Raw genomic sequence first — 72089 nt, forward strand, 5'->3', positions numbered from 1 at the left:
CTTAGGACGGTCGTGACCGGAGAACCCTGGATTTCTTTACCTGGGATAGTCTCATATCTTTACGTCTTTGAGAAAGACCAAAAGAATTTCTCTTTTCATCAATGATCCCTCTACCAAAATGACCTTCTAAGAGATGCAAATATCCCCGATTTTTTGTATATATACTTTAAGTATCCCCCACTTTGAATACGAATTGAGTTGCTTCTACACTGTCGTCAATGTTTCATTCAATGCCCCTCTTTTGTGTCCGCACGCGACCTTTGTCTTTCCGTTTGGCAGGAGCGTGCCATTAGCCAATCACAAACGAGCTCGTCACAATAGCTATTGAAAAGATCTCGGTTGCTGAGCCCAGCAGATGTTCGGTGGAAAGGTACAAGCGAGACACGCATACATGAATAAATTAAGTAGTTGGTCGGATCCAGGGGCGTGCGCCGAGTGTAAATATCACATCACTAAGGACGCTGTTGACGCTACTATTTAATGTATACAAAGTTGATGTTACTGAATATACTGTAGTTTTTTTCAATGGCTGGGTCAATAAAGTTTTCATGCGGCGTGGTTTCATGATTTCGAAGTGGTATTAAAGTACGTCGTCAGCAGCTGCCCTGTTTTGTTTGAGCAGTCAAGCTCACCGTGCAAGGCACAATTTCACCTTCGCCTCATTTGGCAAAAGGCCTTGGACTGATAAATCGGGGTCGAATTACGACATTGATTGGGTGACGTTTGGTCATGGCTAAAGTCAGACGTTGATAGCTGTAGACGACATCGTGCCAAGCGTGCAAAGTTACTCCAATATATACCATCGTAGTAACTCGTTTGACTTCAAAAGCATTCTATTTGCACGTCGACGATAACCGATATTTAAAATTTAAAATATCCATCCGAATGTCATTTTTTCCCCCGAGCAAAAAGCTCTTCGCAAATAAACAAAAACACATTTTTTTCGACGGCCTTGCTTGCAACCTTGGGCTTGCAGCATTACTGTGCTCACAACTCAAAATATACAGTTATGTAATTTGTGTTTCTACAAAACAAGCAATAATTCGTTCCTCAGCTGAGAACAATTTATGTATGTTGAAGAAACCAAGTCTAACAATTTATGTATGTCGAAGAATCTAAGTCGAACAATTTATGTATGTCGAAGCAACTAAGTCGCAATCTGAAATTACATCCCCCAGGCTAAATGTAGTTAGCAGTACTTTCAAAGTATGATTGCGATGAACTGCACACGCTGATACACATAATCGTGGTCACGTCCGCGGTCATTTTCTCAGCTAATTTTCTACCAGTGACAAATTAAACGAAAATTGTCGGGTCTCTTGTAGCCTGAAGCGATAATTTCGATGCAATATAAAACTAGGAGATGTTTGAACTATTATGTGGCTTCTTAGAGATGATATTTTCGAAAATAATATGTGCAACCGTTTGCTACGATCCGCATACTACCACGTAAAGACTTACGTACGACACTAAAGTGACATCTACACATCCTACTCATAACAAAATGAAACCAATTTTCATTGAAAATAACTAATTGTGGCATATTTTATATGAATAATTAATGTCACAGGATAAACAAATCGTCGATTTGGATCTATGAACTTACAATGCGTGATTATGATTGGACAAGCGCCGGGACTAGAGCAAACATGCGTACTAGTATATCATTCAGTGAATTTCTTTTGCATATATATTTTTTTGGACGATGGTTAGACCATTACTCCAAAAAAAATCCACTAAAATACAATCAATTTTTTCATTTACTTCAAGATTAATAGCGAGAACTTTTTATCAAGATGAATTGTTGCAACAAAAGTGTAATGAAAGTGTAACCACAACTCCCAGCTAAATCAACATATAACGTTAACGGAGAATACTTTCGCTTCTGGCGTTATTTTTAAAGCTCCAATTTTCACTTGTTTGAGCGAGAATTCACCTTTGGAGAACATTATTAAAAGGAAAGCTTGAAAGCTGGGTACTTAATTTTTAAACGCACCCTTCAACATTGCCAAGACATGTCTTCTATGCATGGATGACGGTAATTGGCATGGTGCCAAAAGTGGCAGACGACAAGCTGAAACCCAATTTGTTCGACATAAGTTCTCTAGTCAACGAATTATGGTCGTTTTGTGTCTGATTTATACTTCTTACACTGCATTCTATAAAAAGCTAACATTACAATCCCTGCATTGTTTGCAATGTTTAGTTTTCTCACATATCATAATAAATTCACAAATTAACCAATACAACATGAAGATAATACCTTCTCAGGTTTTACTAATATTCATATTTTAAATTTTCGGCAGATTTTGAGGATTTTGCCTGATACTGTTTATGATTTTGATACAGGTTGTGTTCTTATATCTACATATAAGGAATCATTGGATTGATGCAGTCTACTGTAAAACTCACAAAATATCAAAATACATCAACTAGCAAATAAATGCACATAAAACTTCACACATTTTCCAAGAATTCCAACTTAATATGTCTGACAGCCATTTTAGACAAATATATCACCTCCACGAAAGAATACAATGATAATTTGAACACAGCTATGTCCAATTTGAATTTATTTGGGCATTGTGAACGTTTAGAAGATTTTAGTAACTTTTTGTTACTTATTCAAGTTGTGGTTGATGCTAGAACTGAAAAATGTGACAATTTTAAAGTAGATTTCTCTAAAATCCAATGAAAATGGTTTAAATCCTGGTTTATAATTCAAGATGACGATTTACAGATGGCCGTAGAAATCTTGAGGTGATGGCAGATTGCATCATATCCAAGAATACTCCTAATTTGCATAATCTTAAAATGGACACACTGTGTGTCAGCAAGTACCAGAATTTCATTGTTTTGGAAATCAGAGCAAGGAATTGGCAAATTTTCTCTAAATTACCAGGGACTTTTTACAAAAGTTTAAATTCAAACTTACATTCAAATGTAAATTATATTTACTTCACTTTGTTTCATATACTCTATTTTGAGTTTCAAGTCTTGGCTAAAATGGTAAACTTTAAGTGACGACTTCTGTGGTTTGATTTTTTCTAACTGAGAAGGCTCTATGTATCAAATTATTGTTGAAATTCAAAGAAGACATTCAAAATCACAACACCTCCTTCAAAAATTGATCATTTTAGTCAATTTGGATAAACAAAAGTATGGGTATTTTTTGACAAAACTGATAAAAAGTTTAATTTCAATTCTCCTAACGGATTTTTTAAAATAAATTTTCTATTAGGAATTTTTTTAAAAATTCAAAAATGAGAGAAAAAGTTCAGATAATAAAAATGTGTGCGGATGAAGTGTTTTGTTAGGATTGTATGTCCTTGAATATGGTTTACAGCTGTTATTTTGATTCTTTGCATTCCTTGAGTTTTACATGTCAATACATATCACCATGGTAACATGTTTGTTGCTTCATTCCTCAACTTAGGTACTGGGAGGATAATTTGGGTTGGGTGTGTACCAGTCTTGGGTCAATTCTGAAAAAAAATTAAGGATTGGATCAGTACAAAGGTGATTATCTTGGATAAAAATTACCCCAAAATGATAATAAAATGGTCATGTATGGTATATACAGTGGACTGCCAACTGACATGTAAAATGTCTAAATTAATTATTGGTATTTTACCAATTTTCAGTAATGCATTATTAGTTGTCTTATTGGAAAATAATACCCCAGTTATAATTAGTGTAGGTTTATATCTATTAAAAAAAGGGCAAAATATGTGATAACTCAGTTATTACATGAAACTTTCTTAACTATTATCCATGCTAGATGTGTGATAACTCATTTATTACATGACACTTTCTTAACTATTATCCATGCTAGATGTGAGATAACTCATTTATTACATGGTACTTTCTTAACTATTATCCATGCTAGATGTGAGATAATTCATTTATTACATGACACTTTCTTAACTATTATCCATGCTAGATGTGTGATAACTCATTTATTACATGACACTTTCTTAACTATTTTCCATGCTAGATGTGAGATAACTCATTTATTACATGACACTTTCTTAACTATTATCTATGCTAGATGTGTGATAACTCATTTATTACATGACACTTTCTTAACTATTATCTATGCTAGATGTGTGATAACTCATTTATTACATGACACTTTCTTAACTATTATCCATGCTAGATGTGTGATAACTCATTTTTTACATGATACTTTCTTAACTATTATCCATGCTAGATGTGTGATAACTCATTTATTACATGGTACTTTCTTAACTATTATCCATGCTAGATGTGTGATAACTCATTTTTTACATGATACTTTCTTAACTATTATCCATGCTAGATGTGAGATAATTCATTTATTACATGACACTTTCTTAACTATTATCCATGCTAGATGTGAGATAACTCATTTATTACATGATACTTTCTTAACTATTATCCATGCTAGATGTGTGATAACTCATTTATTACATGACACTTTCTTAACTATTATCCATGCTAGATGTGAGATAACTCATTTATTACATGATACTTTCTTAACTATTATCCATGCTAGATGTGAGATAACTCATTTATTACATGACACTTTCTTAACTATTATCTATGCTAGATGTGTGATAACTCATTTATTACATGATACTTTCTTAACTATTATCCATGCTAGATGTGTGATAACTCATTTATTACATGATACTTTCTTAACTATTATCCATGCTAGATGTGTGATAACTCATTTATTACATGGTATTTTCATAACTATTATCCATGCTAGATGTGTGATAACTCATTTATTACATGAACTTTCTTCACTATTATCCATGCTAGATGTGAGATAATTCATTTATTACATGAACTTTCTTAACTATTATCCATGCTAGATGTGTGATAACTCATTTATTACATGGTATTTTCATAACTTACTAAAGTTACTAAACATCACTTGCTATTAACAGAACTCAAACCTATGGATAACACACAGCCGATTCAATGACGTAATTTAATATACATACATCAAAATGTATTATTAGTTGTCTTATTGGAAAATAATACCCCAGTTATAATTAGTGTAGGTTTATATCTATTAAAAAAAGGGCAAAATATGTGATAACTCAGTTATTACTTGACACTTTCTTAACTATTATCCATGCTAGATGTGTGATAACTCATTTATTACATGACACTTTCTTAACTATTATCCATGCTAGATGTGTGATAACTCATTTATTACATGATACTTTCTTAACTATTTTCCATGCTAGATGTGTGACAACTCATTTATTACTTGACACTTTCTTAACTATTTTCCATGCTAGATGTGTGATAACTCATTTATTACATGGTATTTTCATAACTATTATCCATGCTAGATGTGTGATAACTCATTTATTACATGGTATTTTCATAACTATTATCCATGCTAGATGTGAGATACTCATTTATTACATGGTACTTTCATAACTTACTAAAAGTTACTAACCATCACTTGCTATTAACAGAACTCAAACCTACGAATAACACACAGCCAATTCAATGACGTAATTTTATATACATACATCAAAATGTTGAGGAAACTACCATCATTCCACCAAGTGTGCTAACACTGCCAGTAGACAACTTTCAATATCATTAAAGGTATGTCAAATTAGAGTGGCACAAACTGAGTTTATACAGTCTGGGGATAAACTTATCAATGATCCTACGACCTAATTCATTATACATATCAAAAGATGTACACGAACTCCCTACTATGCAATCAACAGTTCTAACAATGTCAGAACACAAATTGTGAGGTCATAGAAGGTATACATCTACCTTATAAATTGTGATGTCATAGAAGGTATACATCTACCTTATAAATTGTGATGTCATAGAAGGTATACATCTACCATATAAATTGTGATATTATAGAAGGTATACATCTACCTTATAAATTGTGATATTATAGAAGGTATACATCTACCTTATAAATTGTGATGTCATAGAAGGTATACATCTACCTTATAAATTGTGATGTCATAGAAGGTATACATCTACCTTATAAATTGTGATGTCATAGAAGGTATACATCTACCTTATAAATTGTGATGTCATAGAAGGTATACATCTACCTTACAAATTGTGATGTCATAGAAGGTATACATCTACCTTAGAAATTGTGATGTCATAGAAGGTATACATCTACCTTATAAATTGTGATGTTATAGAAGGTATACATCTACCTTACAAATTGTGATGTCATAGAAGGTATACATCTACCTTATAAATTGTGATGTCATAGAAGGTATACATCTACCTCATAAATTGTGATGTCATAGAAGGTATACATCTACCTTATAAATTGTGATGTCATAGAAGGTATACATCTACCTTATAAATTGTGATGTCATAGAAGGTATACATCTACCTCATAAATTGTGATGTCATAGAAGGTATACATCTACCTTATAAATTGTGATGTCATAGAAGGTATACATCTACCTTATAAATTGTGATGTCATAGAAGGTATACATCTACCTTATAAATTGTGATGTCATAGAAGGTATACATCTACCTTATAAATTGTGATGTCATAGAAGGTATACATCTACCTTATACATTGTGATGTCATAGAAGGTATACATCTACCTTATAAATTGTGATGTCATAGAAGGTATACATCTACCTTATAAATTGTGATGTCATAGAAGGTATACATCTACCTTATAAATTGTGATGTCATAGAAGGTATACATCTACCTTATAAATTGTGATGTCATAGAAGGTATACATCTACCTTATAAATTGTGATGTCATAGAAGGTATACATCTACCTTATAAATTGTGATGTCATAGAAGGTATACATCTACCTTATAAATTGTGATGTCATAGAAGGTATACATCTACCTTATAAATTGTGATATTATAGAAGGTATACATCTACCTTATAAATTGTGATGTCATAGAAGGTATACATCTACCTTACAAATTGTGATGTCATAGAAGGTATACATCTACCTTATAAATTGTGATGTCATAGAAGGTATACATCTACCTTATAAATTGTGATGTCATAGAAGGTATACATCTACCTTATAAATTGTGATGTCATAGAAGGTATACATCTACCTTATAAATTGTGATGTCATAGAAGGTATACATCTACCATATAAATTGTGATATTATAGAAGGTATACATCTACCTTATAAATTGTGATGTTATAGAAGGTATACATCTACCTTACAAATTGTGATGTCATAGAAGGTATACATCTACCTTATAAATTGTGATGTCATAGAAGGTATACATCTACCTTATAAATTGTGATGTCATAGAAGGTATACATCTACCATATAAATTGTGATATTATAGAAGGTATACATCTACCTTATAAATTGTGATGTTATAGAAGGTATACATCTACCTTACAAATTGTGATGTCATAGAAGGTATACATCTACCTTATAAATTGTGATGTCATAGAAGGTATACATCTACCTTATAAATTGTGATGTCATAGAAGGTATACATCTACCTTATAAATTGTGATGTCATAGAAGGTATACATCTACCTTACAAATTGTGATGTCATAGAAGGTATACATCTACCTTATAAATTGTGATGTCATAGAAGGTATACATCTACCTCATAAATTGTAATGTCATAGAAGGTATACATCTACCTTATAAATTGTGATGTCATAGAAGGTATACATCTACCTTATAAATTGTGATGTCATAGAAGGTATACATCTACCTTATAAATTGTGATGTTATAGAAGGTATACATCTACCTTATAAATTGTGATGTCATAGAAGGTATACATCTACCTTATAAATTGTGATGTCATAGAAGGTATACATCTACCTTATAAATTGTGATGTCATAGAAGGTATACATCTACCTTATAAATTGTGATGTTATAGAAGGTATACATCTACCTTATAAATTGTGATGTCATAGAAGGTATACATCTACCTTATAAATTGTGATGTCATAGAAGGTATACATCTACCTTATAAATTGTGATGTCATAGAAGGTATACATCTACCTTATAAATTGTGATGTCATAGAAGGTATACATCTACCTTATAAATTGTGATGTCATAGAAGGTATACATCTACCTCATACTAGTCTAAGAATATTAAATCAGTGTTTTATGTCAGTATTGTCCCGTAAACAAAAAGTACATAAATTCAGCTTGTGACAGTTTAACATTTTATGAGATCAATTTAATTGATCTATGAAATAAGTATATTTTATAAATGAGTACCTACAGAGGCAGGTCATTCATTGTCCCATTTTGCATAAAAGAAATTTCATTTTGAGTTGGGGGAGGGGGAGGGGGAGGGGTTTAAACTAAAACAAAAGAATTACATTTCTGCGTTAGGTTTTAAATGACACAACTCCTAAGTAAAATGGAGACAATTTGTGAAAATGTATGTCCACAAAACTTTTGTGGACCAAATCAATGTTATTTTTCTATATAGTTAACACAGTATTCAGAAGTTATTATGAATTCTAAAATATATTAGTTTTGATACAATTTCCACCTCTATTTCAAAATTTGTGTGTGACCCCGAGTCAGTTTGTTTGGCTGTTGCTATGGGTATGGTCATGTTTGCTAGGGATATTTGCATACATTTTTTAATGTTTACTCACTACTGATGTTGTTCTTTTAGTAAAATATACTGGCATTTGGTTGTTGCCAAGAGCATGGTCATGGTTGCTAGGGCCAATTGTGCTAAAACGTTTTGAACAAAATCTGCAGAATATCTCTTCTAGAACATCTCACCAAGTTTAAGTCTCATTGACCCAAGTATTTTTTGAGATATACACTTTTGACCAAAATTCACATTTTTACACATTTTTAGCCCTAATTTGCATTTTACTGATGGAAATCCTCATGTCACGAAAAAATCTTAATTTACACACGAATGTTCCCACTAAAGTCCAGACCAATCTGCCCAGTATTTTTTGAGTTTAAGTTTTTTTTACCCAAATCACACACCTGTGATGCAATCATTCTGCTTTGCACAATTTCCCAACTGGACACCAAAAGTAATGTCCCCACCAAATACCAAGGCAATGGTTTAGCAGTAGTTTTTGAGTTTAATAAGTCATCCACACACACACACACACACACACACACACACACACACACACACACACACACACACACACACACACACACACACACACACACACACACCGCACCATGCCTATAGCACTACTGAACCTTATCAGTTCAGTTGTGCTAAAAATGAGTGACGTAAAGGTGCCTTGTTGACTCTTAGTGACAAAAGTTTTTTCTCTCTCTCTCTCTCTCTCTCTCTCTCTCTCTCTCTCTCTCTCTCTCTCTCTCTCTCTCTCTCTCTCTCTCTCTCTCTCTCTCTCTCTCTCTCTCTCTCTCTCTCTCTCTCTCTCTCTCTCTCTCTCTCTCTCTCTCTCTCTCTCTCTCTCTCTCTCTCTCTCTCTCTCTCTCTGATTTAAATTTCCAAGTTACAAATGCCATTAATCAACTAAAAAACTGTCCACAGGTACATTGGCCCATCAACAAGTAAAACACATTGTGGTGATAAACCTGCTGAAGTAATAAAGTATTGCACATGATTTACATATATAACCATATTTAAAGCTGTGATATATATAACATCGTTTACAAATTAGAAAATAAGAACTGCATAACATAGAATAGCATTATTACAAGGTGTTACACAAACTTTGGATTAAAAACCTTTGGAGGACCACACTACAAAGGCAATTGCTACTAACATCAGTCAGCTACAAAGATCAAGAATAAACCGGATTAGTTTTTTTTTGGAAAAATATGATTATAATCTAATAAAGAGATGTTATGTATGGAACATCTGTGGACTTAATCCCTGACAGAATGTGACAAGGAAAGCAAAACAATGAATTAAAAGTGTGATGATTATTGTTTGGACACAAGATAAATCACTTTGGTGTTAGAAATCAAAAGTTCACCAAATGAAATGGATCCAGCCAAGAACACAATTTGTTCTCTCAATGTTATCAGTGGTCATATGGCTGAGAATTAAGTTATTTATGATGTTTGATTTATAAAAATAACTTTGCTATGTTTTCCTATTAGTAAAAACAATGTGACATAACATCTACCAAGTCCTTGTTTGTAACTCAATAAATTACAAAAATTAACAAATAAATGTGTAAAAGTTTTGTCACTATACATACAATAATAAATATTTGACACAGTTGTTTCATTTTATATAATATATCAACAATAGAGTTTTTCATAAATCCAGGGCACGGACAGGTGACAATTACCATCCCCTGGGTAGCATGTGTACAGTCCCAGGTGACAATTACCATCCCCTGGGTAGCATGTGTACAGTCCCAGGTGACAATTACCATCCCCTGGGTAGCATGTGTACAGTCCCAGGTGACAATTACCATCCCCTGGGTAGCATGTGTACAGTCCCAGGTGACAATTACCATCCCCTGAGTAGCACGTGCACAGTCCCAGGTGACAATTACCATCCCCTGAGTAGCATGTACACAGTCCCCAGTATATACCAAATATATGGAGTTGTTTGGGGAGGTGTGCCATTCATGTACATCTTGGAAGTCCATTATGATATTACATGCTGTCTTAACTGTCATTTTGACTAAAGGTATCAATAATTTAATGACATAATCTCTTATCTCTTAAAATGAACACTGTCATTTATCTATCAAATTAACACTGGTATTCATAAGTTTTGCCGCTAGCTAAATCATAAAGAATGCTTTTGTGCTTAAAATGGTTGAAATACTTAGACTTTTACAAGTACCTCAAATACCTAAACTGAAGTCAAAGGTTCTGTGTTTCTATATTTATTTAACTCTGTGGAGATATGATCAGTTTTGTCAAAGAATTAAGGACGCAGCTTTTGTCCAGACATGTGTCATCACCTTACTCTATTTAATATGCAAATCACATACCTATTTATATGCAGACCACTATTTGATGATAGTGTGTCTTTACACTTGTCATCACCTAACTCTACTTAATATGCAAATCATCAACTCATATGTATGCAAGCCACATACATATGATAGTGTGTGTGTCTTTATTTTGGAAACACTGGTATTATATGAATTTGTAAAAAGTGATGAAAAAAATGGAAAATCAAGTTTAAGTTGACTGTCTCCTCAGTCTATTGTATCTTGAATTTGCCAGGGTTTACCATTTTTAGCTCCACATAGACTACTCACTGAAAGTGAGGCAGTTTACTTCTCAGAAGGAACTTTCTGTGGACAATGGCACTTGTTAGTGTGGTTATGTCACAAGTCATTAGTCATGCAAAAATCATACACACATTGCTCATTAATATGCAAACCACACAGACAACAGACTTATGAGATTCAAGTTACAAGGTTATACGGAAATCGAGTCTTACAGATTTCATTTTCATCATGGTTCGATTGTTTAGTCTGTGAAACTATGAAGTCATCAAACACACTAAGCTACCAGACAATGGCCATTCTATAGTAATTTAACAAAACATCTGAGAAGTCATCACTTAAAATGAATCAGTCATATTTAAGTCCTTAACAAATGTTACTCCAATTTATCTAATGGCCTCTTTGGTTATCAAAATCCAATACAACATTGAAAGGGATAAATAATAACACTTTGTGGACCTCAAAATGGATGCATTTTTAAAGAGATTCATTAAAGGATAAACTGTTGCCAAGGTAGATGGTTACATGTTGCTATTACAGATAGTGATGATACAAATACAACAATGGTTTATAGGCAGTCACAAGACAGAGGAAGGTCAGTGACTGAGAGAACATTTTTGAGTGATGTTGAAGTTGTGTCTAAATGACTCTTAAAGTTAGTGACTGCATGTAGATGTGAGAAAAAATGGTGGAATGAATGACTTGATAACTGTAAATAAATGACTTGGTATATCTGTGATTCAATGACTGTGTAACTAATATAACAAATGACTTGGTAACTTAGTAAATGAATTTGAAGTGAAGTCAATGGCTTCATAACTGTTAGTGAATGACTTAGTTACTGTCAGTGAATGACTTGGTAACTGTTAGTCAATGACTTGGTAACTGTTAGTTAATGACTTGGTAACTGTTAGTCAATGACTTGGTAAATGTTAGTCAATGACTTGGTAACTGTAGTCAATGACTTGGTAACGGTTAGTTAATGACATGGTAACTTTTAGTCAATGACTTGGTAACTGAGTGAATGACTTGGTTACTGTTAGTCAATGACTTAATTATTGCCAATGAATGACTTGCTAACTATAAGTTAATGACTTGCTAACTGTTAGTCAATGACTTGGTAACTGTTAGTCAATGACTTGGTAACTGTAGTCAATGACTTGGTAACGGTTAGTTAAAGACATGCTAACTGTTAGTCAATGACATGGTAACTGTTAGTCAATGACTTGGTCACTGTTAGTTAATGACCTGGTCACTGTTAGTTAATGACATGGTAACTGTTAGTGAAGGACTTGGTAACTGTTAGTCAATGACTTGGTAACGGTTAGTTAAAGACATGCTAACTGTTAGTCAATGACATGGTAACTGTTAGTCAATGACTTGGTAACTGTTAGTCAATGACTTGGTCACTGTTAGTCAATGATTTTGGTAACTGCTAGTCAATGACTTGGTCACTGTTAGTCAATGACTTGGTCACTGTTAGTCAATGACATGGTCACTGTTAGTCAATGACTTGGTAACTGCTAGTCAATGACTTGGTAACTGTTAGTCAATGACTTGGTCACTGTTTGTCAATGACATGGTCACTGTCAGTCAATGACTTGGTAAATGTTAGTCAATGACTTGGTCACTGTTAGTTAATGACCTGGTCACTGTTAGTTAATGACATGGTAACTATTAGTCAATGACTTGGTAACTGTTAGTCAATGACTTGGTAACTGTTAGTGAAGGACTTGGTAACTGTTAGTTAATTACATGGTAACTGTTCGTCAATGACTTGGTAACTTTTAGTCAATGACTTGGTAACTGAGTGAATGACTTGGTTACTGTTAGTCAATGACTTAATTATTGTCAATGAATGACTTGCTAACTATAAGTTAATGACTTGCTAACTGTTAGTCAATGACTTGGTAATGGTTAGTTAAAGACATGGTAACTGTTAGTCAATGACTTGGTAAATGTTAGTCAATGACTTGGTAACTGTTAGTGAAGGACTTGGTAACTGTTAGTTAATGGCTTGGTAACTGTTAGTTAATGACATGGTAACTGTTAGTCAACTACTTGGTAACTTTTAGTCAATGACTTGGTAACTGTTAGTGACTTAAAACTTTCAGTGAATGACTTGGTATCTGTCAGTTAATGACATAGTTATTTTAGTCATATTAAAAATGATATGAGTGAATCATGAATGTGAGTAAGTGCCTGATGTTGCCTGATGACGGCAACTAAATGCCTTGACATCTAGAACAAAACACCCTGGTGATTGCAACTAAATGCTCTAATTGCAACCAAATGCCCTAATTGCAACTAAATGCCCTAATTGCATCTAAATGCCCTAATTGCAACCAAATGCCCTAATTGCAACTAAATGCCCTAATTGCATCTAAATGCCCTAATTGCAACTAAATGCCCTAATGGCTGCAACTAAATGCCTTGATGGCTGCAACTAAATGCCTTGATGACTGCCACTAAATGCCCTAATGATCACCTAAATGTCCTAAATGATTGCAACTAAATGCCTTGAAGTCTGCAACTAAATGCCCTAATGACTGCAAATAAATGCCCTAATTGCAACTAAATGCCTTGATGACTGCAAATAAATGCCCTAATTGCAACTAAATGCCTTGATGACTGTAATTAAATGCCCTAATTGCAACTAAATGCCTTGATGACTGTAATTAAATGCCCTAATTGCAACTAAATGCCTTGATGACTGTAATTAAATGCCCTAATTGCAACTAAATGCGTTGATGACTGCAACTAAATGCCCTAATTGCAACTAAATGCCTTGATGACTGTAATTAAATGCCTTGATGATTGCAACTAAATGCCTTGATGACTGCAACAAAATACCCTAATGACTGCAAATAAATGCCCTAATTGCAACTAAATGCCTTGATGACTGTAATTAAATGCCCTTATGACTGCAACAAAATACCCTGATAACTGCAAATAAATGCCCTAATTGCAACTAAATGCCTTGATGACTGTAATTAAATGCCCTTATGACTGCAACAAAATACCCTGATAACTGCAACTAAATGCCCTAATTGCAACTAAATGCCTTGATGACTGCAACAAAATACCCTAATGACTGCAAATAAATGCCCTAATTGCAACTAAATGCCTTGATGACTGTAATTAAATGCCCTTATGACTGCAACAAAATACCCTGATGACTGCAACTAAATGCCCTAATTGCAACTAAATGCCTTGATGACTGCAATTAAATGCCCTAATGACTGCAACAAAATACCCTGATGACTGCAAGTAAATGCCCTAATTGCAACTAAATGCCTTGATGACTGCAAATAAATGCCTTGATGACTGTAACTAAATGACTAATTAAATGCCTTGATGATTGCAACTAAATGCCCTGATGATTGCAACTAAATGCCCGTATGACTGCAACTAAATGCGTTGATGACTGCAACTAAATGCCCTAATTGCAACTAAATGCCTTGATGACTGCAAATAAATGCCTTGATGACTGCAACTAAATGCCCTAATTGCAACTAAATGCCTTGATGACTGCAAATAAATGCCTTGATGACTGCAACTAAATGCCCTAATTGCAACTAAATGCCTTGATGACTGCAAATAAATGCCTTGATGACTGCAACTAAATGCCCTGATGATTGCAACTAAATGCCCTTATGACTGCAACTAAATGACTAACTAAATGCCTTGATGACTGCAACTAAATGCCCTGATGATTGCAACTAAATGCCTTGATGACTGCAACTAAATGACTAACTAAATGCCTTGATGACTGCAACTAAATGCCCTGATGATTGCAACTAAATGCCTTGATGACTGCAACTAAATGACTAACTAAATGCCTTGATGATTGCAAATAAATGCCCTTATGACTGCAACTAAATGACTAACTAAATGCCTTTATGATTGCAACTAAATGACTAACTAAATGCCCTTATGACTGCAACTAAATGACTAACTAAATGCCTTGATGACTGCAACTAAATGACTAACTAAATGCCTTGATGACTGCAACTAAATGCCTTGATGACTGCAACTAAATGCCTTGATGACTGCAACTAAATGCCTTGATGACTGCAACTAAATGCCTTGATGACTGCAACTAAATGCCTTGATGACTGCAACTAAATGCCTTGATGACTGCAACTAAATGACTAACTAAATGCCTTGATGACTGCAACTAAATGACTAACTAAATGCCTTGATGACTGCAACTAAATGCCTTGATGACTGCAACTAAATGACTAACTAAATGCCTTGATGACTGCAACTAAATGACTAACTAAATGCCTTGATGACTGCAACTAAATGCCTTGATGACTGCAACTAAATGCCTTGATGACTGTGACATAAACTGACCAAGGGAAGGTTGAAGTATGACCACCAGATGAAATGCCTGAGTAGATTTGAATGAGTGAAACTAAACAGACTGACTGGACTACAAAGATGAAATACATCAAGACTTTCAATTGTAATCAGTAATATTGCATGAATTGAACAAGGTTAAGTAGATGAGGGACTGTTTGGAGATGAAAGATTGAAGACTTGTCACGGAGGTCACATTAATGAAGTGAATCTCTAGACAATATCATTTATGATAATCAATGCATAGAGATTATTGCTGGATTACAGACTGGTCTTTAATACCATGCAGTGAACAACTAGCAGGGGTAAGACAGAACAGGAAACTAACCTAATTTAAGATTGAGTGATTGAGAATGATGTCTGATGTTTTTAGACGTAGGTACCTGCTAGGAATAATACTAATGTTGGAATAGTCTAGTTGACAACTAGTAGTCTTGATGTCATTAAAACAAAGTGCTACCTGGATGAATCAGATCTCATACTGGTAAACTCATCTCACACTGGTCAACTCATCTCATACTGGTCAACTCATCTCATACTGGTCAACTCATCTCATACTGGTCAACTCATCTCATACTGGTCAACTCATGTTATACTGGTAAACTCATCTCATACTGGTCAACTCATCTCATACTGGTCAACTCATCTCATACTGGTAAACTCATCTCATACTGGTAAACTCATGTTATACTGGTCAACTCATCTCATACTGGTCAACTCATCTACAAACTTTCTCATTGAACTGTCATATCTCTATGTATACTACTAAACAAAGTGGTATCTGGATGAATCAGATGTGAAATCACCTAATCTGTAGATTTGACTGCAAATTGTCATATCTCCTTGTATAAAGTATAGTCATATACTTGACCACCATACTTGACTTGATGTTTCATGAGTCAATGGATACAAGTATTAGTAGAAGTCAGTTCAAATCATCAAATTTGACCAGTCACCTTTAACCCCTCTCCACAATAACCTTATATATTTGTTGACAATGATATCTACGATATATTAAAAACTGAAATGATGGAAACATTAGATTTATGGAAATATGCAGTGTCTTGTCATTAATGGATGAATGAAAATGATTGTATCTGAACTGTTAATTGCAAACAGAATAGAATAAAACCTACAGAGAATATGGAGAGATAATCCATGGAGAGATAATCCATGGTTTATGTTGGAGATTTTCATGTGCACAGTAAGTGTCATTTGATCACCTGAATAGGTTCATAGTAATTTGCATATTAATTCCTTTTATTTATTTCAGTTTATTTCTTTTTTTAATGAGAAAAAATCTGACTAAAAATAAATACATCAACCAAAATGTTTTTGTTTTTTTTTAAATTCTGACACTTGACATCAAGTTACCTCACAGTTTGGCAGATGACAGTTTTGACATCCAGCACACCCTATATTTCTGGAGAATAAACTCACCCTATACAATTTTGATGAGAGCATACCATATGTCAGGGAGTTGTAGGGGTGTGCAGCCTTCTATTTGAGGGGCTATATGTAATCCCAGTAACACAAAACACACTTACCTTGGAGTTAAAAATTAGTTTTTCAGAAACCAAAGAAATATGAGCACAGCCTCAGGCAAATTGTGATTGACCAGTACAGAACATCACATTGGGTCCAAATTCTACCTATCATCAATGTTATCATCATCTCTTGTATTCATGGCAACAGAAGAAGATTGCAGAATGGTATTATCAACTTTCACAATACTAGAATACCTGCGATAAAAAACACACATAATAGTTGCTATGGTTACAGAGTATATGAGTGAAGAATTTGGCAATGTCTTTTGTCAGTAAAATTTTATATTGGGAGTTGATTTGATGGATGTTATTGAATGTATATTTCAGAGACTGAGATGGAAATGTTCCAAAAACTCATCTCTATACATTTTTAGCTCTGAATGGAGTTTATTTTGAATACCTCCTGTTGTGAGGTACCTTGGCCACAGTTCATTCATGCAATAGAAAGTTAAAATTAATTTATAATACTCAAAGCATGCCTTAGGCCAAACTGACAAACTACTGTGGTTCTAATAAAATTTGTCCTGTAAACACTCTACATTTACGTAGATACTGTAAACGTATATATTTGAGCATTCAGAGATTTTACAGGACTTTATAACACAATAATACATTTTGTGGGTATAGCAGGTACAAAAACACAGTTAATAACATTTGACAAGATTCGGTGTCAAATAAAGTATCATTATTTCATAAAAACTATAAACAAGTTTTCAAAAGTTTACAAAAGACAAAGATGCTCTTTCATAATTTCAAATTTAAAAAAAGAAAAATATTTTTGTCTATACACTGTATATAGTCTGGTTATCACTTATACTCATAAAGATGAAACAGCTCAAAAGTTTAACTAAAGACTAAGGACATGAACACATTTTATACCTTGTTTCAAAACCGCATGTCATCGGAATGTCACACATTTAATTTTGTTTTTAACAAGTTATCAAATTAATGAAAACAGATAATGTATCAGCAGTTGGTAACCCTGGTAATCAATTATATATACTGATTAATGATAATTTGATAGGCCACATGTGACACCAGCCTTTAGACAATTCACTGTCATAACAACATGTGGTCCTGTTACACATGATATAAAAGGTCTGAGTGGGTACAGAAACTTTAGATCTGAGTGGGTATGGAAAGTTTAGATCTGAGTGGGTACAGACAGTTTAGATCTGAGTGGGTACGGACAGTTTAGATCTGAGTGGATACAGACAGTTTAGATCTGAGTGGGTACGGACAGTTTAAATCTGAGTGGGTACAGAAAGTTTAGATCTGAGTGGGTACAGACAGTTTAGATCTGAGTGGATACAGACAGTTTAGATCTGAGTGGGTACGAACAGTTTAGATCTGAGTGGATACAGACAGTTTAGATCTGAGTGGGTACAGACAGTTTAGATCTGAGTGGGTACAGACAGTTTAGATCTGAGTGGGTACAGACAGTGTAGATCTGAGTGGATACAGACAGTTTAGATCTGAGTGGGTACGGACAGTTTAGATCTGAGTGGATACGGACAGTTTAGATCTGAGTGGGTACAGGCAGTTTAGATCTGAGTGGGTACGGACAGTTTAAATCTGAGTGGATACGGACAGTTTAGATCTGAGTGGGTATGGAAAGTTTAGATCTGAGTGGGTACAGACAGTTTAGATCTGAGTGGGTACGGACAGTTTAGATCTGAGTGGATACAGACAGTTTAGATCTGAGTGGGTACGGACAGTTTAGATCTGAGTGGATACGGACAGTTTAGATCTGAGTGGGTACAGACAGTTTAGATCTGAGTGGGTACGGACAGTTTAAATCTGAGTGGATACGGACAGTTTAGATCTGAGTGGATACAGAAAGTTTAGATCAGAGTGGATATGGACAGTTTAAATCTGAGTGGATACGGACAGTTTAGATCTGAGTGGATACAGAAAGTTTAAATCTGAGTGGGTACAGACAGTTTAGATCTGAGTGGATACAGACAGTTTAGATCTGAGTGGATACAGACAGTTTAGATCTGAGTGGATACAGACAGTTTAGATATGAGTGGGTACAGAAAGTGTAGATCTGAGTGGATACGGACAGTTTAGATCTGAGTGGGTACGGACAGTTTAGATCTGAGTGGATACAGAAAGTTTAGATCTGAGTGGGTACAGACAGTTTAGATCTGAGTGGATACAGACAGTTTAGATCTGAGTGGGTATGGACAGTTTAGATCTGAGTGGGTACAGACAGTGTAGATCTGAGTGGATACAGACAGTTTAGATCTGAGTGGGTACGGACAGTTTAGATCTGAGTGGATACGGACAGTTTAGATCTGAGTGGGTACAGGCAGTTTAGATCTGAGTGGGTACGGACAGTTTAAATCTGAGTGGATACGGACAGTTTAGATCTGAGTGGGTATGGAAAGTTTAGATCTGAGTGGGTACGGACAGTTTAGATCTGAGTGGATACGGACAGTTTAGATCTGAGTGGGTACAAACAGTTTAGATCTGAGTGGGTACGGACAGTTTAAATCTGAGTGGATACGGACAGTTTAGATCTGAGTGGATACAGAAAGTTTAGATCAGAGTGGATATGGACAGTTTAAATCTGAGTGGATACGGACAGTTTAGATCTGAGTGGATACAGAAAGTTTAAATCTGAGTGGGTACAGACAGTTTAGATCTGAGTGGATACAGACAGTTTAGATCTGAGTGGATACAGACAGTTTAGATCTGAGTGGATACAGACAGTTTAGATATGAGTGGGTACAGAAAGTGTAGATCTGAGTGGATACGGACAGTTTAGATCTGAGTGGGTATGGACAGTTTAGATCTGAGTGGATACAGAAAGTTTAGATCTGAGTGGGTACAGACAGTTTAGATCTGAGTGGATACAGACAGTTTAGATCTGAGTGGGTATGGACAGTTTAGATCTGAGTGGGTATGGACAGTTTAGATCTGAGTGGGTACAGAAAGTGTAGATCTGAGTGGATACAGACAGTGTAGATCTGAGTGGATACGGACAGTTTAGATCTGAGTGGGTACAGACAGTTTAAATCTGAGTGGATACAGACAGTTTAGATCTGAGTGGGTACGGACAGTTTAGATCTGAGTGGGTACGAACAGTTTAGATCTGAGTGGATACAGACAGTTTAGATCTGAGTGGATACAGACAGTTTAGATCTGAGTGGGTACGGACAGTTTAGATCTGAGTGGGTATGGAAAGTTTAGATCTGAGTGGGTACGGACAGTTTAGATCTGAGTGGATACAGACAGTTTAGATCTGAGTGGGTACAGACAGTTTAAATCTGAGTGGGTATGGAAAGTTTAGATCTGAGTGGGTACGGACAGTTTAGATCTGAGTGGATACAGACAGTTTAGATCTGAGTGGGTACGGACAGTTTAGATCTGAGTGGGTACAGACAGTTTAGATCTGAGTGGGCCTTTAAAAGTGTACTTTTGATTGATGTTAACATAGACTATCAAGTTACTCTGGTTGCTGGCATTAACCAAACACAAGACAAGACATCATTTCAACAAGCTACAGTCTCTTCTCACCTAATTCTCTGATTTTTTCATAATGCAGTCATTCTTTATTCAATTCATTAACCAACAATGTAACTTTGATGAATGGCCTTGGTTTAATGATAAATTTATGCAGATTATAAGAAATAATAGAATGGACATTTCCATTGTAATTAACCAAATATAAAATCATTTAATTGCCTCGTTAAACCAACCAATGTAGCATGTTGTAATATGACATTTTGTCTATGTATTTACTATACCATACTTTCCATAGCATGTTGTGTTGTAATGTGATATTTTATCTATGTATTTACTATACCATACTGTCCATAGTATGTTGTATTGTAATGTGACATTTTGTCTATGTATTTACTATACCATACTTTCCATAGCATGTTGTAATGTAATATGACATTTTGTCTATGTATTTACTATACCATACTAGTACTTTCCATAGTATGTTGTATTGTAATGTGATATTTTGTCTATGTATTTACTATACCATACTTTCCATAGCATGTTGTATTGTAATGTGACATTTTGTCTATGTATTTACTATACCATACTTTCCATAGTATGTTGTATTGTAATGTGATATTTTGTCTATGTATTTACTATACCATACTTTCCATAGCATGTTGTATTGTAATGTGACGTTTTGTCTATGTATTTACTATACCATACTTTCCATAGCATGTTGTAATGTAATGTGACATTTTATCTATGTATTTACTATACCATACTTTCCATAGCATGTTGTAATGTAATATGACATTTTGTCTATATATTTACTATACCATGCTTTCATTAGCATGTTGTAAGGTAAGAAAGCATATCATTATAAATGGAAGCCATTCTATGCCAGGTACTTTCTGAAGAGGATACTTATATCTATTTGTGAATAAAAGTTAGATCTGTTGCTGTGAAAGGTAATAACAACATTGCAACCACAGCATCGCAGTCACAGCATTGCAACCACAGCATTGCAACCACAGCATTGCAGTCACAGCGTTGCAGTCACAGCATTGCAGTCACAGCATTGCAGTCACAGCACTGCAGTCACAGCATTGCAGTCACAGCACTGCAGTCACAGCATTGCAGTCACAGCACTGCAGTCACAGCACTGCAACCATAGCACTGCAGTCACAGCAATGCAGTCACAGCAATGCAGTCACAGCATTGCAACCACATCATTGCAACCACAGCACTGCAACCACAGCATTGCAACCACAGCATTGCAGTCACAGCATTGCAGTCACAGCATTGTAGCCACAGCATTGCAGTCACAGCACTGCACCCACAGCACTGCAGTCACAGCAATGCAGTCACAGCAATGCACCCACAGCACTGCAGTCACAGCAATGCAGTCACAGCACTGCAGTCACAGCAATGCAGTCACAGCATTGCAGCCACAGCATTGCAGTCACAGCACTGCACCCACAGCACTGCAGTCACAGCAATGCAGTCACAGCACTGCAACCACAGCAATGCAGTCACAGACTTGCAGTCACAGCACTGCAGTCACAGCAATGCAGTCACAGACTTGCAGTCACAGCACTGCAGTCACAGCAATGCAGTCACAGACTTATGGTTTATACTCTTCGGCCAATGTATCAATGTCTTGATGAAGAGGTCAACACAATTAGCTGGTAAAACTTGGATAGATTTCCATATCTTGTACCACAATTTTGATGGAACTCAAGTAAAGTCTACCTGCTTAACTAATATTTGGAATAAGAAGAATCTACCTACAAAGATCAATATTCCACAAAATCTCCTCCTTGCCATAAACCACAGCTTTTTTACGGCACCATCCAAGACATACACTGTCGTAAACCACAGCCTTTTTTACGGCACCATCCAAGACGAACACTGTTTACGAACCACAGCCTTTTTTACGGCACCATCCAAGATGAACACTGTTTACGAACCACAGCCTTTTTTACGGCACCATCCAAGATGAACACTGTTTACGAACCACAGCCTTTTTTACGGCACCATCCAAGATGAACACTGTTTACGAACCACAGCCTTTTTTACGGCACCATCCAAGATGAACACTGTTTACGAACCACAGCCTTTTTTATGGCACCATCCAAGACGTACATTGTTGTAAGCCACACTGTAAACTTTCCATTCATTTGTAACAAAGTTTTTGTCTTTCTTCATCTCAGTTGAAGAACTCATTTAGTATCTGTAATCTGTAAAATCAAAAGACAAAGTAATTACTTCATTCATTCATTTATTTATTATAGAGATATGACGTTAACTTAAATAGATTACATTCTCAGAAAAATAAATGGAAAAACCCAATGGACTTATAATTGTATCTCACTTTTAAAAGTACAAGCTTATAGAAAAATACATCTACTCTAAAACTGAATTGTAAGGGTGAAACTATAGATTTCTGTACCAACATTCATTGTTGGTATGTAAAATTCTCAGTTATAGCTATTAGATGTAACTTTCACTAGAGTCCACCATTTCATATACTGTAAAAGCGTAAACCTCAACTGACATATCTTTTTTCATGCCAGTAAAATCAATTTATGAATTATTTGTCTGAATACTGATTTTACGGCCATTTCATGAAGCATACTTATTCCCCAAAAATTTCAGTCCAGTTTTTCACTCATAGCTTCATTAATACAGATCAGAAAGTTTATAAATTCCACAAAAAGATTAATTCTTATGTGCTTCTAATGACCATAGAAAAAATTTGGCATGGTCTTTGTGTAACGGTCCATTCAAGAATTATCGGTAGAAAGCGGTTGATTTGACCAGGAAGTTAAAGCTGACCTGGTTTGACCATGCTCTACATCTAAATTACAAACAGAAACGTTGGAGTGCAAACATGTTCCTAATTATCAAAGTACAAAAAAGATTTTCAATTTTGATTGAGAATGAAATAGTGAAGAGATGGGATAATTTCATCTTGGCTAATTCTCCTGCATGATTAGCCACTGATTAAGGAGAAGGTAAAAGTAAAGACACAAGTTATGCGTCAAAAAATAATCAAAGTATCCAAAATATATTATTCTGCCATTTTCGGAGACATTAACATTAAATAATTATATTATTGCATGGTCCAAGTCAAAAACAGATGGATCGTAACTTTGAATTCATTTCTAATTCACCATTGCAATGTAATATATTTTAGTGTACAATGCTTTCATTTCTAATTCACCATTGCAATGTAATATATTTTAGTGTACAACATATTTTTTATACCTCTAAACATTTAATCCAATTTCTAAAATCTATTAAATCCATAGAAGTGTTTTATAAAATGGTAGGCTGATTGCAAAGTTGAGTAATACATGTACAACTGTATTATATGGATTGTCAAATAATTATATAACACATGCCTTTCTTTGGCAAAACTCAACAATTATTAGTATTCAAATTTAATTATTTGGAAACGTTGCACCTTTTAAGCAAAAGATTTGTTAGAAATGACTTCTCAACATTGCAGGCCATTAGTTGCATTGTGTCATCACGTGATATAAAAACTTGCATGTGTAGCTGTACACATAACACATAAGAAATGAAATACTTTGAAATTTACTGGATGGACTGACTCTAAAATATGTGCCTCCATTGACCTGAACATGTTGAATTGCACACAAACATAGCCAATATAGACACACTTTCAAATAATTTAATGAATTTGTATCTCTAAATGGTAACTGACCTCCACTGTGCATGTTTTCCCAAAATTTTCTCACTTTGTACTTGATCTTTTTTTATTATTATTATTTGTGTCAATATGACTTGAAATGATTTAAACTTTTGAAACCCTAAAATTAGTGACACTTTTATATAACTAAGTTGTGTTTTACTTCTGAATGGTGCTCTAAATGGCCTCCAAATGGTGTTCATTTTTCATAAAGCTCTTACAATGTACCATGGGAGGGGGACACCCCCCCCACCCCCCAGCGTGCACTTCACCACATACTTTTTCAAGTTCTCTCCCTACTTTGAAACTTACTGAAACCCCTAGGTTTACAAGTATATTAACTCCATTTCTAATATTGTACTTTATAATTAGCTGAATTAATCTATAATGGTAATAGTTCACTCAATCTAAGAGATATCCTAGAACTTTTGGTTACTAAACCATGAATATTTTGCATGTCCATGAACAGACAATCATACTTTTCATAGGGTTCCTATCTAAAGAGCTTTATACATGTGAAGCAATGGATTTGGGATAGCAATTTACCAGATACACTTAAAATTACTGTAAATGTAACAAGTAAAATTAACTATGCAGTGTGCTGTATTGTGCTTTGAGAATCTAGAGTGTCTTTTACAACCACAGAAGAATATTTCTTGTCAACAGATGTCGGGGAGGGGGGAGTCAGTGGGATTTTTTATTTGTCGGGGATGGGGGGGGGGGGGGGGGGGGTTGTTTTGTTGATGAATTGCAGGGGGGGTTTCACTATTTTTAAGTACAACACGAACAAGAAGTCACCGGCGAACCCCCGGCTGTAAAAACTGATCGCTCCCTTATACATTGTAACTATCTGTCTATACCTAAGGCCCAAAAAAAATATATCTGGTTCTGGTCAGGGTAAACTTTCTAAAGTGGTGAGACGACGCAAATTTTTTTTTTTTCAAATTAGTAAATACACATTTTTTTGACACTTTACATACTCTGTTCTATCATATTTATCTCTTGAAAAACTTCCTTTTTCTTCAAAGCAGTGAAGCAGTTTAGGCTTTGTATTTAAGCAGTCTTGGCATGTAGGGTAGATTTCAGCTGCTTGTTCTCCAGATATCAGGAATAAATAAGGAACGGGAAAGCAAAAATTATCAGAAAAAAAAAGGATCGACGCGGGGGTATTCAGGGCACGCGCGTGCTGACCAGAACCAGATATATATATTATTTTTTGCCTAATACATTGTAACTATCTGTCTATACCTGATACATTGTCACTATCTGTCTGCACTAAATACATTGTAACTATCTGTCTATACCGAATACATTGTAACTATCTGTCTACACTAAATACATTGTAACTATCTGTCTATACCGAATACATTTAACTATCTGTCTATACCGAAGACATTGTAACTATCTGTCTATACCTGATACATTGTAACTATCTGTCTATACCAAATACATTGTAACTATCTGTCTATACCGAATACATTGTAACTATCTGCCTATACCAAATACATTGTAACTATCTGTCTATACCAAATACATTGTAACTATCTGTCTGTACCAAATACATTGTAACTATCTGTCTGTACTAAATACATTGTAACTATCTGTAGTTACTGATAGTTACAGTGTATTCGGTATAGACAGATAGTTACAATGTATTTGGTATAGGCAGATAGTTACAGTGTATTCGGTATAGACAGATAGTTACAATGTATTCGATATAGACAGATAGTTGCAATGTATTCGGTATAGACAGATAGTTGCAATGTATTCGGTATAGACAGATAGTTACAATGTATTCGGTATAGACAGATAGTTACAATGTATTCGGTATAGACAGATAGTTACAATGTATTCGATATAGACAGATAGTTGCAATGTATTCGGTATAGACAGATAGTTACAATGTATTCGGTATAGACAGATAGTTACAATGTATTCGGTATAGACAGATAGTTATAATGTATTTGGTACAGACAGATAGTTACAATGTATTTGGTATAGACAGATAGTTACAATGTATTTAGTACAGACAGATAGTTACAATGCATTCAGTGTAGACAGATAGTTACAATGTATTTAGTGTAGACAGATAGTTACAATGTATTCGGTACAGACAGATAGTTATAATGTATTTGGTATAGACAGATAGTTACAATGTATTTGCTATCTACTATGGTATCAATACCATATCTAAGGACCACTATGGTATTAATACCATATCTAAGGACCACTATGGTATTCATACTATATCTAAGGACCACTATGGTATTAATACCATATCTAAGGACCACTATGGTATTAATATTATATCTAAGGACCACTATGGTATTAATACCATATCTAAGGACCACTATGGTATTAATACTATATCTAAGGACCACTATGGTATTAATACCATATCTAAGGACCACTATGGTATTAATACTATATCTAAGGACCACTATGGTATTAATACTATATCTAAGGACCACTATGGTATTAATACCATATCTAAGGACCACTATGGTATTAATACTATATCTAAGGACCACTATGGTATTAATACTATATCTAAGGACCACTATGGTATTAATACCATATCTAAGGACCACTATGGTATTAATACTATATCTAAGGACCACTATGGTATTAATACTATATCTAAGGACCACTATGGTATTAATACTATATCTAAGGACCACAATGGTATTAATACCATATCTAAGGACCACTATGGTATTAATACCATATCTAAGGACCACTATGGTATTTATACCATATCTAAGGACCACTATGGTATTAATACTATATCTAAGGACCACTATGGTATTAATACCATATCTAAGGACCACTATGGTATTAATATTATATCTAAGGACCACTATGGTATTAATACCATATCTAAGGACCACTATGGTATTAATACCATATCTAAGGACCACTATGGTATTAATACTATATCTAAGGACCACTATGGTATTAATACCATATCTAAGGACCACTATGGTATTAATACCATATCTAAGGACCACTATGGTATTAATACTATATCTAAGGACCACTATGGTATTAATACTATATCTAAGGACCACTATGGTATTAATACCATATCTAAGGACCACTATGGTATTAATACTATATCTAAGGACCACTATGGTATTAATACTATATCTAATGACCACTATGGTATTAATACTATATCTAAGGACCACTATGGTATTAATACTATATCTAATGACCACTATGGTATTAATACCATATCTAAGGACCACTATGGTATTAATACCATATCTAAGGACCACTATGGTATTAATACTATATCTAAGGACCACTATGGTATTAATACTATATCTAAGGACCACTATGGTATTAATACTATATCTAAGGACCACTATGGTATTAATACCATATCTAAGGACCACTATGGTATTAATACTATATCTAAGGACCACTATGGTATTAATACCATATCTAAGGACCACTATGGTATTAATACCATATCTAAGGACCACTATGGTATTAATACTATATCTAAGGACCACTATGGTATTAATACCATATCTAAGGACCACTATGGTATTAATACCATATCTAAGGACCACTATGGTATTAATACCATATCTAAGGACCACTATGGTATTAATACTATATCTAAGGACCACTATGGTATTAATACCATATCTAAGGACCACTATGGTATTAATACTATATCTAAGGACCACTATGGTATTAATACCATATCTAAGGACCACTGTGGTATTAATACCATATCTAAGGACCACTGTGGTATTAATACTATATCTAAGGACCACTATGGTATTACTACTATATCTAAGGACCACTATGGTATTAATACTATATCTAAGGACCACTATGGTATTAATACTATATCTAAGGACCACTATGGTATTAATACCATATCTAAGGACCACTATGGTATTAATACTATATCTAAGGACCACTATGGTATTAATACTATATCTAATGACCACTATGGTATTAATACTATATCTAATGACCACTATGGTATTAATACCATATCTAATGACCACTATGGTATTAATACCATATCTAAGGACCACTATGGTATTAATACCATATCTAAGGACCACTATGGTATTAATACCATATCTAAGGACCACTATGGTATTAATACCATATCTAAGGACCACTGTGGTATTAATACTATATCTAAGGACCACTATGGTATTAATACCATATCTAAGGACCACTATGGTATTACTACTATAATATCTAAGGACCACTATGGTATTAATACCATATCTAAGGACCACTATGGTATTAATACTATATCTAAGGACCACTATGGTATTAATACTATATCTAAGGACCACAATGGTATTAATACCATATCTAAGGACCACTATGGTATTAATACCATATCTAAGGACCACTATGGTATTAATACTATATCTAAGGACCACTATGGTATTAATACTATATCTAAGGACCACTATGGTATTAATACTATATCTAAGGACCACTATGGTATTAATACCATATCTAAGGACCACTATGGTATTAATACTATATCTAAGGACCACTATGGTATTAATACTATATCTAAGGACCACTATGGTATTAATACCATATCTAAGGACCACTATGGTATTAATACTATATCTAAGGACCACTATGGTATTAATACTATATCTAAGGACCACTATGGTATTACTGCTATTATCAATTCATGTATGTTTATCATTATGCGTACAGTAATAAATAAGACATTTGTTTGAATGAAAAATCTATAAAAAATATATTTACATTTTGATATTTGACCATTAAAATTGTAGGTATCATTTCTGAGTATTATTTTACAGGGAATACGAATATTGATTGCAACCGATGGTGGCGTGTTGTTAGTGAGTAGATTTGTCATGGCAGGTCAATCGCCGCATGGTTAGTACACTCTGTTTGATGTACTACAGCTATATTTATTACAATATCACATTTATTACTTATCATATTTGCATAATTATGATCATATCAAATATGAAAATGACTCCCTAGGTATGTTGTTTTTCACAAATGCAGACTTGCACTATTTCTGGTATTTGTTGATGAATCTAAACTGCCTGCTGCTGCTGGATGCACACATTAAATTGGTGTATATCTAGTTCTTAAGAAATAGGGGAATTTTAGTATTTAAAAAAAGTTAGAGCATAAGTTATAAAACAATATCACTATTTCAGTATTTTCTCCAAGAATTTTAAAACCATTCCATCATGGCTTCCTACATCTAAACCAAGTCTGTGTTGGTAATTCAATACATTGCAAAAAGCAATTTCAAAATGTGCAAAAAGTTTGATATTGTACGTATATTAACAAGGATTTTAACACATTTATTAATCTTTGTAATTTATTGAACTACTAACAGACAATTTTTGCTCCTTAATTCATTCAAAATTTTAACCAAAGATTTGAAAAGATCAACACTTTGTAAGGGGTAATGTTATCGAAATGTGACAAAATAATATTTGATTTTTGTGAAAATCCCGAGAATACATTTTTTAAAAAACATACTTGAGATTGAAATAAATAAGACAAATGCAAAATTTCTAATCATTTTATGATATTGAGATATTCAAATATAGTGAACTTTAAGAAAAGAAGTCTTTTGACACATCACAACTGAGTTGAAATTAGTTGAACCGGAAAGTGAGGATGGATCATAGTAAAATGATGACCATGGAATACAGGTTGTCTACTAACCACAGACAGTACATGGGTCAAAGGTCATAGAATGGTATGTGTCAAAGGTCAAATTGTATGTGTCAAAGGTCAACATTTCCAAATTGAATCATAAATATTAAAGCAACTTAGAGTATTATATTTATACCTAAAATGCGATTCAATACTATTAAGGGAGGGTGTACAATATTACAAGATATTATGTCATTTAACAAATTAAAAAACAATATACCAGTTTCAGCTAGTGTAACTTTACAGGTTCTTGACATTTATCCAAAAAATGAAACCAATATTTATATATATAGTCAAATATATGACTTTGTGATGAATATAAATTTAAAAGTAAACAGCCAAAATTATCCAACACCCTTACCCCATTGAACATTTTGTTTTGATAGAACTTTGACTTTGACAGCAAACTATGTTTACCTGTTTATACAGTGGGTGGTGTAACAGTTTTACAATCTTCATAACACTGAAAATAGTCACTGTCATTAAAGGTCTTGTTGAGAAGTAAATGATGAAAAATTACAAATTTAAGAGAACTTAAGAATAAAAAGAGAGTTGAAATTTGTTGAACCGGAAAATAGTTTTTGATGGATTATAAGGCTGGAAGTGATAGTTGTACTAAAGATTTACCCTTTGATGAAACAATGGGCCTATCATTCAATGTATGAGCCAAAGGTCAAAGGTCAATAAAACTGAGAATAGTTGATGTAAAATTTATGTGATGAATCCTGCTGTGGTAGTAGAACGCACTATTATCAATTCAAAAAAATTGCCCTTGGCAACCAAATAATAACATAGACATATATTGCACTAAAGGATTTTTCATTTCCCTTCATTTTTAACAATGAATTTATCTTATTACCAGAGTACTTTAAAATACATGTCGTCTGCAGCCTTGGAAAATTTCATTCAACTTTAACCATTTTTTTGTTGTTTGAAAAAAAAATTTGCCTGTAATGTTGTTTGCTTTCTCTATACCTGGACAATAATTTGACAATGAAATCTCAGCAAACACTAATATATGTACAACTTTTTAATTAATGACAATGAAATCGAAGTGTCTCAGTTGTCTACATTTGACATCCATTCAATTAAAACACTCTACACAATTTTCATAGGTGCTCCAGAATTAAATAAAAATAATCCGAGTATAAATTAATTCCAACTTAAATCTCCAGAATTAAATGAAAATTATCCGAGTATAAATTAATCCCAACTTAAATCTCCAGAATTAAATGAAAATAATCCAAGTATAAATTAATCCCAACTTAAATCTCCAGAATTAAATGAAAATAATCCATGTATAAATTAATCCCAACTTAAATCTCCAGAATTAAATGAAAATAATCCAAGTATAAATTAATCCCAATTTAAATCTCCAGAATTAAATGAAAATAATCCATGTATAAATTAATCCCAACTTAAATCTCCAGAATTAAATGAAAATAATCCAAGTATAAATTAATCCCAACTTAAATCTCCAGAATTAAATGAAAATAATCCATGTATAAATTAATCCCAACTTAAATCTCCAGAATTAAATGAAAATAATCCAAGTATAAATTAATCCCAACTTAAATCTCCAGAATTGAATGAAAATTATCCATGTATAAATTAATCCCAACTTAAATCTCCAGAATTAAATGAAAATAATCCGGGTATAAATTAATCCCAACTTAAATCTCCAGAATTAAATAAAAATAATCCGAGTATAAATTAATCCCAACTTAAATCTCCAGAATTAAATGAAAATAATCCGAGTATAAATTAATCCCAACTTAAATCTCCAGAATTAAATGAAAATAATCCGAGTATAAATTAATCCCAACTTAAATCTCCAGAATTAAATGAAAATAATCCGAGTATAAATTAATCCCAACTTAAATCTCCAGAATTAAATAAAAATAATCCGAGTATAAATTAATCCCAACTTAAATCTCCTCTAATCCTAAGGTGATTAAATACAATAAACTGTCGTTCACCTACTTATATCAGTTTTCATATTCTAAAATACATCGATTATCTTTACCAACTATTGTTCAAATCATCTTTTAAATTTCTAGAAAAGTTAAGCCAGGAAGATTTATACTTGCACTAAAACAAGGATTTTTATTAATATTTATTGTCATAACACATAATGCACCTGTACTTCGGCAAATTATATGCAAATAATCATAATGAAACAATGCACCTGTATTTGTAACATTTGAGATATCCACATAGTTGTAGTTCAAGATGGAAATTTTTTCTGCAGAAATAACGAAACCTTAGTTTTTCATGATCTATTTACATAGTTTAAAACTTGATTGCACAATGACTGCAATGACTACAACTAAAAGATTACTTAGATTTTTTTCAAGAAATTACACAAACTTCTTTGAAAATAGTCTCCTCATTATCAATCTGTAACTCTTTCACTTGTATTGTTTTCACTTTTAGCTTGAATCACAGAAATTATGAATAATTTTGTGTCAACATTTTAACTGACTGTTACACCAGATTTCATGCAATACTCAATAGTCATTTTAAATAGTTATGAAAATGAAAAAAAATGTATCTTACAACTGAACAGACACCAAAGTCTAGTCATTAAAAACCAATATATCAATTTTATGTACGACACTTGACCACCGACATCATTTCAACAATTTATTTGTTTTTCTAAAACTTTCAGTCATATGAACTTTATTCTTAATGAGACACTCAGAAACTATTCAAATGGTTAATTTGAAAGCAAAATATTGGTTCAAGTGTGACTTATTACGTACAACAATTTATACATAAAGGAACTTCAAATCATGTTGAACATTTGTGGTACTAATCAGGTAGCTAGCATATAAAGATCTTAAAACACCAGTGTAGTGTCAGTGAATAAATTTACTCTGTGTACAATACTTCTACTGAAATTATTTGAACAAAGTCGAAATACGTTCAGTCATCTAAACTTATTTTTAACTGAAAACCCACAAACTAGTCAAATAACTAAATTAGTTACAAAATTTAGTTCAAATTTAACTAAATTTAATACAAAACATTCATAAAAATCAATTTGCATATTTCTGGTAGTGAAGCGGTTAACATATTAAAAATAGATGATAAAACCCCAATGGACACCACTGTCTTGTTAATATTACTAATAATTCAAATTTCAATATAACTGTTCATCACATGTTTAAATAATAGTTGTACATGTTATTAATAATGTTTCTTTCATACTAGATTTAATGAGGTACTTAGCGATGTTGACAAAGTGAAGTAGTGAACGCCATGTACACAGACCTGTTCATTCACATTCAGGTGTTTCCTGCTGTAGACTGCCTATGGTTTCACTTCATTTGTAAGCAAATACTTAGTTTGTTGAAATATGGGATTTTTGGTTCATTTTTAGTGAGGTCATTATAATCTAATAAATAATAGAATACTAAGAAATTATAGATAAATTTATTATTATATAAATATCTAGGCAACATCTGTCATTTTTGAAAACACTCATCATGAGCTATGATTGTTTTTGCAATTTTTTTTCAGTTTAAGCAATATGAACAAAGACGTCATAAAAACAATCAACAACAAACAAAACATATTTCTTTCTTTTTTCCTGAAAGTTGAACTCACTGGTAGCCATACTGTACAATCTACTGGTGCCGTTCATCATGAACTTTGGTTGTTTCTGTTTTTTAGTAGTTTTTAAGTTTAACATACACATTATCAGCAAAAAATCAACAATATAAAAATACATTTACATTTCTCTGAAGAAGATAAAACCATAGGTTGGGTTCATGTGTAGTCATACTGTACAATTAATTATGATATACATGTATGTATATTTTATCTTAGTACTGTTACTTTCCTTAACTTGTTATGATTGTCCTCTTTCCATTCTTACATTTCTTGAGATTAGTTAGTTAATAATTTCATAGTAACAAATAAGCCCAATGTACTGTGTGATGTATTAATTTTCTCTTCTTTTTATTGTCAATTTCTAAATGTATATCATATGTCACTATAATAAACAACTCTTACTTACTTACAACTTACCTACAGCTTACTTACTTGCTTGCTTGCTTACTTTATACTTAACTTACAACTTACTTACTTCCTTACCTACCTACCCACCCATCCACCCATCCACCCACCCACCCACTCAGTCACTCAGTCAGTCACTCACTCACCCACCCACCCACCCACCCACCCACTCACTCACTCACTCACTCACTCACTCACTAGGCTTACTATGACATTTAAGTAACAGCGTTGGTTGTTTCTGTTATTTTTATATAAAAAATACACAATGAACCTAAACATATATATAACAAAGTTTTTTTCACAGAAGATAATTCAGCTGAGTTTTAGCTCATTTTGTATTAAACCACGTCATACACAGTACCGATGGCATACTGGACTATGATTTTGATTTTAAATATTATTTTATTTTTATAATATAAGTTACATTAATTTGTTTGAGATACATACCATCAAAATCAGAAGTTGCTAATTGAAAGATGTTTATGATTCACTGTGCAGGTCTGTTCCCATCTCTTTTTTCTAACTGATTTACACACCATTTCAGTAAGTAGAGTAGCGTGCCAAACATAGCAACAAAATATGAACTTAAAAAAAATAAGCATTAAATTATTATAAAGTCATATTCTAACTTTACAAAAAAACAATTGATAATAGATAGACTATCCATTAACACAGTTAGTTATACTGGACATATATTGACTTAAATATTATCAGAAATAAATGAAAAATTAGTTTGTCTTTATACAATCAACCACATAAATCAGTTGTGATGTTTAAAAAAATGCAACCCTGAAAACAGTAAAATGAGTCAAATTGCAATATTGTTCATATGATATTCCTATATACTAGTATATTTTGAAACCATCAGGAGTTTTCCATATTTTCATTCATTGTTGAAAAAATTGAAATTTCATAGAAATATAATAATATAATAATAAAGAGATACTATAAACTGACACAATAAGGTTTTATACACTGATAAAATACCAACATGTTGTGAATTCTGTTAAACATACGATGGCTATGTCAACTATAAATTGTAAACAACATAATCCCATCAACTTAGGGGGTCTGATTATAAAATGTAAATGACAGGGAAATACAGCTATATACTAGTCAAGGTTGGTTTCATTTGTGGAAATGAAAATTTGAAATTAGTCAAAATTTCCCGGAAAAGATGCAGGGAGAATTGAACCTTCCTAGATTAAGGATTATCGGAAGAGAATTACAGATGAATTTCTATGATAGGAGAGTCAGTTTTGTGAAATATGAAACCTAAAATGCTAAGGGGTCTTTTAGTATCTCATCCTAAGTCCAGCATGATAATACAACCTTACCTTAATCAATCAATTCAACCAACACACTAACGTTTATATGTAGGCTTCCTTTTAAAAGTGGCGCCATATTGCATCTATAGGATCAGTTACCATGGAAACATCACATACGGATGAAGTAATGCTGGCGGTGGAATGACTAGACAATGGGGAGGTATTGGTCGGCATTTAAAACAGAGTCTTATTATACAGCACAGCAGGAACTATAAAGTGATTTGGTAAATGTTATAAAAGTAAAAAAAATATACCGGATTACAAAATATCAATTTAATAAACTGCATTTGAAGAGGTGCCTAATGTTATAATACAGGAATAAAACTAAATATACAAAACTCAGAAAATCCATATTAAAATGGAACATTTATAGAACCTAGAGAGAAAACTACCAATACATCTGTCTAACAATTTGAATCTAAAACCACAGTTGTTACTATGACTAATGCAGCCAGTAAACAAGGTACTAAAACAGACAGAGTTTACTTCGTCAGCAAAAAAGTCTAAAATGATTCAGTAATTGTATTTAAATGTGAAACATTTTAATCTCCCATAGAGAAAATCACCAACCTTACATTTCACACATTGAATTCAAAGTGGTTAGCACTCGTGTGATTGGTCAGAGGGCATGAAGCGGTATTTAAACTGAATTCAAATACCGGGATGTTGCCGATAATTAACACATATGAATACTGCGATGGAGATGGTGGAAATTGATTTTTAAATCACCGAAATTTGTAGTTCATGTGCGATGTAAATTACGTATACTGAGTGTTTATTGTCATTTAAGATTGATTTGGGTGTATTTTGAGGCTTGAAACGAGGGACAGAGAAAGACCTAGAGTGAACCCTTGTGTTTTTTGTAGTAATGGTATAGAAAAAAACCATATCTAGTATACCCCACGAGTATCTGTTTATTGCTGGTTTATTTAATTATTTTATTTGTCCCTATACTTGTCGTTCGTTTGCTTGTTCATTTGTCATTTATTTGATAGTTTATTTATTTATTTGTTTGTTTTGCTTTGTTTTGTTTGTCACACGGTCCTGGGTCCCCTGTGGATGTACCACTGTAAATGACAATTTGGAGGTTTAGCACTCACCTGAATAGACTAAAGACCACTGCTAAATTTAAACCCTGTATTCTGTTGAAACATTTGTTTTCTGTTTAAGACAGAGACAAGTACTAATACTGTATACTTTCAAACTATAGATTATTCTGTCCTTCATTCAAACCAATTTAGTCAGATGTACCACTATAAATTACAATTTGGAGGTTTAGCACTCACTGGACTAGACTAAAGACCACGGCTAGATTTAAATCGTGGGTTAATGTGTTGAAAACATGTTTTCAGTTCAAGACAGAGAGACACATGTCAGTTTAAACCATGTGATCAATACTTGAACCTAGTAGCTTAACAAAAACCTGGTCTTTATCCTTCTGACAATAGCACACTAGATTTTAAAATGGATAAAAGTGACTTTTACAGAGTAAAACAAAACTGGTTGGCTGTTGTCAATAAAGTCAGGTTTCTTGTCTGGGCAAGTTGAGATAGTAAGAAGACTAAAAAAATCAATGTTGTTTTGTCATTTTGTATTGACCCGAACTCCCACATGTACTTTTGGTGGTGGTTTAAATCAATAACTGAGTATGTTTTCTATTTACCGCTATTAACCTGTAGTGCGTGAAAACAACAGTCAAGCAATTATTGTCTGAGAGCTGGTGACAACCATTTTGAATCTTAAGACACAAACAAAACTTTGTTGTTGTTTGTCAAAGTAAATTTTCAACTTTTTCTGCATCAGTACATTTGATGTTTTGGATGATAAATTTGGAGCATTTTCAACCATTTTTAATGTTTTAGTAGATAAATTTGTAAAAAGTGACAGTTTGTACAGCAGCCACTGTCTGTCAGCTGGTGTCAACCATTTTGAATTTCAAACACAAACAAGAATACCTTGTTTGTAGTTTTGAACATTTTCAAGACTTTTTACTGTTTAGGTAAATTAATTTGTAAATTATAAGTTGGTAAATATTTTATCAAAATTGTAACATTCTATATTACAATGTATTATTACACGAATTGTAAAATAAATATATACCAAAACAAATCATTTATAATATTATTAAATGTTTTGAAAATTTTATGACTTTCAATCTTTTGGTTAGTAAATTTGTAGAATCTGTTTCTCGGGCATTTTATCAGAATTGAAAAATCACAGTAAACTGGATCTCATCATCATCATTGTAAATGTCTAAGTTTGATAGTGCTAATTTTAACTAATGTCTCTCCTTTAGGCTAAAGAATTATTTTGGCTAACAGCAATACCATATACTGTAAAATGAGTCAATTTCTTCAGATTTGATGGTAACTAATACTTTTTCTATTGTTGAGGTTTTTTGTTACATAAACACAGCCAGTAGAGGAGTCTGTAAACTAATTCTGGTTTTCTATCTCTCGAGATCTACGCATCTGTAGTCTGAAAATTCTTAACACTTAAATTGTGATTAAATAGAGAAGATAGATACACTAAACTATTTATGTAGCCGATATCATCAACTGACACTGACGGTCTCATTAAGTTTGTTGTTGTTTGCAGTCTGTACAAATAACTCAACCACTCTGTTGGCACAAATCTTATTAAATGTATTATAGTTAACTTTTAATGATTGGTGAGTGGGCACAAAACAGAAAAAAAAGCACTTGTTTGTTGTGTGTTTAGTTTTAGTTTTACTTCATAACACTGTAAACATCATATACCACATAGATTAACTTTATGGCTCATGAGCTCCTATTAGGATTACAACTTAGGATTAAAACAGTTATCTGGCAGAGATTTAGAACAACTTGGTCCAACATACAACAATTCTCCTATATATAATGTTATAGCTCCTCCACTGATATGATAATACTAGACCAAGAAACCAGGATTGAAACCCTGGCTTTGAATTCATTAACTGTGATCACTTCTTTCTACACCCTGTGTAACCCTCTCATTGTGACAAACAATGCACCAATCAGTTCATTAATAAATACCGTCAGAGCTTTTTAAAAGTACAGTGTATGTGGGTATGTGGGTATGTGGCAATGAGGCATTTTACTCAGACATACACTTGTAATAGTCTAGATACCTAGGGGTTCATTCAACAAACATCAAGAGAATTGTGTGTACTAACTGACTTCTTTTTATAAAGGGTGAAACTTTAACAGTGATATTTTCTGACTGAATACATGAGGCTATGGCATCCAGCTGTACAGTTTTTTGTATCAAAGCCCAAATACCAGGTTTAAGATACAATTACTCTCATGCAAATCAAAAATTTCTTGAGAAATAGATTGTTAATCAAAAGTGTTCGTCAAACAAAAAACTTTCTACTGCCATATTTTGCTAACTAAACCAAGCAATAAATAAAGTAAAGATTGTGATATTTTGGTGTAATTATTATTATGGTGGTTTAATGTTTGAATGTTAATGGTCAAAGGCTATATTCCTGCCCCCTCTCCTTATTTTATAGTTTGGACTTGGCTGGAGCAATATCCATTACAAGACACTGCAGCATGTCTTCCTTGAACCTACTGAGCAGATCACGGAGACAGGACCAAATGTTCAAAGCTACACAAAAGGTTTCTAATTCACCTGTATCATTGCTTTCTGGGTGATAATACTTTTCACCATAACAGACATTGGAAATGACTCTATCATCATCAAGAATGAACCAAAGTTTCTGGGCTGTTGGAAATGATAACATATTTATGAATGCCACAAGTCTTTTGACATGATAGTCAAGGTCAAGTTCTCAGGCTGTTGGAAATGTCAGCATATTGTGCAGTATTGTCACTATACACATCTCTCTGAAAGTAGAAAATTTCAACCTGTTGTGACATGCAATCTGTGTTTATTTAAAGTATGATAACATATTTACACTTCAGCCTTCTTCTCCACTCATTCTATCAAGGACCTATCAGTATACATACACATGTATTTTACAAAATAACCAGATCATTTTTCACAACATCCCATGTCAAACAAGTCAGCTGATTTTATCTGACATCAAATATGTCCAAACAAACAAATCTTGATGGTGTTCCTGATACCCTCAGTTTAATATCTTAGAGATTGCCAACTCAAATAATTTAATCTTTTCAAAATTTAAATTCTATTTAAAATGAAAAAAAAATCTATAATTGTTTACCTTAAACTTTCCTTGGTATGTGTAAATATAGTCTAATCTCAAAAATACACTGAAGTATTGATGTGGAGGGGTTCATTTTTAAATATTAACACATTTGGGACCACTTTGTTGAAGTTCTTTTATAGTCACTTAACATATTATTTTTAAATTTCCAAAAAATCTATGAGTGCTTGTTATGGCTTATACATTCACAATATATAGTGCTTTATATATGAATAGTTTTTTTTTTCTCCTAATTCTTTGTAACTGCATAATAACTAGTTCAGTAAAATTGAAATGAACAAAAAGCAGCTTAAATTAAGTATGTGATATTTGCCATAAACACACCAAGTGTCAGCAAAGTCTGGCTTAAACAACACGTATGACACCAGATATAATGATATCTTATAGGTGAGAATGCAAGCAGCTGGTACAGACAGACAACATGTTACACTGATATTCAAACATATAAATAGGGCTTAGCAAAGTTTATTCAGAAGCCCTAGCCAACTGAAAAAAATTAAAGTTTTGTTATTATTCATTCAAAAATTCATAAGTAGCCCTAATTTTGCTTAGCTATGTTTACTTTTTTATTTTTAAGTAGTTTAGAACCAAAATGGGAAGAACATTTCGTAAAAAAATTTGGATGACCGACAAAATCTGATTTTCATGAAAATAGGAAGGTTTTGTTGTTTTCATTCAAAAATTCATCAGTAGTCCTGCTTAGTTATGTTTTAAAGTAGTGTGAGAAAATTACGAGGTTAATTTCACATAAAGTTCAAACAATCAACAAAAAGTGATTTTCATGAAGATAGGGAGGCCTTAGCTACATCAGCAGTTTATGAGATGAACATGTGAATATGACAGCTGGGTTTTGGTCAAAAGATGAAAAGATGACTGTAGTTCATTGAAATCTTCCAAAAATAGGGCACAGGAAACATACAGTTGTAACAAATAACAAGGGAGATAAATATCACAGTTTAAATACCTGTGCTGACACAACCAAAAAAAAGCAATTGAAAATATGCAAATCTGCCAGCATTTATCATGGAAATTCCATAAAAAACCCATTGTATTTTTCCATACAACCGTTAAGTTTTTCTGATGTATGATGTGGACCACATGCAAACATATGCACACAATGTTTGGACAAATGACTGAATAGAATTTTGTCATCACAGACGAATTTTTGAATTAATATCACCATGTGGTAACACGTTCATGCCAACAAAAATAATAAGTCGAAACTTGCTTTACTATAAATAATATTCCGTTGAATAGTTTTGATCAATATTCAAATTCTGTCATGGCTGTATACATTTCATCATTTATTGATTTACAATGCACCAACAAGACAAATTAAAAGGTAAAATTCACAAAGCAACAAAACAAACAAAAACATGGACAGGTTGTGAATTTCAGTATTGTGAAAATGTCTGTGTCATAGTTAAATAGCTTTTGTCAATAGACTACCATATGACTCAATATGCCTGCTTCTCAAAATGTCTGCATAAAAACAGAAAATAAAATAGTTCTGAACACAGTTAGTTTGCATCAGTTAGAACAACTATCTTTTAAATCATGAAAAAAATATTTAGTGAAAAAATGAACACACAAATTTAAATATTTGTTAGAAAAGAAGTACACAAACATTGGAGCCATTTTTTATTATTGTCTGCTGACAATTTTGCATATTTTGAGCAAAATAAGACCTGTTTTGACAAAACTGTACATGTAAATTACGATATACGCACATCTATTTGCAATTAGAAAGCTAAAAAATATCATTTACATTTTTACAGAATTTGGAGGTAAATATATCAATCAAAAAATAGCTCAAGTATTTTATCAGAATCATTTTTCAAATTTTGTCCTAAATTTTGACAAATTTCCATTTGAGATATAGTGACATGATGTATATAGTTATCAAAATTTGGTAAAATTTCAAGATACATAAATTGTATAAAACAAGAAGCCATTTTGATTTTTATCGTATGCCAAAGCATTTTTTAAGGATGTTTTTCAAAAAAACTTTAGTTGAAATTCTGTCATGTTTGGAGATTTAAGTTAACGTGATCGTTATGAGACACAACAGAGAATTGTGCAATGAGTACAACATTAAACATTAATAAAATGAGGTAAAAGTTAGATTATAATCACTAACACCACCATTGTAGACAAGCCATAAAACAGATTAAAAAGGAAAGAGACAGCTTCATACTCACTCCATTGATAACGGTTGAACAGTCAGACCCGAACAAGATATTAATATTCACATGGTTACACCAACCAAATTAATTAGTTCTGTACAATCGCTGTAAATTCACCAATAATAGACTCAAATAATCCGTACGTAGCGCAATTAAACGCCGTCACTAAAATTAGAATATTGATACAAAGATAGCAGCACATTAGAAGTACGTAACGTTGGTTTATCAATCTGAGGTCACTTTTATGTCAGTACACGCCGTACCACACAAACTAATGAATTATTATAATTTCTATTGTTTTACAGAACTATTTAATATATTACATAAATACACTCAAACAAATTTGCATATTGAGTTTGTCTCAACGACGTCTTCAATGAATAGTCACGATTTTTTAAACGGCAAACTAGGGTGTCTCACACAATAGTTGCTATGGCAGCAGACACTAATATTTAAAACGTGACAATGAGCTTATCATAAATATGAAAATCATCATACAGTTATGATTATGATTTACATAGTTATGATAATTATGATATGATATTTTCAGCTGGGGGTGTTTAATCTAGTCTTGGTTTCTGTAGGTGTAATTTGTGAGATGGGACTATTTATACCAACCAACTTTACTTTCTAAGATATATTTGCAAGATTTCATCAAGTTTAGTTTAGCTTTCTGTAGGCGTAAAACATCATAAGCATTTACTACAGCTAGCAATTTGACTTTCTTAGGTACATTTCAACAATTTGACTTTCTTAGATACATTTCAATTTGACTTTCTTAGATACATTTCAACAATTTGACTTTCTCAGGTACATTTCAACAATTTGACTTTCTTAGGTACATTTCAACAATTTTCACTTAACAGATCAAAACTTGTTTAACCAAAAATCAGGCTAGAATATTTTACTTTTTCTGGAATTTTATTTTTTCTAATGTCTTCTTCTATAAAGATAAAATCTTGGAGAAAAGATCATTTCGGAATCCAGCGAAATTTCTCTTGGAATTTTATTTTTCTGATGTCTTCATTTACAAAAGATGAAAAGTGAGAGAAAATCAACACTTTTACCAGAACTTTTTATGCCGTCTTTTTCCAAATCATGTACAATAACTTGAATCAATTTAGATACTGGAAAACAATTGTGAACATAACAAATTCTGTCAACAACATTAAAAATAGACTTATACCCACTTCTTAAACACAGTTGTTTCTCATATTTAAAAGGAAGATATTTTTTGTCACCTTTTAATCTGGATTATTTTACTTTATTCCCAATTTTTAGTTTTAATGTAGAATTAAAGGACTTGTAGACTTTTTATCAAACTCCAATTTTACATATTCTCAAGTCCATTCCTAAAAATTATTTCATCATTATGGTAGGAATGACTGCAGCTTTTACAACAAATTATTTTTTTATTTCTCTGTAAATCTTATATTATTTCTTAGCTCTTTGTAATATTTATTTTTCCAATCAGGTATCTGGTCAATATTTTTTGTTTTAATGTTACATACTTGTCAGTTGTGTACAGTTATTGGAAGATGACTGTTACTGGTTGTACACATGTTGTAGTAATAAACAAATAAATAAATAAATAAAAATGCAAAAAAAAGATGTTTTGCAAACCACAATAATTGTAAGTTTTTACTTTTTTTCATGTTTTGTTCTTTGGGAAATATTTCAAATTCTTAATGAAAATTGTTCAAACCTAGTTGCATGGTTTGTATTCTGTGTACACCAGCTTGATGTCCATGTGTAAACAGTATAAATAAACAATTTGAACCATCTGGCTGTTTGTCAACAAACTGTACTTTGTATGTTAGTACTAAGGCTTGATCACTTCTTTAAATAATGACATATAAAATGATTACAAATAAAGCAAAACAAGAATAAATACCAAAATAATATGAAAACATTAATAGTAATGAAAATTTGTACTCAGAGTCAAAGAAATTGTTGGAAGTAACTCCTAAATTTTGACTAACATTTCAGGGATGATGCTGATGAGATGTAAGCCAACATTTGGGATTCTTTTCCAAGAAATTTGTTGACTCTGTGAGTAGAAATTGTTATTACTATTAAAGTAGTGAGTGAAGTAGTGAGTGGTGTCTACCCAATATTTCCAACCCAGGATCCATAAACATTCATTCTCACAATATGAAAACAATTATTAGTTACGGTGCTTTTCAAGTATTTTAAATAAACCCCAATTTTTGCTAGTGAAATATCAAACTAACGTTCACACCAAAACAACCATTTTTGTGTAATATTGACATAATTTGTGTTTTTTCTGCCAAGTCCCCAATATTTTCATACTAAAGTTCACTCAGAAACAATTGTATTGTGTCATTTCAAATTATTTCTGATTCTCTTTTACTATATTTTAAAGCCAAACTAAACTTCATTAAAACAAGTATTTTGTGTTACTTGTCATAATTACATTGTGGAGGAGAATTCACTATAATACCACAGGTTTATTTAGGATTGAGTATGAACACAATTTATAAGTTTTGATTTCTTTTTTATATATCACTGATTCATGAACAGAAATGTGGAAACATCATTTTTAAACAAATTTTAATTTCAAATGTTTTTTCTCTGTCAAATTTCATTTCCATGGAGGGAAAAAGAGGGGGAGGGGGGAAGAAATAGAAAGTGAAAGTATGATTTTCTAGTACTAAATACCTTTTATCCATCAAAATAAACAAATACTTTGATCTGTGTCAATAGTAACACAGTGTTCACAATTCACAGTCAGTACTCACAAACTGAAAACAAAATTCAAACTTGAACAGTTTCCTTTCTTACAAAAGTGTACTAAAATGGTACTTTAGTGTTCACCAATCAAAAGAGAATTAATTAACTGCAAGAATAAAGCAAAATATGATATATTCGCTAACAATATCATCGGTAAATGATAAACTTACAAAGATTACACAAGAACTCCTGCTGTGCTCAAAGGCATACTCTTTCCACTTTCACTCGCCTCAATTATAAGTTGTCACATAAAAGGGGAGTCGTACCATTTAGGTGATTTACTCGGCTTAATAAAACTCTTTTAGCATTTTAAAATGGCTTTTCCCTTTGACAAGACTATAGTAATGAAGACGAAGAATCCTATGTCATGGAAATAGCTTCCAATTTGTTATCGCCGATTGAATGTACGTTTTCACTTTATGATTGATGTTGCCGTGCTTCCCGTTTCCATGGTTTCCTTCCGATTTCCCGCTTAGTTAATGATGATCATAACTTCTTTCATGAATATCATTAATGGCATGATTCATCAATAAGGAATCAAACCATCACTCAGGAACAGGAGACAGGTGCCCTTTGACCTTGAACTTTGACCTGCCATAAAAGCTTCATCTTAACCGAGTATGGTTTGATGCGTGCACTTATGTTTCTATGACGACCCCATTTTTCACAGTAATGACACATACTCATCAATTCAACTGAGGGTGGCTTATCATTTTATCTCAGTGCGAGATCTCATCAACATGTCTTCCATGACTTTGCCTTCTTCTTTTCCCAACTAATCGTTGATTACTCCTTCCATTTACGGAAACTTTGTCCAATGAATTTCATCCGGAATGAAAATTTACCTTGATTTATGCATTTTATAGTGTTCATTTTGATTTCCTTCCTAAGTTTAAAAAAAAAGGAATGTCATAAAACTTGACACTGAAACACAATAATTAATATCAAAATTTGACACAATGTTATCCTGTCATCATTCATTTTAATTTATCAACTATTTTCATATTTTTCTTTTGAAAAATGGTACTTTTTTATTTTTCCCCTAATTCTCCTAAAGTCTTTATCTGATTAAAGGTGGTAATATTTATTAAAATCATTTTTGATGGCAAAACATTTGAATACAATATGAATCTTATTCTGAAAATTGGTGGAATAATTAAGAATATATTTATTGAAGAATTGGTACTGAAAATTTGACAGACAACACAATTTTTAATCCAAAATGTTGGGATGAAAACTGGCAGACATTAACAATTGTATTGTCAAACTTTTTGTGGGAAAATACTGGCAGACGGTAAAATCACTAGATGAAGTGGTATTAAATAAATGTTTAATTTAAATAAATTTGGAGGGGAAAATGAGCAGACAGTAAAACAGTTTAGTCAAAATTTGAGGGAAAATATTGACAAACAGTAAAATTATTGCTGTCAGAAAATAAAGTTTTCTATCAAACATTTTGGAGGGAAAAACTGGCAGACAATAATGTGAAAACCAAAACTATTATTAGTCAGTAAAAATAAAAGTGACAAATGATGACAAAAATCTAAACATTTTTCAACTAGTCTATGTCAGTAGAAGAAATCACTTCACAATTTTTATCCGATGCCTTCTAAATTTTAGATGATTATGATGGTTTTAATTTATAATGAGTTTTAGTTGTACCTGTGGCTAGGACTTCAATTATTCACATTTTAATATGAATTTTGCCCCAAGCTTTAACTAGGTTAATGTCTCTCTGGTGAAAATAATAAAGTGGTCCATGTACAAACCTTCAAGTTTGGAATTCAACAGTATTTTCAAATGTAAACTGACAGTTTAGAATGACTCATAATGTATACAATTTATATCATTTATTTATCTATTTATTTATTTGTTTCTAAAATCTGATTAATTTCTTTTTAATCATTTTCTTTTCTTTTTTTTGTAAACAAATAAATTGGATAGCAATACTTGGATGTAGTCATAGTAACATTTCAGAGTTTTTTTCCCAAAAGTTTTTTCCCAAAACATGCATACATGCATACATACATACATACATACATACATACATGCATAAACACATACATACGTACATACATACATACATACATACATACATGTGTATGTGCATGTGTACATACATACGTTTATATGTACACACCTACACGCACTTCAGCAGGCATGCACGCACATACACACACACACACACACACACACACACACACACACACACACACACACACACACACACACACACACACACATGTACATACATAATATGCCAGTAATTAAATCTGCTAATATTAGAGTAACTATCAAGAGTTTATTAGAATCAGTTGAGTGATATTGTCCTCATACTAAACTGATTTCATTCTACTGATGATATCTGACCTTGTATAAATAATGTCATCAACTAGTAGGTCTTCTTCCTGGTTTCCCACTACAGGTCTTGTTTTCTAGGGTTTTCTCTTAATACAAGTTGACCTGCAGTTTCCAAAGTTTCATGAAATATTAATATCTTATATTAGTTGTCACTTTCATATCTAGCAAAGTGTTATGTACTCAGGTGACAAGCAATGCAATTTGAAGGCTTTGTCTTAGAGGTGAATACTGGAGGTAAGTAAGTAGTGAGTACTGGAGGTAAGTAAGTAGTGAGTACTGGAGGTGAGTACTGGAGGTGAGTACTGGAATGAATACTGGAGGTGATGGGAGTACTGGAGGTGAGTACTGGAGGTGAGGGGAGTACTGGAGGTGAATACTGAAGGTGAGTACTGGAGGTGAGTACTGAAGGTGAATACTGGAGGTGAATACTGGAGGTGAAGTGAGTACTGGAGGTGAGTACTGGAGGTGAGTACTGGAAGTGAGTACTGGAGGTGAATACAGGAGGTGAGTACTGGAGGTGAGTACTGGAGATGAACACTGGAGGTGAGTACTGGAGGTGAGGGGAGTAATGGAGGTGAGTACTGGAGGTGAGGGGAGTACTGGAGGTGAGGGGAGTAATGGAGGTGAGTACTGGAGGTGGCAAACAAACTACTCTACATGTAGTGTTACCTCCTGACACTAATATTTTCATTAATAAACTATCAGTGTTTTTCAAATTTGTAACTCCGCATCAAATGTTGATATTTGTTTGTTTGTTTGTGTATGTAAGAGTAAATGTTTGTTTGTTTGTGTATGTAAGAGTAAATGATGATTTTTATTATATTCTGGTACAAATGTAAGTGAAAATATTAATTGTTATCAAGTTTAAACAAGAAAAGTTCAGAAATAAGTTTTGGTGCATACATTTTGGCCAGGTATTGGGTGTGAAGAATATAATTTTTTTTTAATTTTAGATGGGAAATCCTGGCAGACAATGATGGTTTCATATATTGTTGTTATAGTCTGCAAAAATTCTACATCAGTAACAAAATAAAGAATATTTAAACAAAATTAAATAATTTTCAAAAATGTTGGCAGGGAAACACTTGCAGAAAGCAATTTGTGATGTTTTATAGATTCTGTACAAGTAAGAACAACAATAAAGAAAAAATCAATTAAAACATTTAGGGATGAGAAACACTGGCAGACAACAATTTGTGGTGGTTTTGTAGATTGTTGTTACAGTCTGCTGAAATACTATAATATCAATAAAAAAAAGAAAGAAAATATTTTTAAAAATTGCAAAGGAATAATATGAGGACTGCTACAGGCACTGTTATTATGTCTGATTCATTTTGTTATCAGTTACTGAGTATCAATTGTTGACGCTTGATTCCATCAATTCAGAAGAATTGACAATCAACAAAACTGACAAAGTTATCCAGAAAAAATACATTTATTGGATGAGATTACAGGTGGAATTTTGTCTCAAAAAAACACTTTGCGTCAGGAATATCAGAAGATACAGCTGTTGTTTAATGAAGATTTACGCTCAACTAAACATTGATTCAAAATTTTAGACCTGTCGTACATTGCAAATCCCGCCAAAAGCTGCAAAGTAGTTGTGTAGCTACCTCTAGTGTGATTGATGTAGAGTTTATCAAATACAATCATACATTACGGCTCCCTGGGCTATTATTCACACTAACATTTATCACACAAAGGATTATGGTTAAGAGCAACTTTATAGCGCTGAAAATATACGGGCGTCATAAATTGGTATATTCGTCTGATGATGTCATCAGTGTTTTAACATTTCACATCAACATCAATAACAGTTCTTTTATCAAGATTAATGTTGATGTTCTCTGTCGTAGCCTTTGCAAATTATGAAATGAACGTGTCAAAAACAATCATTTATTTTGTGTATTTTCAATTGCTACATGTGTACTTAATATTCATCTCACATAACCAACTCATCAAGGTCAAAAGGTCATATGCATTTCAAAATTGGTACACAAGGAGCAAAATGAAAACTTTTTTCAAATATTTTTTCAAATTTAATTTTGTACAATAATATTGGTTTGTTTATGTTGAATATCTACTGACAAAAATACGCTAATTATCAGTTGTTGTTTTTTGTTTCAGAGCATTTTTTTATTCTCTGGAAAGAGAATGCAAATAATTATGCAGAGGATTTGATATCTACTAGAGCAAAAATAAAATTGTAACATTTCAAAACAAAGATATAGAGAGATTGTTTTCCTTTTTTGTGCAATATATTTGGGTACCTTTAAAGTCATTCTGGCTGTCATCTTTGGGTACAATTTTTTGGTGGTTTTCTTCAGTATATAGAAATTTAATCCTTCTTCAATACTGTAACTTTTGTCATCACATGATGATCATACATTATATACAGCCCAAGTGAATAATTTTCTCAAAAATATTTTAGGTCCATCCCTAAATTAATAAAGGCAATCAATATGGAATTGAATACAAATTAGAAATGGTTTAGGAACATTTTTGTCATGTATATATCACAGAATTTCTTGTAAAAAAAACCTAAACCTTTTAGGTCCATCCCTAAAATTCAAAATGTAAACAAGAAGTGCAATTGCAGCTAGGGTGTGATATTTCTATTTCTTATATATCACTACCAATGGGTAATTACTATGACAACTGATTGACAAATAAAACTGTCTTTTTGGAAAAATTTAGGTTGAATTTTGACCAGTGTGGTAAACTTATTGTTGTTGAAATTTCCTAAATCACCGCTCGATGTCTATAGTAGCACAGAACCTTATCACTTTAGTTGTGCTAAACTATATCAAACCCAAAACAACAGTAAACAAATTTCACATATTAGTGGCTTTTTTTTTATAGGAAACTGAAGATTCAAACCCTACATGACAGTAAAGTTCAAAGATTTTCATTTTCAGGCAATTTTTATCAGGTCTTATGTTCCTTTTTGAGAAGTTTACATTAGTTTTTCATGAAGCACACTGTGATTTGCTTTTGGGGTTATCTTGTTCAGCGACAACACTACACCTGTGTCCAACTTTTACAGGATAGAGATCATTTGGTAAAGGTGTTTTGATCGATGTTACAAAATTGATGAGAAGCACTCAAACAGTATCATCATTTCTCACCAAGACCACTACAAAGTCTTATTGAAATTCATACAGGGTGACAAAGATTTCACTAAATAGCTCTATGTTAAAACAAATCGGACAATAAAAGTATTCAATAGCGCTACAACTCAAAAGATGCAGAAGAGAATGCTCTCAGGCTAATTCCATAGCAATGGTCACCATGGCAACAACAGGATGAAATTAATACATCTGGAGAAAGGTAAGCCTGGTGATATAATACATCTATGTAGGAGAACCTCTGGAACATTATCTTTCAGATTGGATAAAAATAATTTGATGGCTTTAGCTTCCTTGCTGTTGGGATGATTTGAGGTCATGAATCCATACAAATGTGATATATCCATGGAATGTTACAATGAAGTAATGAATTCCATGGAAAAGAGTCAAGGTAACGAAGCATCAAGATCCGATTTCAATCCATCCAATACACATAATGACAAAACCTAATATTTGATGTTTGACAAAATGTACATCAAAATTGTTTGTTGATATGAATTTGTAGAATTCTAAGCTGTCGCGACATCATGGTTTTTTCTCGTCATTTTGTTAAAGACATAAACACTGTAAATTTTGGTAATTTTTTTAAAAACAAATTCAATCTTTGGAAGGACTTCACTTTTGAATTCTGTTAACAAAATATTTATTATGAGCAGTAAATTAAGCTACGGAAATAGTTGATAAGATAAAATGAGATGAAAAAAGTTTTTGCTCCATACCTTAAATCATAATTGGCTTAATTAAAAGCCTAGTTTGCATAAAGATTGCAATTAAGGTTTGAAAAATGTTGTCTGGTAGAGATATGGAAAGATGTCCTAGAATAATTGTATGTAATCCTTATGACTACACTGATAAGATGACCTGGGATTCAAACATGGGCCGTTAACATTTGTTGTATTTACAGATTGTCAAAGAAATTTACTAAATTATGTACTCAGGTGTTTCACTCTTCTAAAGAGTCAAATTAATATATAGTGACACGTAACAATGTCAGTATGCTGACTTACAAAGGAGAAATAATTCATTAGTGATTGTACTGTAATTAAAGATAATTAAATTAATGGAGAGATTTAAGAACCAGTACTACCGTCTGTCTACAGATTAATAGATTAAAGGGACATAATCCACAATTTATCAAATGTAACCATCAAAATCCAAGTTTTATGTTATGTACCCACTTTAATCAAAATATCAAAATCCAAAATGTGATGGACTATACTCCTTTCAAAAAAATATCTGAGGTAAAAAATAAAAACATGATCACAAATTATTTTTTTCATTAAACTTTAAATAATGTAAATGTAATCTAGGTCTAAATTAATGGAAAATAACCAATTTTAAGTGACATTTGGGAACTTGAAACTTAAACCCATCCGATGCTACACTAATGGACTGGGTATCTTTGTCAATTAGAAATGTGATCTCTATGTATACATACTACACAGCTTGCATGAATTCACTTTTATCAAACAAAAAAAGAAAATTTAAAAAAAAAAAGCCTAAAAATAAGAAATTGGAATAAATGGCCATAAATATTAAAATGTCAACATCAATTTAAAGTATTACATAAAATAACAGTCATCAGGTGGCCATTAAAATAAAATAATTAGTTTCTCACTTTAAAGATCCATTAGTAATTTGTTGACCTGGGTAATCTCTACATGGTGAAGTATCCAGAAAGAAGTGATCTCTAAATTACACCAAATGTCATACTTCAAGGACTTCTGTTATCTACTTTTAAGATGATCACCAGATACGATTTGAGTGGCTTTAAAGATGCAGTTACACGGGGCGACACATCCAGCAATGGGGGGGGGGGGGGGGTACATGAAGCAATTAGTTGCTTGGCAAGTTGCAAGGGCTGTCGCAAGGCAGATTTTTGCACATGTGTAAACATATAAAGTTTACAGGTCAAGTCTTCTAGAAGCAGGAACTTAGAAGAAATGTTATAAAATTGCTAATACTACCAATAAAATGACTGACAACTTGTTGAGGCATCACTACTTGCATTCAAGTTAGAAATAAAATGATATTCAGCGGAGATCAAATATTCATAGACCAAACATTCATAGACATTGTATACCAGTGATAAGTGGTAATCGTGGTGATAAATCCAAATTATATAAAAAATACTTGCTGAAATATAATATTTATAATAAAAATATGGCAGCCATAAACATTGAACATCATTTTACATTCGGGTATATGTCAAAGGTTACTGTTTGTGATGCGACGAGGTGGTTACATGAGGCAATTCATGAAGCAACTCAAGAAGCAACTTGCAACGAGTTGCAGAAAATCTGACATGTTCGATTCCTTGTGACACACCTAGTGATATCGCAAGGCCCTGCGATTAGTGACACACCTAGTGATATCGCAAGGCCTGCGATTAGTGACACACCTAGCAATATCACAGGGCCCTGCGATTAGTGACACACCTAGTGATATCGCAATGCCCTGCAATTAGTGACACACCTAGCGATATCGCAAGGCCCTGCGATTAGTGACACACCTAGTGATATCGCAAGGCCCTGCGATTAGTGACACACCTAGTGATATCGCAAGGCCCTGCGATTAGTGACACACCTAGTGATATCGCAAGGCCCTGCGATTAGTGACACACCTAGTGATATCGCAAGGCCCTGCGATTAGTGACACACCTAGGCAATATCGCAAGGCCCTGCGATTAGTGACACACCTAGTGATATCGCAAGGCCCTGCGATTAGTGACACACCTAGCGATATCGCAAGGCGCTGCAATTAGTGACACACCTAGCGATATCGCAAGGTCCTGCGATTAGTGACACACCTAGCGATATCGCAAGGTGCTGCAATTCTGCGATTAGTGACACACCTAGCAATATAGCAAGGCCATGCCATTATGTTCATACAAGAGGCAATCCATTGCATGCAATGAATTGCTTAATGCTTTGCTCATCCAGTTGTCACTTGAAACAGGGTCTTTATACAGCAAAGACTGGATGATTTCAAGTGTGTGTGTTTTGCTGACATCTATGATAAAAGAAGCGAAATACCGATATCAATACAGATATGGCCAAATCAAATAGAAGCAAGTGAAATGCAAGATATTGATTATTCTTTGAGGAATAGAATAATATGGACAAATCCTGCTGAATTGTGTACTAAACCAGCTGTCTGACACACTGCACCTTATAACAATACATTCTGTACAACTCATTGATTTTTACAATGTACTTTGACAAATTTATTCACTTTCAAAGTTGACTACCACAGAAATGACTCTCTCTGTAACTGTAAATGACTCTGTAAATGTGCTGAAGTGATCTGTTTTTCATTTCATCAATTGTAGTCAAGTTTTTGTAAATGTGCTGAAGTGATCTGTTTTTCATTTCATCAATTGTAGTCAAGTTTTTGTAAATGTGCTGAAGTAATCTGTTTTTCATTTCATCAATTGTAGTCAAGTTTTTATAAATGTGCTGAAGTAATCTGTTTTTCATTTCATCAATTGTAGTCAAGTTTTTGTAAATGTGCTGAAGTGATCTGTTTTTCATTTCATCAATTGTAGTCAAGTTTTTATAAATGTGCTGAAGTGATCTGTTTTTCATTTCATCAATTGTAGTCAAGTTTTTGTAAATGTGCTGAAGTGATCTGTTTTTCATTCCATCAATTGTAGTCAAGTTTTTGTAAATGTGCTGAAGTGATCTGTTTTTCATTTCATCAATTGTAGTCAAGTTTTTGTAAATGTGCTGAAGTGATCTGTTTTTCATTTCATCAATGACAGTCAAGTTTCTGTAAATGTGCTGAAGTGATCTCTTTTTCATTTCATCAATTGTAGTCAAGTTTTTGTAAATGTGCTGAAGTGATCTGTTTTTCACTTCACCAATTGTAGTCAAGTTTCTGTTAATGTGCTGAAGTGATCTGTTTTTCATTTCATCAATTGTAGTCAAGTTTCTGTTAATGTGCTGAAGTGATCTGTTTTTCATTTCACCAATTGTAGTCAAGTTTCTGTTAATGTGCTGAAGTGATCTGTTTTTCACTTCATCAATTGTAGTCAAGTTTCTGTTAATGTGCTGAAGTGATCTGTTTTTCACTTCATCAATTGTAGTCAAGTTTCTGTTAATGTGCTGAAGTGATCTGTTTTTCACTTCATCAATGACAGTCAAGTTTCTGTAAATGTGCTGAAGTGATCTGTTTTTCATTTCATCAATTGTAGTCAAGTTTCTGTAAATGTGCTGAAGTGATCTGTTTTTCATTTCATCAATTGTAGTCAAGTTTTTACAAATGTGCTGAAGTGATCTGTTTTTCATTTCATCAATTGTAGTCAAGTTTTTACAAATGTGCTGAAGTGATCTGTTTTTCACTTCACCAATTGTAGTCAAGTTTTTGTAAATGTGCTGAAGTGATCTGTTTTTCATTTCATCAATTGTAGTCAAGTTTCTGTTAATGTGCTGAAGTGATCTGTTTTTCATTTCATCAATTGTAGTCAAGTTTTTGTAAATGTGCTGAAGTGATCTGTTTTTCATTTCATCAATTGTAGTCAAGTTTTTGTAAATGTGCTGAAGTGATCTGTTTTTCATTTCATCAATTGTAGTCAAGTTTTTGTAAATGTGCTGAAGTGATCTCTTTTTCATTTCATCAATTGTAGTCAAGTTTTTGTAAATGTGCTGAAGTGATCTGTTTTTCATTTCATCAATTGTAGTCAAGTTTTTGTAAATGTGCTGAAGTGATCTGTTTTTCATTTCATCAATTGTAGTCAAGTTTCTGTTAATGTGCTGAAGTGATCTGTTTTTCACTTCATCAATGACAGTCAAGTTTTTGTAAATGTGCTGAAGTGATCTGTTTTTCATTTCATCAATTGTAGTCAAGTTTTTATAAATGTGCTGAAGTGATCTGTTTTTCACTTCATCAATTGTAGTCAAGTTTTTGTAAATGTGCTGAAGTGATCTGTTTTTCATTCCATCAATTGTAGTCAAGTTTCTGTTAATGTGCTGAAGTGATCTGTTTTTCACTTCATCAATGACAGTCAAGTTTTTGTAAATGTGCTGAAGTGATCTGTTTTTCATTTCATCAATTGTAGTCAAGTTTTTGTAAATGTGCTGAAGTGATCTGTTTTTCATTTCATCAATTGTAGTCAAGTTTTTGTAAATGTGCTGAAGTGATCTGTTTTTCATTTCATCAATTGTAGTCAAGTTTTTGTAAATGTGCTGAAGTGATCTGTTTTTCATTTCACCAATTGTAGTCAAGTTTTTGTAAATGTGCTGAAGTGATCTATTTTTCATTTCACCAATTGTAGTCAAGTTTTTGTAAATGTGCTGAAGTGATCTGTTTTTCATTTCATCAATTGTAGTCAAGTTTTTGTAAATGTGCTGAAGTGATCTGTTTTTCATTTCATCAATTGTAGTCAAGTTTCTGTTAATGTGCTGAAGTGATCTATTTTTCACTTCATCAATTGTAGTCAAGTTTCTGTATATGTTACACTATAAAGATCCAATTCCAACATTTTGTCAAAACTAGCCAAAGATTCAATGTTTTTTTTTGTATTCATTTATTACTCATAAGGAATGTAGGGCTAATGTTTTATTGGGATCACATGTATTTTATATTACAATGATGATAAACTTTTTGCTCCTTTTTATAAATTTGAGGTAACAGTTGAATACAAACAAATACACAACTTACATGCTGCACACACATTTATATGTAATTGTTCAAGTGTTCCACACACACACACACACATTTATATGTACTTGGGCTTAATTGATATGCAATAATAATTTCACCAAACTTTTGATATGGATTTATAAAAAAAAAGATTATTTTTATCATTTCAGTCAAAAATAATTTTGACAGGAAATTTATTAAATTTATCGAAAAGCAACAAATATATGTTCAACTTGTTTGGGAGGGAAATGTGTCAAATGAAGCAGATACTTCTTAACAGAATATGTTGGATTGGAGAACTGTAATGTAGCAAACTACACTATTACTTGTTATAATAACTACTCACTTACTTTGCTTTTTTGCCAATTTCTATTGCTATAAATGAGAGAGATCTAGTGGACTAAATTCACACTATTACCTCAATTCCAATCTCACAATAACAGATATCAGCTAACTATTATGTGAATTAACGAGACGTGTATGCAAATGGTTGCAATCGGTTCTTTTTCTCCGCAAACAGATCAAAAGATGTCAGTTATAGACAGCACTGGTCAAATTTATCTTCATTTCCTGTTAAAAGCACAAAAAGTGCCTTACAAGCCCTTTGTGTCAACATAGCCAACAATAGGGCTGTGTTATTTTCTAGAACTACTTTCAGCCTAATTGGTCATTCCCATATCATGGGAAAGATCAATTTTCCGACTTTCCTGAAAGATTGGATTTGTAGCTGGCTGCCTATCAGTCGCTTTGCTGGAACATCCAAACACTGCCGATTTCCCCGGAGGATAGCTTTCCCATTGTAACCCTATTCCCTGCTGTTGCACTATTGTTATGCAAATGACCTTAAAAGGCTTTGCTACCAGAATCCCTTAATAATGCACACACATATTCACTGTATCTTTCCATCACAAACTTTATCACTAATAAAGCCAACTATCTTCCAAAAAAAACTTTACAACTTCCTCACTGAAACTAAAACTGGTCCGCTGAGACTTGACGATTTCAAACTTTATTTCATGTTAATTTTGAGGCTGTGAATTTCCAAAACAATTCTTTATTTAGAAATTATTGGTCACAAATTACGTTGAATGATTTATGAAGTAAAATGGCCGACAGGAAAAAAAATAGTCTGGGGAAATTCCATTTCCAAAATTACCGTGCGCTTCGATTATTACATTTAGCACAGTTGTAATTTTTTTTTTTTGATTTGGAGAAAATTTTTGTGGAATAATTTGGAAAAAGACAATATTTATGTAAGAAGATGAAAATTTCTACCAAAAATGGAATTTTGAAGCCCAATTTTAAGAAAAACAAATTGATGAAAAAATCTGTATGATTTTAATGATCGAGTGATAACTCTGCTTCTCAAAATGACTAGATCTGAAAAATCACACAATCTTAAAAAGTGTCCAATATTTGCCACTCAATTATCTAACTTTAAAACTGAACATAAGTTTGAAAAAATCAATTCATTGTAGTGTTCATTTTATTTCACAAATGTACCTTAATTGTTGTAATATCGGGTTTTTTATGATAATTTAAAAAAAAATATGAAAAAAATATGACTGCCATTTCCAGTCATTTTGTATAGTGTGGGTACAAAGAGGACAAGATTTGGGAGAAACTGATTGTTAGGAAAATTCAAATTCTACACAATTAGTAGCAACTGGTATTGCCGACTGGATTGAACTGGTCGAGACCGGTGAATACTAAACTGTAGAGGGCAGCAAATCACTAATTTTAAACATGAATGATGACATCACATGCATCATCTCTCACATCATTTCAAGTCATAATATTACTGTTTCTGATTGGCAAATCAAATAGAGGCCATCAAAGACCTGATCAAATGATGTCATCCGACACCTGATTGGTTCATCTGAGCCCATTTCCACCATCATCAATTTGAGTGTGTTATGGTACGACAGTTAATGCAGTGCAGTGGTTCCAAAAGTCATCCTTCACGACATTTCATTTTTTTGGGGTGATAATTTTGTAGGTTTTCTGACAAAAAAAACAGCTGCTATTATTTGGATAAAACTTTCTTGTCAAATGAGAAGAGTAAGTGTAGATTTCTCGTTCTGTTTTACAAATGTATTTTCTAAATTTTTGTATTTTGTTATTTTGATGTATTTCCATAATTCACAAAATGTAGAGTTTTACAGAACAAGAACATCGTACATCAAAAACTTTCTTTGTTATTTATACCAATACATAGAAAAGATTTCAAATATAGTAATAACAACCATTAAGTGAGAAATTCAGAAGTTCCTCTGACTCAGTTAATATTCAAACGAACAATGTCAACAGTTACACTTCTTTGGGTCATAGTTCATTTTGATACAAATACAACAACTAATTCTTGGCCTTCTGTCTGTTTTTGATTCCCCTCAGCTGACTATTACATGTAAAGTTTATGACAAACAACCAAAAGTGTCATTTTTCTTTCTGTTGAACCGTTCCTGCTAAAAGTTGCAACACTATTATTATTATTATCTATTAGTCATTCCTATATAAATAACATTTTGACAAAAATCTTTCTCATTATTTTTTTGTACAACAGAGCATTTTATTTCATTTCATTTGAACTGAATCAAAGTAATTAATTTTAATCAATAAAACAACATCAAAAATTGTTTAGGAGAAAACAGAAAGACATGCTATATGTGACAAAAACATTGGTGAGCTGAAATCTGTCAAATAGATATTAAATCAATACTTTAGATTCAAAGTCAGAGTTCCTTCAATAACAATAATCTCAAAAAGTTAAAAAGTTATTTTGTAAAAAAATGAAACTGGATCAAGACTTATTCTGAGCCCAAACTTTTTCAGGATGTATAAAAATATCTTGCTTTTTAAAATAAAAAAATAAAATTTTGAGTTACAACAATTAGCTAAATTTTCAAATATATTTGTTCTTTTCTTTCTGCTAAATTCAAGATCAGTATGGAATGTGACTATCAGCACTGAAATATTTCCAAATTCATCACTTCTGAAATGTTGTTATATTTTCCATTCACAGTTGTCCATGTTGTATAAATTAAGACCACTTAGTATGATTGAATTTCAATCAGGTTAGGACCCCTCAGCTGGCATCCATTTCATTCACACAAAATACAGCACACAGCATTAAAAGGATAGTCTTATCAATAGTTGCCATGGCAACCAGTCATCTTGCATCCCATTATTTTGAAATTACAGTGTCGTTCCCACGAGACTACAACTGATGACCAAACTGTGCATAAAACCTATTAGCTATCTTATTCCAACCTTCAAATTTTGGGCAGATGTTGGCTCCTCTCAGGAGAGCTCATTTATAGTAATTTATTCATGGACTTCACAATTTATGGAGAAATATTGGTGATACTTAGTTATTTTGGTTCACAGTGAAAACCAAGTTTATCAGTTTCCCACCATTTTAGTTGGCTGGATTTAATGTTTTCAGGTGTGTGACATATTTATCACAACTAATTATCTATGGTTTTAACAAATCTGTTTCATTTTTAGGAAGATAACAAAAATGTTGCAAAGAGGAGGAGAGAGATAGATAGATAGATAGATAGACAGACAGACAAACAGACAGACAGACAGACAGACAGAGACAGACAGAGACAGACAGACAGACAGAGACAGACAGACAGACAGACAGACAGACAGACAGACAGACAGACAGACAGAGACAGAGACAAAGACAGACAGAGACAGAATGAGAGGGGAATGGTTTCATATTTCACTTTTATATTATACAATAACAACTTTTACAGACTTTTTATCCAAAAAGTTCAATCAATCATTACTTATCTACAACATAATCTAACTCTGGTATCTATGTCACAACATAATCTAACGCTGGTATCTATGTCAAAACATAATCTAACTCTGGTATCTATGTCACAACATAATCTAACGCTGGTATCTATGTCACAACATAATCTAACTCTGGTATCTATGTCAAAACATAATCTAACTCTGGTATCTATGTCACAACATAATCTAACTCTGGTATCTATGTCACAACATAATCTAACTCTGGTATCTATGTCAAAACATAATCTAACTGTGGTATCTATGTCACAACATAATCTAACTCTGGTATCTATGTCACAACATAATCTAACTCTGGTATCTATGTCAAAACATAATCTAACTCTGGTATCTATGTCACAACATAATCTAACTCTGGTATCTATGTCACAACATAATCTAACTCTAGTATCTATGTCACAACATAATCTAACTCTGGTATCTATGTCACAACATAATCTAACTCTGGTATCTATGTCACAACATAATCTAACTCTGGTATCTATGTCACAAAACATAGCGACTCACTGATATCAAATAAAAGTCAGAAAACACTGTACTAAAAAGATTTAATATGATGTCTCTCCATCCTCACCAATTTAGGGTTTATCAAATATCTGTTACCATGGCAACAGGACACAGGTGATGCTACAGAGCAAATGATTTGTGATCTATTCAAAATATTGTTCCTGACATTTTGAAATTATAACACATTAAGATGGCTGTCGCCTTACAGATGACCTCAAATTAATGACACTCATAAAACATTACGAATAAATTCTGACTATCTGGGATGAGTAGAGATAATTGAGATGATCTGCACTTTTCTCATAATTTAAGCTTTAATTTTTGGAAAACATTATCAACTTTGTAGAAATGTTCTATCGTATCGGTAAAGTAGTAGCATAACACTTCAAGAGATAAAAAATAAAACCTGTTCTTAGGAGTCAAAGTGAAGTCTAGACACCCTAGCTTTGAGTTTGATTTCACAAAACTTGATTGCATTATTACATATGCTGATCGCGTTATCAATTGCCATCACTATGGGCCATTCAAGGTGTATTGTGGTTATACTTGTCACTAGGGAGTCATGGGTGACTGAACTCCCTAGCTATATAGAGATCATATCAATTCCCATCAAGGCAAACCTGACATTCTTGTGATTACATCTGTCACTAGGGAGTCATGGGTGACTGAACTCCCTAGCTTTCTGAGAAAACCAACTCTTTAACAAATTTAATACAAGTTACACTTTACAAAAATTTCAGCTAAAAAGACTAATTGTTTTTGGGTTTCTTTTAAATTTCCCCCTGTAGAATGCACATGTAAAATAAAATTTAAAACTTTTACTGTTACTTTGGTGAAGAAAACTCAAAGCAGTCTCAGTTAAAAATCATTGAAAAAAATCAGCGGTCACCATAGCAACATTTCAACTGGAGGTCAAAATAATATAGAAATTCAAAACATTTTAGAATCCAATATGACTACTAAGTATGGAAAAATAAAAGATTATTGATTTTCAGGTAAACAAGAAGGTGAACCACAAAATATGATCTCAAATGTACTAGGAACATACTTTCATACGACAAAGTTTGAACAGATTTTAAGAACTTTTGTTGAAGTCCAAGCAGGTCTAGTCTGATATACCTTAGGTGTTGAAGTTCCAGCAGGTCTAGTCTAATATACCTTAGGTGTTGAAGTCCCAGCAGGTCTAGTCTAATATACCTTAGGTGTTGAAGTCCAAGCAGGTCTAGTCTGATATACCTTAGGTGTTGAAGTCCAAGCAGGTCTAGTCTAATATACCTTAGGTGTTGAAGTCCCAGCAGGTCTAGTCTGATATACCTTAGGTGTTGAAGTCCAAGCAGGTCTAGTCTAATATACCTTAGGTGTTGAAGTCCCAGCAGGTCTAGTCTGATATACCTTAGGTGTTGAAGTCCCAGCAGGTCTAGTCTAATATACCTTAGGTGTTGAAGTCCAAGCAGGTCTAGTCTAATATACCTTAGGTGTTGAAGTCCAAGCAGGTCTAGTCTGATATACCTTAGGTGTTGAAGTCCAAGCAGGTCTAGTCTAATATACCTTAGGTGTTGAAGTCCCAGCAGGTCTAGTCTGATATACCTTAGGTGTTGAAGTCCCAGCAGGTCTAGTCTAATATACCTTAGGTGTTGAAGTCCAAGCAGGTCTAGTCTAATATACCTTAGGTGTTGAAGTCCAAGCAGGTCTAGTCTGATATACCTTAGGTGTTGAAGTCCAAGCAGGTCTAGTCTGATATACCTTAGGTGTTGAAGTCCAAGCAGGTCTAGTCTAATATACCTTAGGTGTTAAAGTCCAAGCAGGTCTAGTCTAATATACCTTAGGTGTTGAAGTCCCAGCAGGTCTAGTCTGATATACCTTAGGTGTTGAAGTCCAAGCAGGTCTAGTCTGATATACCTTAGGTGTTGAAGTCCAAGCAGGTCTAGTCTAATATACCTTAGGTGTTGAAGTCCCAGCAGGTCTAGTCTAATATACCTTAGGTGTTGAAGTCCAAGCAGGTCTAGTCTGATATACCTTAGGTGTTGAAGTCCAAGCAGGTCTAGTCTAATATACCTTAGGTGTTGAAGTCCAAGCAGGTCTAGTCTAATATACCTTAGGTGTTGAAGTCCAAGCAGGTCTAGTCTGATATACCTTAGGTGTTGAAGTCCCAGCAGGTCTAGTCTGATATACCTTAGGTGTTGAAGTCCCAGCAGGTCTAGTCTGATATACCTTAGGTGTTGAAGTCCAAGCAGGTCTAGTCTGATATACCTTAGGTGTTGAAGTCCCAGCAGGTCTAGTCTAATATACCTTAGGTGTTAAAGTCCCAGCAGGTCTAGTCTGATATACCTTAGGTGTTGAAGTCCAAGCAGGTCTAGTCTAATATACCTTAGGTGTTGAAGTCCAAGCAGGTCTAGTCTGATATACCTTAGGTGTTGAAGTCCAAGCAGGTCTAGTCTAATATACCTTAGGTGTTGAAGTCCCAGCAGGTCTAGTCTGATATACCTTAGGTGTTGAAGTCCAAGCAGGTCTAGTCTGATATACCTTAGGTGTTAAAGTCCCAGCAGGTCTAGTCTAATATACCTTAGGTGTTGAAGTCCAAGCAGGTCTAGTCTAATATACCTTAGGTGTTGAAGTCCAAGCAGGTCTAGTCTAATATACCTTAGGTGTTGAAGTCCCAGCAGGTCTAGTCTGATATACCTTAGGTGTTGAAGTCCAAGCAGGTCTAGTCTAATATACCTTAGGTGTTGAAGTCCAAGCAGGTCTAGTCTAATATACCTTAGGTGTTGAAGTCCCAGCAGGTCTAGTCTGATATACCGTAGGTGTTGAAGTCCAAGCAGGTCTAGTCTAATATACCTTAGGTGTTGAAGTCCCAGCAGGTCTAGTCTAATATACCTTAGGTGTTGAAGTCCAAGCAGGTCTAGTCTGATATACCTTAGGTGTTGAAGTCCAAGCAGGTCTAGTCTAATATACCTTAGGTGTTGAAGTCCAAGCAGGTCTAGTCTAATATACCTTAGGTGTTGAAGTCCAAGCAGGTCTAGTCTAATATACCTTAGGTGTTGAAGTCCAAGCAGGTCTAGTCTGATATACCTTAGGTGTTGAAGTCCAAGCAGGTCTAGTCTGATATACCTTAGGTGTTGAAGTCCAAGCAGGTCTAGTCTGATATACCTTAGGTGTTGAAGTCCAAGCAGGTCTAGTCTAATATACCTTAGGTGTTGAAGTCCCAGCAGGTCTAGTCTGATATACCTTAGGTGTTGAAGTCCAAGCAGGTCTAGTCTAATATACCTTAGGTGTTGAAGTCCCAGCAGGTCTAGTCTAATATACCTTAGGTGTTGAAGTCCAAGCAGGTCTAGTCTGATATACCTTAGGTGTTGAAGTCCAAGCAGGTCTAGTCTAATATACCTTAGGTGTTGAAGTCCAAGCAGGTCTAGTCTAATATACCTTAGGTGTTGAAGTCCAAGCAGGTCTAGTCTAATATACCTTAGGTGTTGAAGTCCAAGCAGGTCTAGTCTGATATACCTTAGGTGTTGAAGTCCAAGCAGGTCTAGTCTGATATACCTTAGGTGTTGAAGTCCAAGCAGGTCTAGTCTGATATACCTTAGGTGTTGAAGTCCAAGCAGGTCTAGTCTAATATACCTTAGGTGTTGAAGTCCAAGCAGGTCTAGTCTAATATACCTTAGGTGTTGCAAGTCCCAGCAGGTCTAGTCTAATATACCTTAGGTGTTGAAGTCCAAGCAGGTCTAGTCTGATATACCTTAGGTGTTGAAGTCCAAGCAGGTCTAGTCTGATATACCTTAGGTGTTGAAGTCCCAGCAGGTCTAGTCTGATATACCTTAGGTGTTGAAGTCCCAGCAGGTCTAGTCTAATATACCTTAGGTGTTGAAGTCCCAGCAGGTCTAGTCTAATATACCTTAGGTGTTGAAGTCCCAGCAGGTCTAGTCTAATATACCTTAGGTGTTGAAGTCCCAGCAGGTCTAGTCTGATATACCTTAGGTGTTGAAGTCCCAGCAGGTCTAGTCTGATATACCTTAGGTGTTGAAGTCCAAGCAGGTCTAGTCTAATATACCTTAGGTGTTGAAGTCCAAGCAGGTCTAGTCTAATATACCTTAGGTGTTGAAGTCCAAGCAGGTCTAGTCTAATATACCTTAGGTGTTGAAGTCCCAGCAGGTCTAGTCTAATATACCTTAGGTGTTAAAGTCCAAGCAGGTCTAGTCTGATATACCTTAGGTGTTGAAGTCCCAGCAGGTCTAGTCTAATATACCTTAGGTGTTGAAGTCCAAGCAGGTCTAGTCTGATATACCTTAGGTGTTGAAGTCCAAGCAGGTCTAGTCTAATATACCTTAGGTGTTGAAGTCCCAGCAGGTCTAGTCTGATATACCTTAGGTGTTGAAGTCCAAGCAGGTCTAGTCTAATATACCTTAGGTGTTGAAGTCCCAGCAGGTCTAGTCTAATATACTAAAAAAAAAACTGTGTGCCAATACTTTTGGTTTCAAAACATCCAAAGCAGACAAATCATTCTCTAGGGTTAATCAAAAAGTTATCAATAAATAAAAAGTTCTGGCCTAATTATTTGGTAGAAATTGCTCCATTTGGTCATTAAATTTAATTTGAAATAATATTTACTATGTTTAGAAAAAATAAGAACCTTCAATCTGACAAAATGTTACAGGAAAAGAAGAAAATTTCTGATTTAATGAATATTGGTCAAAAATTTGTATAATCTGAAATTAGCCAATTTTAAGCTGTTATCTGTGGTCCTTATACAGAGTAGTTACACAAAAACAAGTTTCTGAGTCAAAAATTTATCAATTTTGACAAAACTCATCTTTATAAGACAGTCTCTTTGACTACAATCTAATATAAAATCCATCTCATACAAAATATTACAAGCATACGACAATTTCTGTCCCACAAATTTATAGTTTAAAATAATTTAATCTCATATCAGTCTATATTTTTGGACAATTTAATTGACCTTAGTCCAAAATAAAACTAAAATTTTACAAATACAACATATGACAGAAAATTGATAATTGTGTCAGTTGTGAGTCAGGTCAGGTCAGGTCAGGTCAGGTCAGGTCAGGTCATTGATGACAAGATGAGAAGACAAATTGATGTACGATTGATAAAAATTGAAAACTCTGAAGAGATAGCAATCAGGGAGTTTCTGGCTTTCATATTTTGATGAGTATATTTTAGTGAATTAGTGATATTATCTAGTCCATATATAGATGCAATATGATATTATCTAGTCCATATATATAGATGCAATATGATATACTCTCCACATAATCACATAATCAATATCAAAATTTCCAAATTGCAAATTTAACGAATAATTTCCAATGATTATATTATCTATTAACTGAAGCATAAAACTATTATTATTGAGATTTCATTAATATTTTTATTAAAGAGAAATGATGGACGATTGTTTTCCAGCCAATTTGAGGAAAGATGATTGGTGTTCAAATCACATTTTGTGTGTTTACAATCGATTCTACCATATACCTATCACCACTACAAAGAAATGGTTTGACCCACCTGGTCTGACTTTTCATGCTTGGTGATTTTCCCACAGAAACTACACATGTGATGTAAAGTACCTTTGAAGTAAATAATAGTATACTTGTCTGTCTGCTATAAATGTTATGAAAAAGGTGGCAAATACTGCACATCAGCATAAAATCAACACATAAATGTACCAACCATCTGCATGCTGTAACACTTTTGCAAGCTGTATTTTTAGCTTTTCAAGTGCTTATTCCAAAGTTTTCACACTATCTCCAATGTGATATTTCATTTTTCACTATTCTTTGCACTTTGAACAAAACATCTCCATTTCGAATAATCATAACGATTTTAAATGATTTTTACAACTATTATGAACAGGTTGACGATATGTTCCTGATCAGAGAGCCCTGTCGGTCTAAACATTATGGTTGAGTTTTTAATCTACATTAGTGTAATCCGATATTCTCCAATGCTTTGCCGTATTGTTACCAAATCTCACTGTAGCCCTCATTAAATTTCATGCTGAAAAGACCAAAAAATTCTTGCCGGAAGCAAAACAAAACATCTTTCCTCTTTTTTACCAGTATCAAAGCTCAAAATTTTGCTCCAAAATTGCCAAATAACAAAATTTATGAGAAAATTTGAAAACACTTTATAGGGAATATTAGTAATGCACTGGTGCATCATTTGTTATATTGCAGAGAAGGTAGTAATATTGATTTTAAAGCATTTTTGAAAACAGGGGCCACATGTTCACTTGCCTTGTCATTATCAGAAATGAAATTAGCATATGAATAGTGATGTACAGTGCAATAATATCTCTCTCCCCGGGAAATAATGTCTCGAAATTGGAATCAAGTCATGCATGCAATACAACCTAACATACACTTGATAGTAGTGGGTACACTACAATGTCTATAGTGGGTACACTACAATGTCTATAGTGGGTACACTACAATGTCTATAGTGGGTACACTACAATGTCTATAGTGGGTACACTACAATGTCTATAGTGAGTACACTACAATGTCTATTGCATGACAAATTTGGAAAAATTACCATATCATAAGATATGCAATGTCACAACCACAATAGCCTGCTGCGCTGTATTGAGGCTAAACTGGGTAATGTTTGCTCCTGTTATTCGAAAAGTAAAATACCAATTATGTTCCGAAGTCCGCAACTTGTCAGATTGTAATTTAATTTGACTACTTTCTGTCACAAAATATTTATTATCTGTGTATACGGTTCAAATCGAGTTTATTGACTCAGTTGCGACAAGTGAAAACAAAAGTCTTAATGGCAGCTGTATGAAGATTTGAAGTGAAAAATAAACACACTACACTTCATTATTATATATTCTCTTTAAAAAGATAACACCAACAAACAATTCAGCTAATATTTTAGAAATAGGCAACAGAAAAACTGAATTTTGAACATTCTCTTATAATTTTTTGGTACATTTAGCGTGAGGAAACTAATATGGTCAATCATCAATCAATAACCAACTCATTCAAATAAAAACTATACTTGTAAATAAATTTGGGGGACAAACCATACAAGTTGTGCAGGAAATGCAATTAAAAATTACGATTTTTCAAAAAAAAAACGACTTTACAAACCATCTCATTCTTCAAAATACAAAATCATTCTAAAAATCCAAATCGTCAAAAAGTTGTTAATATTTTGAATAAATTTCTGAATAAAAATAGCAAAATGATAAAATGTATGGTGTGTTACAAAAACATCAATTTTGGAATCTATTCCATCATTTCAAACACAAAACTTATGTCTATTTTGAACAAATTCTAAACAAAATTAACAAAAATGATTTTCTCTCCTGATAAATTTCTCAATAGTTATTTTTCTATTTTGAACAAAATAAGCTAGGCTACTAATCATTGAAACCCTCAAAATCTAATTATACATTTTGGTGACACTAACTACTACAAGTTATTTGCTTACACGACACCTGCATGAGATTGCTGTATATGTCATTCCCAGAGGTAATTTATGCCAACTCTCGGCAGTTTTCTGATAGAAGTAATCAATAACTAAACAGATAGATAGTGAATGTAGTTGCCAATTCAATGTTGAAAACCTGGGCAATGAGACTAAAAGCCCTTCTAAGCTCGAGATTAGGCAGCCTGCACTCCGCCTGAGTAAACAACAGAATAAATGTATTGCCCATGGGAGCTTGAGACAGTATATGCTACAACGCATGTGTCAGAAATATTGGTACAATATAATGAGTTACGTTACCAGTAAATCCTATTATCTGTCGTAAGTAACAGCATACTAATTTCAGCATTTTGAATTATCATTATCGTAATCATGAAATTTCCTCGCACAAAAAACTTTTTTTTCCTGAAAAAATCACTAAATTTCCATTACAATGTCCTTCGCAAACACCCAAACAACTATTTTTTTTCTTAAAATTTCCATCATTTGACAGATAATATAGAAGGGTACATAATATTATTTAACATACAAAAAAAATATCTTTGCAATCAGCAAAATTTCTACCCAACAATACTCTTTGGAGAATACCTGAACAAGGTTTTTGAAAATTTGAAGCGATACAACAGACACACAATATAACCCAGTGAATTGCTTTAAAAAGTGCACACTAGGGGGTCACATCACACTAGGGGGTCACATCACACTAGGGGGTCACATCACTGAATGTATCCCAAAAATTAACCATCGTCTGTAGCATGGTAAGGAGATTAAAAATTAATACTGCAAATAAATGCTATATTGTCATATGTGAGAAAATCAATAATGAACAGATCCAATTGAAAATGCCTCATTATTCAAACTTTTACGTTTAATGATGTCGATGAATAGACAACCAATCATGTAAGCCAAGGCTACTTTCTAAAGAATTCCTTTCCAAGAACTTATTATTGCCATGGCGATTACAGCCATTTTAAATTTAACAGCCATATGTAACATTTCAGTTATATTATAATGATTGTCGATGTGCACAGTCATAGATGTACAGTATTGTTTCCGTTCATAGGAAGCTTTCCTACAAAACCTGAATATAACAACAGAAACCATGGAAACCCATCATCCCTGCTGCTTTTTTTATAAAAATAGCATCAATTTTATCATCATTTTTAATAATTCCAATCATGTTAGTGGTCCTACTGTCTCTCCAAAGTTGACGATAATTTTTAATTTATTAATCAAAGTTCTAATGTCTTCCTTTGAGTATTGAATTTGATAATTATATTTGTCTTTGATTCTGTTTTAATCCTAGTAACAGAGCTCCAACTGATGTTAAGAGCACAACCATAAATTAGATATTGTATTTGGAAAATAAATTAACAATGTTTCATAGTCGCTAAAATCATCACACATTGACAGCTGGTTTCACAAAAAACAGTATATGATGTGGTAGTGTCCAGACTGCTTTGTTTGTAGATGTAATAAAAATATATACTTACAGAGCAGCTGGATTACCATGGCGATACTTTTTTTCATTTTTCTACTAACTATTAAAAACATGCTGAGTCATGTAGCAACAAATCATAAAAATATTACAAAGTGAAATTTTTATGGATAGTGAATTTTGAAATTATTACAGTTTTGCCACCAGGTTATCTGAATTCAAGTACTATTTCACATATTTTCCGTAACTCTAAATAACTTGTTTACCATCTTTCAGCCATTTTTCGGGAATCTGAGGTCAACTGATAATGTTTTCCTAAAGTTTTTGAACTTTGAATAAGTTACCGAGCATCTTTGAAAATTTGGAGGGATTTTCGTCATTTTCCATGAGTTTGAGGTTGATATAATTTTCCTGGAATATCCAGTATTTTGTATTTACATCTTTATATCAATAACCTACAACATGACATTGCAATAATATCCAGTATTTTATATTTACATCTTATTAATAACCTACAACATGACATTGAAATAGAAAGTTCATCTTTTTGTTAAATGATAATTTGATATTGTATTGTTGATCCCATTACTTTCATTTCCATAAATTTCCAGGTTCAATTGGAATTTTCCGTGATTATCCATTACTTGTCAGAAGTGGTTTAAGATTTCTTAACTTTCAAGAACTTTTCCAGAAAGTATAATCTCTGGTGAAAAATGTAGAATAATATATGTGTTATCTTTATACATGAGATGCCCTCTAAATTTGTGATTATTTCAAGAGAAATGAAACTCAAGGAATGTCTTGTTCATAATTTTGCCTTGTTACTAGGGCCAAAAGCCTTAGCAACAAAAGTGAAATATTGTCCAAGAAATCTTGATACTTTGACTTTTTAGAAATCTTCCAAAATCTTCCAAATTACTTTGAGTAAACTGTAAACATTATGATGAAAAACCTGACCAAAATATTACAGAAAACTGACCATAGCAACTGACCAAAATATTACAGAAAACTGACCATAGTAACTGACCAAAATATTACAGAAATCTATGTTCTTTTCCAAATATCATATGTTGCTAAGTCAAGTATATATGGCACAACATCAAAACTGTTTATATTTTTGTAAACTACATTAAATTCTTTTCCAAAAAACAGTTGTAATGTATCAAGTTGGATCTGATCAACAATGAATCATTTAAGTGCCACACTGGTCAAAACATTTGTTTCATAAAAAAAAGTGATATGTCTATGGTATACACTAATTGACAGAGAATTATTTCACTTGGCAAAATATTAACAATTAAATATAGAATCCACATGAATAATAGTTAAAACCAAAATTATTAAAAATACCAAAAAAAATATAAGTTTTAATTTTGTAGAAATCTGTCTTCATTTGATTAATAATTCACAATGTAAAATTATAACATGTGTAAATAACTATTCAAAACCAAAATTACTGAAAAATTTACTTCGAATTACATTTTGTGGCCTAAACGTTGTCTTTGATATAAATTTTTTTTTAAAAACAGGTCATATTGGTAACTTAATCTTGACAACATTTGATATAAACTGTTTCAGTTTACAATTTGATGTTAATTTTACATCTCATTACAAAATATTACCATAGTATCCTATCACAACAACCTGCAAAAGTTACGAATGTAAAGTGATTATTCTTTCATAAATTATTGTTGTTTTATTTTTGGATAAAAGAAGTGTTCTATAAATAGCGACAGTAATCCTTAGTTGCTAACTACCCTTAACTCTGTAAAAGTGTAATCCAACACAACTTGATTTGAAGGACTGACTTCCTCTTTACAACGAACTATCATGCTACGCTATCTAATTTTACTACTAACACACCTGCATCTCAAACAATGGATTCTTTTTCAATTCAGAACTTTGGAAACTTCTAATTGGTACACGATGTACACAATGTACCATTTAGAAGTTTCAGCAGTATATCATATGTTTACTACTGTTGTTGTTATTGTTGTTGTTGTTGTTGTTGTTATTGTTGTTGTTGTTGTTGTTACATTTTTTCATACACAATATATTTCTTTTCTTTTTGTTGTTTGTTTGGAACTTTTTTACTATGGTACAAGTTCGTAAACCTTTTCTCCACATATCACAACTGCTAAGCAGTATGGAAGAATGGTACAACAATTATTATTGTTGACAAAACATCACTGCTTTGAAAACACAAAGAGAAATTTGAATGCTAGACTAGAGAAAGAGAGACTGACCAGTATAGATTTTATAAATGTACTGTGTTTAGAAGATAGCCACGAGGTAGTAAGTATCCTGTATAGATGTAGATGTATAACCCTTACGGTTGTCAGTTGTTGGCATGTTATCAAGACATGACATACGGTGTGTTAACAGATGTTATGTTACATTTTACAACATAAGGGTTGAGATGTTCTCTATTTCTTTCAAGATATATAACGTCTATTTCTATCAAGATATAATGTCTATTTCTATCAAGATATAACATCTATTTCTATCAAGATATATAACATCTATTTCTATCAAGATATATAACGTCTATTTCTATCAAGATATATAACGTCTATTTCTATCAAGATATATAACATCTATTTCTATCAAGATATATAACGTCTATTTCTATCAAGATATATAACGTCTATTTCTATCAAGATATATAACATCTATTTCTATCAAGATATATAACGTCTATTTCTATCAAGATATATAACGTCTATTTCTATCAAGATATATAACATCTATTTCTATCAAGATATATAACGTCTATTTCTATCAAGATATATAACGTCTATTTCTATCAAGATATATAACGTCTATTTCTATCAAGATATATAACATCTATTTCTATCAAGATATATAACGTCTATTTCTATCAAGATATATAACATCTATTTCTATCAAGATATATAATGTCTATTTCTATCAAGATATATAACGTCTATTTCTATCAAGATATATCTCCTCCATTTTTGTCATTTTATGACAATTTTTGTCAAAATTATTGGGGAATATAACAAAAATCTGACCAGATTTCCATTCTCTTGTGTAAATTCTGTCACCAATGTCCTAAAGTATGTAAGTTGACAAGCTCACTTAGTACTGGAAATTTTACATCATTTTATTTTGAAATTTGACATCTGTTTTGCCTAAACTTCCAAAATGAAAGTGAAATGATGGAAATGCATAATTTTGGAAATGGGTGTACTGAACTATGAATCTCAGAGGGTACAGATGTTAGAATAATGGCTGCCTTACCGTTTATAAAGATAGTTT

At 33.0% G+C, this 72089-nt stretch overlaps 1 long non-coding RNA gene across 2 annotated transcripts; it reads right to left on the minus strand.

Moving 5' to 3' along the window:
- Window positions 1-2326: 2326 nt before the first annotated feature.
- LOC144445946 (uncharacterized) lies at window positions 2327-41849 on the minus strand. Of its 2 annotated transcripts, XR_013481934.1 has the most exons (4): window positions 41712-41849; window positions 22328-22780; window positions 17085-17279; window positions 2327-3485 (listed from the first exon to the last, which is right to left on the minus strand). It is a non-coding gene; the product is annotated as an uncharacterized LOC144445946 (long non-coding RNA). The 2 variants fall into 2 exon arrangements; XR_013481933.1 differs by lacking the exon at window positions 22328-22780.
- Between the last annotated feature and the right edge of the window lie 30240 nt (window positions 41850-72089).

This window comes from Glandiceps talaboti, chromosome 14 (genome assembly GCF_964340395.1).
Source record: "Glandiceps talaboti chromosome 14, keGlaTala1.1, whole genome shotgun sequence".
NCBI lineage: Eukaryota > Metazoa > Hemichordata > Enteropneusta > Spengelidae > Glandiceps > Glandiceps talaboti.